General features: G+C 55.6%; 2 protein-coding genes across 5 annotated transcripts in view; both read left to right on the forward strand.

Moving 5' to 3' along the window:
- Nucleotides 1–1,174, forward strand: part of UBE2D2 (ubiquitin conjugating enzyme E2 D2) — a 66,771-nt gene extending 65,597 nt beyond the window's left edge. For both annotated transcript variants that reach the window (XM_032158052.2, XM_058441272.1), the window contains exon 7: nucleotides 1–1,174. This exon is cut by the window's left edge and continues 304 nt beyond it. The gene's annotated coding sequence lies outside the window, so the exon portion shown is untranslated.
- A 20,348-nt stretch (nucleotides 1,175–21,522) lies between these two features.
- Nucleotides 21,523–57,523, forward strand: CXXC5 (CXXC finger protein 5). 3 transcript variants are annotated; one of them, XM_032158053.2, is made up of 3 exons: nucleotides 21,523–22,026; nucleotides 54,026–55,109; nucleotides 56,506–57,523. In XM_032158053.2, the coding sequence occupies exons 2-3, from the start codon at nucleotides 54,186–54,188 to the stop codon at nucleotides 56,548–56,550; spliced, it is 969 nt and encodes a 322-aa protein (XP_032013944.1). In that variant the 5' UTR covers nucleotides 21,523–22,026; nucleotides 54,026–54,185; the 3' UTR covers nucleotides 56,551–57,523. The 3 variants fall into 3 exon arrangements, with proteins under 3 accessions (XP_032013944.1, XP_032013945.1, XP_058297254.1); XM_032158054.2 differs by lacking the exon at nucleotides 21,523–22,026 and adding an exon at nucleotides 22,129–22,193; XM_058441271.1 differs by lacking the exon at nucleotides 21,523–22,026 and adding an exon at nucleotides 48,853–48,958.
- The last annotated feature ends 11,868 nt before the right edge of the window (nucleotides 57,524–69,391 follow it).

A 69,391-nucleotide genomic window follows, 5' to 3' on the forward strand; every position in this document is an offset into this window, starting at 1 on the left:
GTGAGACTAAAGGCTTTTCTTATTGACTTAAATTTGGATAACAGCAGGGTGTGAGGGGGGTGGTGGGTATGGTGTGTGCTTGGATGGGAAAGAAAAGGCTCCACTCACCTGTAGCAGATTATTTTTAAGTGGAATCCATTTAAACTCAAAACAGTTATGAAAAGCAAGGTGAAGAACATGAAGCTGTGTCTGTACTCATTTTATTCCGAAGGAGCTACGTCTTAGGTGAAAGTTATGACCAATCAGATTAAACTCTACCCACATCCTGCATTTTAAAGTCTAACTGGTCAACATTTAAATGGATTGGAGCTATTAGTACATCAAGTGTGATGGGCTTTGTTCCCAACTCTTTTACATCTCCCTATCCCTTCAACCTTTGGCCTTTCAGCCCTTCTTTCTCTCTTCCATATTCTTTGGTTTGTATGTGGTTTCTCAGTTAATACATAGCTAATAGCTCTTATTTTTCTTATGTTTTTAACTGCTTAGGTCTATTTGGATGTAAGGGTGAAAATTCATTTGATGGAAATACTTGTGTATATTTAAAGACCCAGTTGCTCCTCTGGAGCTTGTACGTTCAAGAATGATTAATCTGTGTAATAAACTGGTTACTACAGTCATTACATATAATTTTGTGTGAATAGGCTTTTTGATTTTTAAGAAGTTTGTCTAGCTGAGATTAGTGGCGGATTTTCTCTCACTTCTGAAATGTTCATTTATACTGGTTGCATTTTAAGATCATGAAACAATTCCAGTTACATTGTAAAAAGGATATCTTAAGAGTAATTTTATTGAACAAGATAGAGGCATAAGCTTAAGAGCATTTCCATGAAACTTAACACATGCAGCATTCCAGGAACCTGATTGTTAAATTCAATAAGAAATTTGCTTTATTAATGAAACTAAGTTGCATTTCATCAAAACCTTGTGACATTCCCTTGGTACATAGGACATAAAACACAGAGGCATTGCTATTTGGTAAGTTAAGCCTCTGTGATTGTAATTATAAAAGAGCAACATTGACCTGGGAAACGAGCACAATCTTGTTTGGAGAGTCTACATAATTACTTTGCACTAACATTTGCAGGATGTTCATACAATTTTAAATTGTACTGTATGTGGCTTTTTGAAGTCTTCCCTTGACTCTAGTAAAATATAGCTTGAAACTCGTAAACAACTGTGTTTGCTAGAAACATCATTTGTGTGAACTAGGCAAGTTACCTTTTTTTCCCCCTTCTTTTCCTAATTGTAAACTAGGCCAACCTGAAAGCCATGGCTGATGCTCTAGCCATCAGGTTCTTTCAAATGCATCTTTACACTCTCGCACAAAAATTAAGGAATAAATGTCCACTGCTTTTGGTTTTAAACTTGTTCACCTTGTCTTATCTCTCACTGTCACTGCTCCTCCACCTTGGAACTTGTGCGATAAAACCCAAAACCTCTTACAGTTCTCTTATAAGCATTTCAAGCATCTCTTATTAGCATCCTTGACTTTGCAGAAAAGGCTTAACTGTTAACAGTTGTGGAGAAAGGAGTTAGAATTTAGCTTAAGCCTAAAATCACCCTGTATTCTCAGTATTATGGGCAAGTGGGAATTCATCTTTTTTTTTTTTTTTTTTTTAAGAGAGGGACAAGGTCTCATTCTCTTGCCTAAGCTGGAGTGCAGTCAGAGTCATGACAGCACAGCTTACTGCAGCCTCAACCTTCTAGGCTCAAACAATCCCCCTGCCTCAGCCTCCCAAGTTGCTGGGAATTATGGCACATGCCACCACACCTGGCTAATTTTTAAATTTTTTTTAGAGACAGGAGTCTCACTCTGTTGCCCAAGCTGGTCCTGAACTCCTGGGCTCAAGCAGTCCTCTTGTCTCAGCCTCCCAAAGTGCTGGGACTACAGACATGAGCCACCATACGCAGCCTTCCATCAATTATTGGCTTGCTATTAACTATATACTGTTGACCGTCGGTCAGTTACACAGATCCTGAAAGCTCATTCTGTATTTGCCTGTCATCTTAGAGAGCAGCCAGCTTATTACCATTTATTAGATCATAATATGGATATTTTCACAAGAGTGTTCTTAAGTATTTTTAAGTGCCAAATAAAAGCTATCCTCCAGGTGTGCAGGTGCCAAATGAAGGGGTTTGGATGGTCACAAACAACATTAGGCCCTTGAATGGGGTTTGGTCTTGCCCATTTGAGTATGAAGCTTCTTTGGTCCAGTCTGTGTATATGTGCCTGGCCAGAATGAAAGCCCAGTGAGGGAAGCCACTTTTCCCACTCACCAGAAAAAAAAAAAAAAAAAGTCCCTCAGGGTGGTTTTCATCTGGGACCACATTGCTCTTCACAGAAGTTTCTATGGCTTTGTCATATGTAAAATCCAGTCTGTAGCAACCTTGATTATCTTGGAAAAGTTACAGGAGAACATCAAGTGTATGGTTTCCTTTTGTTTGCTTCTTAATAGCCTAAAGTACTTTGTCAAGTTAAAGCTGGGGCAGTGTCTTTCGGTAAAACGAAGTCACTTCAGATACTTACATGCTTTGCTATTGCCGAGTCGGTAGTCAAAGGTAGCATTGTCCTGTGAGTTTATGCACTTTGATTAGTACAGAGACTAGGAAGGAGAGCGGTAGGGGTGGGGAGAGAGAAGTTAGGAAGGTCTGTGAAGAGAAGGAAAAGGTAGTTGTCAGAGATAGACCCTTTCTCTACACTAACCTAGCAATAGAGGCATTCTTTTTCCACTTCCAACTGCTAAAATACTCTGCTTTGTGAATCATTCCTCTTTGCTTCAACAAGTTATTTTGAGACCTGGGTAGCTTGTCAGGAGAAATGGATTATTTCAAAATTATGGCTGGAATGCCTATAAACTGTCCCTTGTCTGTAATTAAGGTGAAACTCTGGCTTTGTTTCTGTGTGCTGTATGGCACCCCTTAACTACCCAGGGTAAGTTTTGAAGAGAAGAACTCTCAGCTGGGCCCTGTGGCTCATGCCTGTAATCCCAGCATTTTGGGAGGCCAAGGCGGGCAGATCACCTGAGGTCAGGAGCTCAAGACCAGCCTGACCAACGTGGAGAAACCTTGTCTCTACTAAAAACACAAAATTAGCCGGGCGTGGTGGCACATGTCTGTAATCCCAGCTACTCAGGAGGCCGAGGCAGGAGAATCGCTTGAATCCGGGAGGCAGAGGTTGTGGTGAGCCGAGATCATGCCATTGCACTCCAGTCTGGGCAACAAGAGCAAAACTCAGTCTTAAAAAAACAAAAAAACTCTTTTCTCATTCCTAGGTCTTCAGGATTATAAACACATCTTTCCTTCCTTCCAAATCAGGAGTAAGCATTTTTGTTACTCCTACAGAAAACTGTAACTAGTGTTAGGAATCCATCTCCTTTTGATTTCTTCATTTTCCCTTTATGAAACACTATTTCAAGTGATGGGTTATTTTGGTGAGTGATGTTAGGCAGGAGAAAGCAGGTTTGTTTTTTGTTGTTGTTTGGAGACAGAGTCTCACTGTCGCCCAGGTTGGAGTGTAGTGGTGCGATCTTGGCTCACTGCAACCTCCACCTCCCAAGTTTAAGTGATTTTCCTGCCTCAGCCTCCTGAGTAGCTGAGATTATAGGCGCATGCTACCCACGCCTTGTATTTTTAGTAGAGATGGTTTCACCATGTTGTCCAGGCTGGTCTTGAACTCCTGACCTCAGGTGATCTGCCCACCTTGGCCTCCCAAAGTGCTGGGATTACAGGCATGAGCCACTACACCCAGACAAGAAAGCAGATTTTTAATATGAAAATAACTGAAGGTAGCAAACTATTTGCACTATACATCCAGCAAGAGGAAATAGACTTCATTTGGGGCACTCCTGGAGCTAGTCCCTTCTTCTGTTTTCCTTTTCTTCCTTTCCTTTCCCTTTCTCTTCCTTTCCCTCCCTTTCCCTGCCCTTTGCCTGCCTGCCTGCCTCCCTCCCTCCTCCCCTGCTTTCCTTTTTTTTATTTTTATTTTTATTTTTTTAGACAGGGTCTCACTTTGTTGCCCAGGCTAGAATGCAGTGGTGCAAACATGGCTCACTGCAGCCTCACACTCCTGAGCTCAAGCAGTCCTCCCACCTCAGCCTCCCAAAGTGCTGGGATTACAGGCATGAGCCACCTCGCCCAGCCTATTTTATTTTATATTGTGCATGCACTTAGATGAAAACTGGCTTTCTCTTAGTTTTCTCCACCCCACAAAAGCCGCCTTTAAGTGTTTCCCTGGCACTATAATCTTTTTTAGTCAAGACTGGTATAAGTGGTTGATATTCAGGCCCCTCTGAATATTTCCAGACCAATTTCTCAGATGGGCTTAGAAATAGGGAAATTAGACGGGATCACATTGTCAGGGTTACTATTCATGAAGCAATTCCTTCATTGTTGGCATATTTTACCTTAGTCAATGTAAGGAGAAAAGCTCAATGGTTAGGACTAAGTAAGCCTTGAAGGCCTTTGTCCTCTGGCTGAATGTATAATACAATCACCAACCAGCTTTGCTCTTTCTGTGTCTACTCCTGGTCTGGGTAAGGCAGAGGCAGACATTTTTGTGATGAGCAGTCACTTTTCATTAAGTTAAATTATTTGTGGATCTTCATCTGATCAGAGACACAGTGTAATCTGCCTCTTAGCAGATGTAAAACTATATGAATACCTTAGTGCCAAGACAGCAGCTTAATAGTTTTCCCTGATTGAGTGGTGGTTTGTGTGTGTGTGTGTGTGTGTGTGTGTGTGTGTTCTTAACATCCTGTGTAAGTTGTTATTGGTAGAATGGTTTTTTCCAGAGCTGAGGAGCCTGATTGCCCAACATTGTACTCTGAAAGCAAATGGTTGATCCCATTTGGAAAAGCCAAGAAGAGGCCATTGAGTGTCCAGCCCAGGCCTCCTGTGACTGCTGTACAGGAAAGAGCAGCAGCAGCCTTGGTGAATGTACCATGTTCCTTTCCCAACTTCTAAGGATGCGAGGAGTGACAGCTGCCATTTTCCCAGGCACACCTCTCCCTGCCCTGAGCCACTTGTTCTCAATTCTGTTTAAACTTCCTTTTCGGTACTTAAAAATCTTAAATCTTAAAAAGATGTCGTCCTTCCTTAAACTTTAGAGCCTCTAGAAAATGTGAGTGGGGAGGGTTTGGTTTTTTGACTTAAAACCTAGTCTTCAAATTGCCAGCTTTCTTTGGGTTTAAAGTTCCCCATAGAAAATGAGATTGCTTTAGAAGCTCCAAAGCTCCTAGGCCCTCTGACTTGGAGGTTTCTAGAAACAACCCACAAATACAGTCTGACATTTGGGACGCAGAGCCAGCACCGTCTTGGGTAAGAGAAATGTTCCATGTTTGAGGTAGTTGTCAAATGCTAAGCTACCTACGTGGTGACGGTTGTCTGGAGCTTTCCCCATCTGATTAAGGGGCAATACTGATTTGGTTGTCGTGGGCAGTTTCTCCTCCTAGCCAGCATCACTGCCATCTTGGAAGGTGTGGCTACTTGTGTTGCACAAAGAGTCGAGGGGAGCTGGCCTTGTTTGAGAGGGCATCTGAGACTTTCAGTCACCTGCTGCAGAGTGACAGAAGGAACAAGGGAAACCAAGGCTTTCCCAGACTTGCCAGAGAAGGTGAGCTTTTTGGAAGGACGGTTCCAGGTGACCTCAGCTTAGTCCTCCTTTGGAGGCAACAAGGCAAGGTGGGGAGGCTCTGGTGCATAACAAGTTATAGGGCAGGTACTGTTTCCTGGATTCAGCCTCCAAGCTGCATAAAAAAGGGCACTTCCAGCCAGGCGTGGTGGCTCATGCCTGTAATCCCAGCACTTTGGGAGGCCGAGGCAGGTGGATCACCTGAGGTCAGGAGTTCAAGACCAGCCTGAGCAACATGGAGAAACCCCGTCTCTACTAAAAATACAAAATTAGCCAGGCGTGGTGGCGCGTGCCTGTAATCCCAGATACTCGGGAGGCTGAGGCAGGAGAATCTCTTTAACCGGCGATGTGGAGGTTGCAGTGAGCCGAGATCCGAAATCGCGCCATTGCATCCAGCCTGGGCAACAAGAGCGAAACTTAGACTCAAAAAAAAAAAAAAAAAAAGCGGGGGGCACTTACTTTTGAAGTTTCAGATGTATGTTGGAGGGAGCAGAATTCCTTTGTGATTTCTCCCTTAATACATTGTGTCCCTGAGATGGTCCCTGTTCTTCCTGTCTCCTGTCAGCCCCCTAGCTCAGAGGACAGCTGAATGGAGTTGCATTTCAGTGCCCACAAATGGAGGTGATGACTGAGTGTGTTCGCTTATGTGGGGAGTGAGACGATGGCTTTGGTGTCTGAGTGCATGCTAGTGCCTTGAGTGGCCAGCAGAGGGCAGTGGTGACCCATAGCTGTGACAACCGTGAGGCGTGTGGTCAGTGAATCTGCATGGGCAGAACCTGAGAGGGGCTTTTGTTGGAGTGGGGACATTCTTTTGGACTTAAGCTTTGTTTGCGGTGTATCCAGAATCAGATGGGCCAGTGCCAAGTTCAGTCAGGTTCTCAGCCTTACAGTGAAGGAAAAGGTTAGTGACTTGTATTTCAGCCCAAAGCCTACCAGAAGTGTCAAGCTGCCAGCTCCCCTCTGCCCTCCCCGCTGCTATGGCAGCCATATCTCTGTGTGTGAATAGGTGAACCAGGCTCCAGGTTAGGACCTCTGCCCACCTAGCTCCAGGTTACATGGAGGAAAAGATCTGTCTATTGCTTCATGTGAACAAGGAGATCCCATATTTCTAGCAGCTCTCTGGTGCCCACCTGTTACCATTTCACAGAGGCAGCAGTCCATTATCACTTGCCTGCCCACCTACCCTGAGCAACCAGCACATGGCTCCTTAGGCCTTGAAGATGGAGGCCTGGGGACAGAAGGAGCAGAGTTGGGGGCTAGTGATACGGCCTGGGAAATGTTCTCGTCTGTTTCTATCTATCTTGTATTTTGGGGCCCTGGTCTGTCTTCCAGCCCAACAGGTGTGAGCGTCCAGGGCCACCACCCGGAAGCCAGCTGCCTCTTCATGGGGAAATCTTTGAAATTCAAGGCTTGGCCATCTGGGTATGCAAATGTCTCCAGATTTGCTGAGCCCACCAAGTGGCTGAGCCTCCCATGCCTGGGGCCTGTCAGCCACATTCTCCATGGCTCCCTCCTTCTAACAGGGACAGGGGCAGGCAGGGAATCTAAATTCCCAGATCAAGGAGTCTATTTGTGAGCCCCAGGCAGGGCTGTGAGAATTAGCTACCACTGCCCCTAGATGGGGAAAGCTGCCTGGGTGCTGTTGGTACCTAGAACCCAGGTTTTGCCTACTGATAGACTCTAAAGAGGAGGGTGTATTGAGAGCTCCACTAGTCCTGCTGTAGTGCCTAATCATGTGAGGGATTTTGCTGGATCCAAAGGAATCTCAACTAAGAAAGTTTCTGGAATAAGGAGGGAAGCCTTGGGTCTAGCCTCGCTAGAGGGTGGGAGCTACCTGCAGGGAAAGCTGCTGACTTCCTATTATGTCAAACCCAGGCAAATAACTGGAGCTTAGGCAGTCGGCCCCCAGGATTGCTTATTCTCCCCCAGGCCTCCCTCTGGGGCTGGTTATCTGGCTGTAGCAGGAGGAATGTGTTCTCTGAGTGGGAAAGGAGGGGGGTCAGGGTCAGGGCGGAAACCTGGGAATTTAGATTCCCTGCCTGCCCCTGTCCCTGTTAGAAGGAGGGAGCCATGGAGAATGTGGCTGACAGGCCCCAGGCATGGGAGAGCTTAGGCCAGCCTGTATGTGTGTGTGCAGAAGGGGACTGCACATGTGTTCAGGAGCTTGAGAGTGAGAATTGTGAGCATGTACACTCTTTAGTGTTTATGCATCAGGGTGTGATGCATAAACACGAAGGCTCTGTAGCCTTTGAAGAACAGGATCAGATCTGGGTTTGAATCACAAGACCATGGGTTTTCAGTTGGGCAATAAACTTATCTGTCTTTTGCTTTGATTTTCTCATCTAGAAAATGGGCACTTGGTCACCAGCCTGACCCATAGGCAATGCTTGGTGGAAAATGGCCTTATCAAATTAAAGGGTTGTGACTGTGGGTGCTTATGGTTCAGGGAGGTAGGCCTGGACAGTGAGACATCTTTCTTGGATTCCTGTACAAGCTAGGGGTTTGCCCTCCTTTGAGCTGGGCTAGCTCCTGGGACAACCAGGGACCTGGGGCAGACTGGCTGGGCCCTTTTGCAGCCTGTGGCTCACATGCCCACTTGTTAAGGCCTCCAAGAGTGTGCCCACAAACAGGGTGAGCAGGCAGATGGATGGCCATGGCTAGACAGTCTGTGTGTCCTTGCCCAGTGTCTGTCTGTCCTTCTCCTTACCTTGGGGGACAAAAGGGAATCCAGTTGTCCTGCCTGGTGAATAAAAGCCTGGCGTTGGGGGAGGATTTGCCTCCAGCCACGGAGGAGGGGGGATGCTGTGGAAGGAGGCCCGATCTCCCACAGCTGTTTCCCAGCCCTGTTTGAAGGAGAAGGGAGAGGGATAAATGACTGGGTGATTGTGGCACCTCCTACAGCCAGCATCTTTCCTCTCCACATTTTAGGTCACAGGCCCACACCTCTCTCCCTAGTCAAAGAGAGCCTCTGTGAGGGGGTTGAAGTGTCTCGGATCTGTGGGCAGGACTTGGGATCTGGGCACAGAGAGGTTGGGGAATTAACAAAGGTCACACAGCCAGGCAAAACTAGGGAATGTGGGGAGTCATTCTAGACAGGACCTTTAGGGGGAGCTCCCTGGCTACAAGAGATTTCCTGGAAGCCCTTGGGTGGGCCCAGGCCTGAACTGAGGAAGTGAGGGCTACAGCCCAGCTGGCCTTGCACTGGAACCACAGGAGTGGCCTTTAAGGGTGTGCTGAAGGACTGATGAATCTTGGCCCTGTTCCCACACACATGCACCACTGGGAATGGGAGTGGGGAGATTGCTGAGCTCTGGGGCCAGCCCTGTTTCCTGCTTTGGATTTGGAATGGGGAGAGCCTTTCTGGGGACTGAAACTGATGCTTCAGCTTCTCTAGGGGGAAATGGAGGAATGGAGAGGGGGACTGACAAGGGATAGTCCTTAAGGAGTTCATTTGGGAGGCTCTGGGTCCCTTTGTTAACTAGGTGGGTGACCTTTGGGAGGGAAGTGCTTTGTGTTCTACAGCTTTCTGAGAGTGGCAGGAAATGGGGCCAGTAGCTGTGCACACTAGTTGGGTTGCACCTGGTGAGAGATTAGGGGTGGTTTCCCCACCAAGGTCTCTGAGCCAGAGCTTTCAGCTGCATGAGCACAGCCTGCTCCCCTTGTGGAGGGGATTCTGGGGTGGGTGTGGTTGTATACTGGGGGAAGTGAGAATGTGGCCTCTCTGTGGGTGAGTGCAGCACTGTGAATTGTGTTTGTAACACTTGAGTTGTGTTTCCCAGGTGTGTGTGATGGCAGAACTAGTTTTGCTGCTGGGGTGAATGAGGTTCCTGGAAGGGACTGGACTAACATGGAGAGAATGATGCTAAGTAGTTACAGTCACTATTATATAGATATGACTTAGTAGTATAGAACTATTAGCAATGACCAAGACCACCTGTGTGTCGAGTGCTTACCATGTGCCTGGTGCTGTGCTAAGGACCTCACCTGCAGTGGCTCATTTAGTCCTGTCAGAACCCTGCAAGTTCATGCTGGTTTGCCTGGTGTTTGTTTATTGTGCCATGTTGGGTGGGGTATAATTATATTCATGTTGGGGGATGCAAAACAGCTTTATCCCTCTCTTAGTTACTGGGGTGCAACTTATGGCAGCATTTGCCCCTGTCATATTCTATACTTGGGCTCCTGGTCCCATCCTGTTGCCAGTATGGGCACCATTGTGTTGTACAGCGTAGAGACCTAATTTGACAATGTTCTTTGAGGTGGTGGTGATGGATGATATATGACTTTTTTGCTTTGTTGTGTGACTGTTGTGCACCCAAAGTATGTAACTCCCTACTGCTGTGTGGTTGAGACCAGCTAGTGTATGACTCATTTTGTGTCCCGGTGATATTGTGGGTGTCTAGTGTAGGGACATCTGTCGTGGTATGGTGAACTGCTTGTGAATAGTGTGACTGTATGTCGTGTCATTAGGTGTGTCTGACCCTGTTGTGTCCTGTTCTGACTTGTGTCAGAGACTGTTGTGGTATAACTGTGTGGTGAGCGTGCCTCCTTTGTGGTGTGGGTGGCCTATGGTGGTGCTTCCTTTTACAAATTGTATGTCCGTGTGACACACACCCCCCCCCCAAGCCGCTGTGCCCCTTTGCGGGTCAGTGTGTTGTTTGACCTCGGCCGCGGGTGCCCCCACCCCTGCCGGCCCCGCCGCCCCTCCCCCGCGCCATCCGCCCGCGCCGCGCGGCGATCGATCGCCATTGATTGTCCCTGACGAGCTGCTCCACTTTCCAGCCAATGTCAGGAGGGGGGATCTCCGCCGCCCTGGCGGTGTCATTTCCACACACTCCCTGGGCTGCCGCCAGCGCGGGCGCCTCGAAGAGCCGGCCTGGATCGCCTGGAGCTCGGGCCGGACCGCCCACACCGCGCGAGGAAGCCCCCGATGGCGTGGCCCGACCCCCGTCTGCCGGCCTGCCTGCCCTGGACCTCTGCACCCAGGCCCCCTTCCGAGCGCTGGTGGATGTTGTCACCACAGGAGTTTAAGCTGGGCCGGGTATGGGGAGGGACTCTGTGTCGGGTGCGTCCTGCGTTTGCCCTGGTGGGGGCGCGAGGCTGTTTCCGGCGGGCGGAGGCGCCGGCAGGCCAACTTTGCCGCGGCCCAAACAGATGCTAATGATTTTCCGGGAGGCGCCAGTTATCACTGGCCCCAGCCGGCCGGTGTGCTGGGACTGGGCCCCCGGCACAGACACCTCCTCGCCCCCCACCCTCACCCTCCTGAGCCCCACCTAATAACCACTTGGCCCCGAGTGGACGGGTTGGGGGGGCGTCGGGGGGAGTCCGCAGGCTGCCCCAGGAGTCCTGGAACTGTTGCTATGTGGGATTATTTGCGCCTCCTCCACCCAGGATGCTCCTGTCTTTCTGAGCACTTCCCAAAGCCACACACACACCCGAGCACGGGAAACTGAGGTTCATAGAAGCTCGGCCCAAGGTCATGCCGATCCATTCCCTGCTTAGCTGAGTGGGTCACCCTCTGAAAGCTATCCCATCAGAGGACCCGCAGCCCCCTCGTCCCCTTCTCGCTCAGGGGCCTGAGCCAGTTTCCAGACTCCCCAGTTGGAAGTGCTGACGTGGCTCTGGGCAGCTGTCTGGGGCCGGGAAGCGGGGCAGATGTCACGCAGCCCAGGGGAGGAGGCGGCTCCGCGGGGAGGACAGGCTGGGCCTCAGGCCTGGCAAGACTACCTCCTCCCCCTAGGGCCTGGCTCTGCCCGCCTGGGGCTGGGGCACAGCCATGGGCCAGGCTGACCTGCTTCCAAGTCTAGCTCCAGCTCTTCGGTATGGCTACCCGCAAGTGCTAGAGCCTCTCTGAGCCCCTTTCTCTCCTGCTAGAGAATAACAGCACCTGCTTTGAGTGGGTGTGGTCCTCTAGTGAAAGTAGAGGTGTGCAAAGCCCAGCCCAGTGCCGGGCATACTGTTCCTGCTCAATAAATATCAGCTGCTAATATTACTGTTGTTGTCTCTGCAGGTGGGAACTTGGTGTGTCTAAATGCAAAACTGAATCCTGAGGGTGCAAGGCAGCTTCAGAGGTCATTCCAGCCAGCCTCCTGCCTCACTGCCCCTGGCCCTCTGCATTTCTCATGCCTGTCTAGCTTTGTGCCTTCTTGCTGCACTGTCAGCCCCTCTTGGCTTTGCCTACTGCCAAGCTGACCCCTCCTCCGTCTCTAATCCATGTGGTTCCCTCCTATCTGGCGGCCACATTGGGTCCCTCGAGCAGCACAGCCCCCTGGGAACAGCAATCTATGGGGCGGAACAGCCTCCCTGACAGATGGACCCACGGAGGCTGGGCTGCTTCAGCAGAGCTCCCTAGGAAACCGGAGACAGGAGCCGAGCCACCATGGCTGCCTCCTAAATAGAAATGAAAGGGGGTGGGGAGCTGACGAGGAGGAGGCCAGAGCTTCCAACCAGCCCCCTGAAGGGGCTGGACAGCCCCTACCCTTTTCCATAGTCCTAAAATCCCCGTGCGGGGAGGGCTCTGTAGAGTTTGCCTGGAGGTGGGATTTGTGAGCCCCTCTCCATGCTCAGGTGAAGAGCTTTGCCAGGCCCTCCATTGTGGACACCTTTTCTAATAAGCCCAGAGGCTGGTGTGTGGGTAGGGGGTGCAGGCAGACAGCTTACCACATTCCTAGGGCCACAAAGGGCCTTGGAAGTCAGAATGGCAGAAGGGCCTTCTCTGCCTGTGGGGGTTGGGAGATGATGAGCCCTGGGCCCTGCATGTGTGGTGGAGGATGGAGAATGCCTCCTGCTACCTTCTATACTCCCAGATCAGTCAGGGAATTCCTTCCGGGGTTTAACCTGGGATTTCTCAACTTCACACCATTGACATTTTGGGCCATTTAATTCTTTATCTTTTGCATTATAGGATGTCAGTAATGGTAGTGACAACCAAAAATGTCTCCAGACATTGCCAAATATCCCCTGGGAGGTTCTCTAGTTTAGAACCACTGGTCTAACCTCAGGACCAGTCCCCTGGAGAAAGCAGCGAGGACTCCCATGGGGATGCCAAAGATCTTCCATAGTAGGGGAGAGAGGGCTTCCAAAACAGGCTTGTCCCCTGCTGTCTCGGGCCCAGAAGGGTGGGAGATGCCTCCCCCCAATCATGGTCCCAACTGCCAGGTTGGAGCAAACCATGCTTGCCTGAGATGGCAGGGCTGTTGGCGTCACTGCTCAGCTGCACCAGGCCTGGTGCCAACACCTCACTGCTGAGGCTATGAGTCATGGGGGCGGGGGAGCAGACACGGTCAGTGGGCACTTGGGCTGCCTAGGTGTCCTTCTATCTAGTCAGCTTGAGATAGGGGTAGCCAGCACGGATGACAAGCCTTCTCCCTTCCCGTGGCACCCTGGCAGTGTCTCTGCTGCCTCCCTCTAGGTCGGTTTTGGGCTAGTGTTGGGGCTGGCAGAGCTAGTGGGGGCTACAGTTACTGCCGAGTAAGAGAAAGGATTATGGATACAGGTCCGCCGGCCCAACCAGCTGACAGCTGGGCCACCTGAGCACTGAGCAACTGCCCCCTCCAGGAAGGTGGGAGGGAGGAAGGCACTATGGGTTGGCTAAATGGTACAGAGTCCCCTAACTCACAGCCTTTAAACCAGGGGGTTGGGGAGGGGGCTCCCTCTGGAGACATTTTCTTCCTCTTCCTGCCCAGGAAGACAGGAGGGAAAGCACTCTAGTGCACAGTCTCACTGCTGGGAAGTTCCTATATCTGTCTAACCTACTTCTTTTCTTCCTATAGCATCAGCCCTATAATGGCCTGCAAGCTCTGACCCCAGCAGAAACTGGGCCCAGCATTGCAGGCTTTCTGGTCTGGCCAGGGTGTGCCCTCGTTCCTGGGGAAGATAATTCATCCATGGGAGAAATCTCAGTCAGAATACAGCTCGATGGATCCCTGTGTGTGGGGAGGAATGAGGGTGCCTCAGTGGACAGGGCTGGGGGAGGGAGAGGAGCATTGGTGCCAGTCGACAGACTGCCCCAAGACACATTGAACCCAGCATCAGGCAGGGGGTCCCAGGGCAGGGAGGAAGAAGTGACTGGGAGGTGGGCAGTGGCTTTGTAATCAGAGATGGCCTGGCGGGCTAAGGCGGCAGCTTGGGGCTGGGGTTTAAAATAGCGCCTTGGCCTGGCTAGGACCTGCCCGGGATCGGGTTCGGGTCACCCGCAAGGCAGCGTGGCCACCACCATCCGGCTCCGGTTTCTTGCCTTCTTGGATGATTTGGCGGTGGAGGAGGGGGCTCACCCAGGCAGATGGATCTAAGGTAAAGGAGTCCAGGTGTGGCCACTAGAGCCCCCACAGCAGGCCCTGGTCCATCTCTCTTTTTCCTGTGCCCTACCCCCCGACATGGAACAGACTTGGTCTAGCAGCATCCCGATGCCTTCCCTAAACATTTAGCACCAACTGGGACCAGGCCCTGGACAGCACGGAGATGGGTAAGGCCTTATCCCTCTCCTGAGCCCCAGGAGTACACAGAGGGAGGGATTAGTATGCATTGTGACCCTGTCGCTCCCATGTTTCACTGATGTCCCAGACTCACTCTGAAAGTTCCTAGGCCTGAGGAAAAAAAAAACCCTCCAAGGCTGCAGCAAGAGCGGAAGGTGGAGCCTCAGGTAAGCCTTCCACCTGAGAAAATGGCTGCAATGGGGAGGGGAAGATGTCCTCAAAAGCTAATGATCATCCTAGAACATTCCCTAGGATGGTTCACTCCCCTAGTGTTCCCTGGAGGGAGTGACCAAAGAGAGTGATCTCCCCCACCCCTCACCCCTCTAGCAAAGATCTCAGGCATAGGTCTAAGAGTGTATTCTGGTAATTCTGTCTCCAAGTAGGGTGCCCACTTCCTCAGGCCAACTCAAGGAACAGGGAAAGGGATCAGGGGATATGAAGGGGGTGTCCCCTCTTTAGTATTTCAAGGGAGGTAGATAGTTATAGCCCTACCATTCCCCATTATGCCATTTGAAAGAGGAAAAAAGTTACTTCCGGCCGGGCGTGGTGGCTCACGCTTGTAATCCCAGCACTTTGGGAGGCTGAGGACGGCGGATCACGAGGTCAGGAGATCGAGACCAGGGTGAAACCCCGTCTCTACTAAAAATACAAAAAAAAAAAATTAGCCGGGCGTGGTGGCGGGCACCTGTAGTCCCAGCTACTCGGAGAGGCTGAGGCAGGAGAATGGCGTGAACCCGGGAGGTGGAGCTTGCAGTGAGCCGAGATTGCGCCACTGCACTCCAGCCTGGGCGACAGAGCGAGACTCCGTCTCAAAAAAAAAAAAAAAAAGTTACTTCCAACAATAAACAGTTCCATCTAACCATAGCCCCACTGCTGCACTCTCCCTTGCTGTAGTCTCTGGGCCCCTGGACACAGTTGCAGTCTCTGGGCAGTGACCTCTGGAGCGTGGCAGGTAGGGATTCTCTTCACTTTCTCCTCCTTCCCCTGGATTGAGGTGGGTGACACAGGAGGCCAGCCAGCTCAGGACCAGATCCCCTCTCTCTAGCTGGAGCAATAGCCAGCCCTCCTGACGGAGCTCACATATATCTAAAACATCGTCTTGTATATCTTAATGATTTCTCAACAGCCCCTGATTGAAGCATGCCCAATTTAGCAATGCCGTAAGTAACTTTTTATATTTCCTTAGGGAATCATTTCACTTATGAATCTTTTCTGAATCTGCAATCTCGATTAAAAGTTGATGTTGTTTTTTCTCGTCTCCTCGGCTTCTGAGATGCCTCCCTAGCGAAAAGGGTGGTAGCACCATCAATCCTCCTCATTAGTCTGTCTGGAGAATTTTTCTAGAGGGTGGGTTGGGGGACAGCAACCAAGTCTCCTCTGTGGTGGCACCTAGCGGGGTGTGACCTGGGGGAGGGTTGCCCTCGGGGAGGGGCTCGGAGAGGTTGGGGGGGCATTGACCGTCTCCTGCCCACACACACTCCCCCATCTGCCCCCATCTCAGGGGCCCCTGACAGTGTTTCCGTGGGAGAGAGGAGTTGTCCAGCCCATTCTGCCTTTAGGGTGTGTCCTCACACCTATAGCTTAGGAATTTGAGGAGAGGGCTGAACCCCATTCAAGGCTCAGCTTGATAGCACAAAACTAGACCAAATCCAAGCCCTTTCCTGTACAGCCGCCATAGCCTGGGTGAATCAGTCACTCCCCTCTCAGGGCCTCAGTTTACTTATTTGCAAAATGGGAATGAGATTGCTAAACAGATGACCTAGCATGCTGGTGAAGGGATCACTTAACACAGTGCCTCTACAAAGGGTCCTGTCCCAATTCTGAACAGTATCTAGTTCTTTTCCTCATCTCGTTCACCTTCTAGTCCTGGTGACGCCTTTGAGGTGGAGTGAGTGGGACTGGCATAATTATTTCCAGGAGGAGAAGGGACTGGTGGGATTGGGACTTGCCCAGGGGTTGCCCCAGGAAGCCCACCCAGAGGCCTGCCTCCTCTGAGAGGCAAAGGTCAAGGATGCAAGAAGGCTGGAGGGCAGATGAGGATGAAAAGCTTCTGGATTCGAAGGAAGCAGCATCCCCACAGAAAGCCCTCCTGCTCCCCTCCCTGTTGCTAGCTGGGGGAAGGACTTGCCCAGGTGCTGGGACCTCTGGCTCTGACTTCTAACCTTTGACTTCTGGGCTGGGATGGGCATTCTCAGGACCAGAGTCACGACTGGGGGTGGGGCCCAGGGCACTCAGCGGCGGCTGGGCTCTGGGAGTTAACAATTTACGAGGGGCCCTTTCTTGAGGCCTCCCTCCTCCCAGGCCTGGCAGGCAACCCGTGACTGCCCAGGCGGCTAGACACAGAACCAGTCTCACCAGTTCAAAGAGCAGTTCATCCCGGGCCCACCCCCAAGAACTGTCTGAGCACCCTATTCCTTGAAGTCTGAAGGGGAGGGCAGAGTAGGGGGTGGTAGCTGGGGTCTTGGGGCCCCAGGTCTGAAGAGAAAGAGGCTGGGCCATTTTCGGAAGTCTCAGTGCGGGCCATTTCTGACCCTGCACTGCCCTCCAGGACCAGATTTGTAGAGAGGAGGCTGAGCCCCACCCTGCCTCCTCCAGCAGGCCTCCCCCACCCCACCACACCCTAGCCTTCAGGCTTTGGGTCGGGCAGGGCACTTTCAGGGCAGGCTGGCTTCTCCTGCCCAGGGCACCCCTCCTCCAGGTGTAGGGCTCCAGATTGGGGCACTGTGCCCTCTGCCTCCCCTAAGGCCGCATTCAGTTACCTCCCCACCTCTCTGCAATGCTCTCCCTCCCTCTTCCTGAAGTGTGGCAGGGAGGCTGGAGCCACAGCTTTGGCCTCTGGGAGCACTCAGTCCCACTCTCACAGGACAGAGTTGAACCATGATTGTGTCTAGAGAAGCCAAGGGTTATTGTCAGGGGCACGACAGCCCCCAAACTCTCCCTCTCCCCATCAATATCCCATATACAGGCTGAGTTCCCTGTGCCTGAGAACAGGGCTCTATCTGGTTGTCTATGGTGTGTATGTAGCTGTGCCTGGGCAATGGGAAATATGGCTTGCTTCCTGCCCTCTCTCAGCCACTGTCCCCAGAGTCATTTTGTTCTGGGACTGGAGTCTTCCTTTTGTCCTCATCCCTTCCCCTCTGTTTACTCAGGTCAAGGCCAGGCATTGGCCACCAAACTGACTTCTCAGGAATGGGCAAGTCTGGGTTACTTGAGAGACCTGGCTTTTTGAATTTTCATTTCACAGCTCTCTGCTCCTTCAGAGGTCATGGGGGTGGGGTGGGGAGGACCTAAAGTCCAGTGGTCAGTGCGTGAGGGCCCAGACCCAAAGGCCCGGGGCCACAGTCTCGTGCGGTTAGGCTCCTCCCTGCCTCTGCCCGTGTTTGCACCCCCAGGCCTGCCCTGGGATTTTGGTTGAGGTCACAGTCCAGCATGACCCCACTGAACACTATCCTGTGCCCTGCCCCAGCAGCCAGGGTTTCAAATGCCTTTGCTCCCATCCTTTGTGATACAGGTGACAGAACTGGGGCCCAAAGAAGGGTAAACCTTAGACCGAGTTCCAGATTGGCCATCTTTACTGGAGACCTTAACTCCCACGCTCCTCTCCATGTGGCCATTTCCAGTCACTGGATGTTTAATCAATGACAGGTATTAGCAGATAAATGGCAGTCATGGAAAATGCCTCAGACAAGGCATGGATTGAAATCCTGGTTCTGCTACTTTGTAACCTCGAACAGGTGTCCAAGCCTGTGGATTTAATAAGCCTATGTTCAAAAAGCAACACATGGTCCCTGACAAGCAAGAGCTCAGAAAGATTCTGGCTACAATTGTTATTACTGGTACCTCTTTGGAGGCCAAGCTTCGGGCCCAAGGCAGGTAGGGGACTCCTCCTTACCTTCAAAGAATTTTCATGGTGGGAGGTGGTGGCAAGGGGACAAGTAGTGAGATGAGCAAATAAAAGCTATTTCTGTGCACTGTGGTCACTGTGGCCATAGGAGGGGTCCCAAAGCCAGATGAGGGACCCAAAGCCAGACCACAGAGTACATCTGTGCAGTGCATGCACTGCAAAAAGGCACCTAGCAAAGGGAGCTAGGAAGCTGAAAGGCAGTCTGTGACCTTCTTCGTGGTTTCCTGTATCTGCCAAAAATGGGTACCTTTTTCTGGTTTGCACAAAGGCTAGTGGTGGCCCTGTAGGTATGGCCCAAACTCAGGCTGGAAGTGGCAGTCTGAGACGGTTCCCAGGTGATATGTGCTCCTGGTCTTCCATGAGGAGTTCATGAGGTGAGCTTGATGAGGCCTATCTTGGCAGAGGGAATGGTACATGCAAAGCTCTGGAAACCTGGAGAGGAGTCTTGGGGTATCAGAGGGAACTGCCAGTGGTAGATGGCATTGGTCAGCAAGGCCTGGCGGGAAGAGGGCCAGTTAGGGAAGCCAGGCTGAGTAGGGTAGTCCGTGAGGAACCACTGCAGGATGTGAAGCAGATGAGCCTCACTGGAGGCTGTGGACAGCCTCCCTAGGATAGCACATGGCCTCAGGGGTTTAAGAACAGCTCTGATGCCAATCTCATTTCAGTTTCCTCATCTGAATAATGGGGATGACATTATTGCAGGGGCTGCTATAAGGGCTAAATAAGATAATGTACCTTAACTGTTTAGCACAATGCCCTGCTCAGGGTAAGGGCTGCACAAATACCAGACATGGGTGTTATCAGCAGGATCCAGGAGAGCACAATCCAGGGTCCTGGGCAGACACACCTCTCCCTAGAAGATAAGGCTGGCGATGCAGGGGCCATCTCCCCCAGCGGTGCTGGAGACTGAAGGACCTTATTCCTGGCTTGAAGGCTGATTGGTTAAAAAAACTCAGCAAAAAGTTTAATAGCAAGGTGACACTTCAATTCTCCTTTTTGAGGTAGGCAGAGGTGGGAGAATAGTGAACCAGGCTTCCCTTCTTCTTGGGGAAGGGGGCTGTGGTGGGCACAGTCTCACCCAAGGGCAGAGATCCTCACCCCATCCTTCCTGGATGTCCCCCACTTGTCTCATTGGCATCTGTGGTGGAGAGTTCTTTGTGGATGGCTTGCACACGACATTTTCTGTTTCTATAACACTTCCGTGTGGACAGTTCTGCCCTTTTCCTCTGTGGCTCCCACATGGGTTGGATAGGTGACAGTCTAGGTCTCCCTCCTGAGATGTTAATTTCCAGCAAGGGAAAACTCCAAGATCCACCCCCTAAACTGGGCCAGACAAGTCAACACCCCTTCCCTGAGGAAGCCATCACCACTGGGACCACCTGGCCTTCCTCCATTACAGTCTGTGGCTCCTTGGCCCCCCGCCTGAGTTGGGGGTGGGGGTGGGGGCATAAGTCTAAAAAAAAAAGTGGGTAATAGTCAGCAATTCCCCAAAGTGGAATTACTACCCACCCTCCCCCATGGACCCCAGCATAAAGCTTTTTGTGGGGTGTGCATGACCTGACTCTGTACTGACCTTAGGCTTCAGGAAATCTGTGGAATAGAGTTTCACTTCATGGATCCTAACCCTCTGAGACCTACTGCTGACTCCCAGGGAGCAGGTCCTTCCTCACAGTCTGTGCCTCAGCTTCCCCAGAAAAGGTAGATGGAGGTGAGTTAAATGCTTGGAGATCCTACACCTGGGATTTTGCTTCCTTTTTCCTTGAAACAGTCAGTGCCCAATACAGTGCCTGACATTCACACTGAGGCCCAGCATACCTATCTTTAAGCAGTTTGGAAGTGATCTTCTGGGGGTGATGGGCGTCTTAAAACGGTTTCCATAGCAAGCACCTTACTTTTACTCACATGGCATGTTTGTTTGGAGGGGGGCATTAAAAGGACCGCTGGCAAGGAGGAGAGAGACTAAACGCCTCCCCAAGGGAGCCATTTCTTGGCATAGTAGTTAAGGGAGACCACTTCTTAACATTCGGAAGGAACTGGTTGGGAGCAGGTGTCCACGATGTCTGGGGAGGGGTCACTTCGCGTGGTCTTGGATATCAGGAGTGGCAGAGAGGCAACACATTCCAGATGAACTCTGCCCTTTGACACCTCCCCCTACCCCACTCCGGTTGGGTCAAGGCCCCAAGGCCACATATAGAAGGCGTGGAAGGTGGGCACCAGCTGCTGCTGCCAGGAGATCCATGCTCCATAGCCCTCGCGCCAGTCTCGGAGACAGCCAGGCTGCGCAGAGCAGAGGAGAGGAAGCAGCGAGGTGGGAGACAGTTTCGCTTCTCCCACCGAGGCCGCGCCTGTGGCTGCAGGCGTCCGGATCGCCACAGTTAACTCCCTGTTATCTGGGCCCCAATCGATCTCAGGCTGTAACGTTTAACCCTAGGCTGACTTACCCAACCGCCCTCCCCCTCTCCCTCCCCTGCTTGGGTCTGGGGACTGGGTTTTCTTCGCCTCGCAGAGGAAGGTCGGCCTTGCACAAACCCGCCCCAAGAATCCCAAAGAATTGGAGAAAACTTCCACTTTGGGATTATATGCAGTTGGGATTATATGAGCCCGGGGCTTGCACCATGGGTACGTGAGGTGAAGACATCTGCAGCAGCAGGATTAGCCCAAGATGAGCATATGAAGGGCACTGATGGAGTGAAAACGGGATATGCAGGCCCAACTGTGTCCCCACTGGGCGCCTACTCTGGCAAGGCTGAGTTTTCCTTCTGTCTTTCAACCAGCACCTATTGAGCGCTGCTGTTCCAAGCATTGTTTCGGGTTTTGAGTGCGTAGGCCATGGTCTCAGGGCACCAAATGTACGTAGTCGTTTTAGCCCCGGGACTCAAGAGTTGAGGCTGGTGCCTGCCTAAGAGACAAAATATCCTTTCTCGGATCAGTTTCCTTATCTGAGAAATGGGAACGAGAATCTCCGCCCCTTTTCTCCCGGGGCCCTAGTGCCCACTGAATCCATTAAGGTGCTCTTGGAAGGGTGGGGTCTTGGAACACGCGTCTACCTCCCAAGACCCTCGGCTAGGAATCTCTGGCCCGCCGCGCACCTGAGCTGGGGGGCGCGGCCAAATTCTCCCTCCCGGTCCTCGAAGCTTCTGGCCCTGCTCTAGAGGGGGCAGAAAGATAGCAGATTTCCCCGGAGGTGCGTCTCTAAACCCAGACCGCCTGACCAAAGCGGGGAGGTCGTCCTTTTTTTTTTTGTAAAGTTGCGGGAAATAGGCGAAGACAGGGCGCGCGAGGGAGCTGAGCCTGGGTGGACCGCGTCAGGGCGCGGGGAGCTCGAGGCGCAGCGGCTGCAGCTCCGGCCTAAGAGCCCGCGGCGTCCAAGTGGCCCGAGCTGCGCTGGGAGGGAGGCGGCGGGAGGAGGGAGGGGAGCCGAGGTGGAGGGGGTTGAGGGGAGGAGGGAGCGGCGAGTCCGGTCCGGGTTTTGCCGGCAGCCCCCGGGCAGCGTTCATAGCTCCTGCCCGGGCGGGCGCGCGGCGGCGGCGGCGGCAGAGGCGGCTGAGCCTGAGCGGGGATGTAGAGGCGGCGGCAGCAGAGGCGGCACTGGCGGCAAGAGCAGGCGCCCGAGCCGAGCGAGAAAAGCGGCAGAGCCTTACCCACTGAAGCCTGGTCCCGGGTCTCAGCCCTGCCCAGCCAGCGCCCAGCCATGCGCGCCGCCTGCTGAGTCCGGGCGCCGCACGCTGAGCCCTCCGCCCGCGAGCCGCGCTCCGCTCGAGGGTGATTAGTTGCTTTTTGTTGTTTTTTAATTTGGGCCGCGGGGAGGGGGAGGAGGGGCAGGTGCTGCAGGCTCCCCCCCTCCCCGCCTCGGGCCAGCCGCGGCGGCGCAACTCGGGCTCCGGACCCGGGCACTGCTGGCGGCTGGAGCGGAGCGCACCACGGCGGCGGTGCCCAGAGCGGAGCGCAGCTCCCTGCCCCGCCCCTCCCCCTCGGCCTCGCGGCGACAGCGGCGGTGGCGGCTTGTACGACTCGGAGAGCCGGTAGGTGTCGGGCCACGGCCCTCCCTCGACCCCCCCCCCCGGAGGCCGGCCCCCTCCCCTTCCCCGCCTACCTCCCTCTCTTCCCCCGGGGTTCGGTGCGCGGCCGGGGCCGGAGTTCTCTGCAAGTCGGCGGAAAGTTTGGCTGCGCGGGTTCCCCCGAAGTTCAGGTGCGGAGAGCCGGGGACGCGGAAGGAGGGGTCCGTGTTTGGGAGGGGGCGGGGGGCGCCCGCAGCATGAATCGCGGAGCCCCGGAGCTTGGGAGACCTAGCGCCGGTGATCGCTCGGTGGCCGCTGCTATACCCAAGCCTCCCTAAGCCGCAGTATGCTCGGTCGCAGATCACTGAGTTCAGACAAAAAGAGGGGTTTTAGGGTCTGGGACGGCGGCTTGAGCGCCGTGGAGTGGGGCTGGGACGCTCCGTGCGGGGTGCCGCCCCCCCACTACTCCAGCTCGCGGGCGCTGGGGCGGCGGGCGCCCGGGGTCCTCACCTCTTGGCGTTGGGCTGGCGCTCAGCCTGCGGGGGCGGCTGCTTGTAGATCTCTGGCGCGCACTGCCCCCATCAGACCCCACTTGCAGCCCTGTGTTGAGGGGCGACGTTAACTGCTCTGGGCGCCCTCGACCACGCGTGGCTGAGCCTCCCCCACCACTTGGAAGAGGCGGCGGCTACTTCTGCATTTTTCCTCCGGCTCCTCGCCCCCGCTGCCTGCGGGGTGCCCGGCGGGCTGATGAAGTTTGACCTTTTTTTTCCATCAAAGTATCTCCCCCACCACCATGGTGCCCCGCGGCCCCTCCCTCCCTCCTTTCCCAGCCTTGGGGAGTCTTTTGAGCTGTCTCCCGAGCCCCGCGTGGGCCACGCAGCGTGCAGAGCCTGGGAGGGAGAATGGGGGTGTTCCTCTAGCTGCGGAACTGTGGGGGGCGTACGTCCCAGGCGCCTGCCACGCTGCTCTGGCCCCAAATTTACCCATGAAGTTCGGCTCGAGCCCCCCTCCCTTTCGCTTCCCCGGAGCGGAGTGAGGGGCTGAACCGCCGCGAGAGGAATGTGTTAATTTTCTGGCTGGGGGAAGTTGTCCTCGCCCGGAATGGGCTGCTTTCCGGCGGGGAGCGCGGGGTGCGCCTGGCTTTGTTTATTTGTAGGATCGACGGAAAGTGAGTGACCCCGGTTTTTAAATAGGGGGCCACCTTCGGGACCTGTCAGAAGAGCTGAAGCGGCCAAAGTGGGAGCAAGATCTCTTTTTGTTCTTTCCCCCCCCCCGGGAATCTGAAGGGGTGCGCGGAGTTGGGTTGGTGCCTCGGGCTGCAAGGAAGCACCAGTAAATTTGGGGGGTTCTGTAGTGACTCATTCGGAAAGACCCACTACCTGAAGTCTCCCGCGACGGGGGTCTGAAGGTTTGGCAACCGCGCCCTCCTTTGCCTCCTGGACCTTGGGTGGTCTGAGAGTCGTGTCTTCGGATGCGGGGGAGCCAAGGGGGTGACCAGCGGACCAGACCCCTGACCCCCACCTTTCCCCACGCGGCGGGCGCTGTTTGGAGCCCTTGGATTTGTGGTGGGCCCTGCCCCCCCACCCCCGCATTTTCTTTGGAAGCGTTGGGGAGGGGGCGTGTGTGAGATCGCTCGGCCCTCGCCCCCGCCGGAGCCGCCCCAGGGCCGCCGGCAAACAGAGTCCCTTTCAAGTTTTCCGCTGGGGCCGCCTGGCGGGGGCTGCGAGCGCGGTCGCTGCGGACTTGTTTGGAGCGCGATTTGAACGCCCGGCGCCACCTCAGCTGCCCCAGGCCGCGGGGTGGAGGGCGTCTGTCCTTTGCAGTTGGGAGTATTTAAATTAGACGTTTTGGGGGGCCTACTGGCCTAAGCTTCACCCTCCTGAAAGACGCCCGTGCCTTGGTGTCCAACCGCCACTAGAAAACCGGGAAGTGAGACCGAAGCCCCCTCTAAACCCCTTTCTGAGAGCCGTGCGGGGAAACTCAGGCCAGCGGGCTACCTACCCGTAACTGCGTATTGTTGATTTAGCAGTTTCCCTAGATGAGAGTCAGGCTGGAGCTTGGGGGGGTGGGGAGTGGCCCGCTCTGCAGCTGTCACCCCCCTCCCAGAACGGAAATTGTCCTCTCCTTGGGGAGGAGGGAGAGGGGGTGACGGTTTGATTTTTGCCCTGGGAAGAGATGGGAACAGCTGAGGGAGATTGGCCTCTGAGTTCCCAGCCAGCCCCCGGAACTTGGGTAGAACCCCCCTACCCCTCATCCTCGCAGGAGCTGGGTCTCTCCCAGGGACGCCCCTAGTCAGCCTTGGCCTCCCTCTCCATGCCATCTCCCTTTCCAAGGTGAGCCTCTGCAGAAGACAGACCCTTGGCTGGCTGGCTGTCGGGTTGGTGCCTTATTTATGTGTGTATCTGGTCCTGGCCGTTTTCCCCGCTCAGCAGGTGACCCTGGCCAGGGCCTCCTATCTCTCCCACGACAGAGCCTGTTGACTTACCCGAGGGCCAGTGGCCTCGTCTTTATCACGTGAGGCCTGGAATGTCCACCCGGCTGGGCTGGGCTGGGGTGGGTGGGGGAAGGGGAGGGGAGGATTCTATATCCAGGGCCCCGGCCAGCACAGGCCCATGTTCCATGGGTTCCCACTGTGACCCTCAACTCTTTCTGCCCCTTTCCAGCTCTGCCTGCCTCCTACCCATTTGGCACATGTGAAACTGAGACCCATAGGAGTGTGGGGGCAGGCTTGTATCTGGGTGAAGAAACAAGTCCAGGGGAATGAAATACCCTGCCTTGTTTAGGACTGACTGCACCTTGTTGTTTATGGGAGGATGGAATGGAGGGGGTCTTGCTAGGAGAGAGAGAGGGATTTGGGCTGGGCTGACTTTCCAGGTTGCAGGATAGGGTGGAGGAATGAGGGAATACGGGCCAGCCAGACCCAAGCCTGGGTTCCTAGAGCCTCTGTCTGGTGGCTTGACCGTTTAGTCCGAATTAACAAGCATGATGCTCTGGGGCATGCCCTAATTGAACAAGAATGGGGGGGTTCACACATTGTTATTACTGTTACTATTGCCCACTTTTTATGTTATTCATTTGTTGGCCCAATATGTTTGTATTGAGCACCTACTGTGTATGAAACCCCACCCTTCTGGTGGTACACAAATGAATCACTGCTCCAGCTCTGGAGGCAGGCCCAGGATAGAAGCTCCGCCCCGTTTCCCCGCCCCCTGGGGCCCTGATTGGGGCTTTCCCTCTTTTCTTTTTTCTGGGGCTCTCCCTCTCTTACCCCCACCACCTGGTCCCATCCTAGCCGCGCGCGCGCCTGCCTGCGTGCGTGCATGCGTGTGTGTGTGGCTGTGTATGTGTGTGTGAAGTGTCCTTGATTAAGTGTATTAATAGTTAAACTCTCACTCATAGCTGGAACTCACCAGACCACAAAAAGCCTCCCCCGTTACTCACGCGCTACTGCCCAACAAGAATATCCCACTAAAGTTTTTTTCTGCTTTCTCTTACTTCCCCCTCACCTCCCCCCAACGCTGAGCCCACCCTTCCTGGATTCGAGCAATGAGAAAGGACTGCCCCCTCAAAGACCCAGGAATCTCCAACCCTCCACCTGCCCCCTAAAGCCAGAGGCAGTGTCAGCTGACAGAGATGAGGCTGTGTGGGCACTAGTCTGTTGCTCTGGGATGTAGGAATCTGGGTGATGTGTGCTTATGACTCAGGACATGTGTGTCTCTAAGTAGTGTATCTATATCTGTGAATCTCTGTGTTGAATGTCTGTCTCAGGGTGTGGGAGTCTAAACATACATGGATTTATGAATCAGGGCATGTATATCTGTCCTGATCTAGAAGTGTGTGGATCTGTAGTGTATGTGTACATGTGTGTTTGTGAATGTGAGACTGTATTTCTGAAGATTGGCGATGTCCCCGTGAATCTGGGAATGAATATATTCTATGAGTTGCGTGTGCTTGGAATTTTGGAGAGTTTGGATTTGTGATTTGTGTGTATCTGTGTGCTTGTATATGCTTATAAATCTGGGGGATCTGACTCTGAGTAGAGTGTGTCTGAATTGTGAATGTGGGAGCGGGCCTGTTGTGCTGTATGGACAGTGGTTTCTCTCTGTCTGTGGTGGCGGCTGGCTATGTTTTCCTTTTTCTTTCTGTATCTCTGTCTTACTGAATCTCCCCCCTCTGGTTGTTTGAGGCCCTGAAGGTGTGTGTAGCATGGAGTGTGTGTGTGTAGAATTGAACCTCTCACACTCAGTCCTTCCCCCTGCAACCCCTACACCCCTTCCCTCCCCAGCAGTAACTGGGCAGCCTCCCCGTCTGCCTGCCTGCTGGGAGTTTTGGAAGCCGCAGAGGGAGACAGGCTGGGGCTGGGGTGACAGCGTGTATCTACCTACGGCAATGGTAGCATGTGATTACGGGAATAAAAGGATTTTAAGGTCATGAGTGGGTTTTCTTGAGGGAGGGGGTTGTGCCCCCACAACCCACCATTTGGTGGAGCCAGTGGCAGCAAAGGGCCAGCCTGTGTGTCTCCAGGCTGGGAAGCCTGCCCCTATGCAGGTGAATGTGGATATGTGGGGCTTACCTGGGAGTGTGAGCACATGCTTGCACATGTATGAACGGAGCCTGTGAGAACATGTGTGTCTGGCTGCCATATCCCCAGATGAGAGTCCATAGGCTTGTTCCCTGGGGGAGGATTCCCAGGAAAACTTCTTGCTTCTGGGTATTACGGGGAGCTGGAACCCTGCAGTCCTCTGTGTGTTGAGAAGCAGTCTGGTCCCAACCTCTTTGCCTGTACCCATACTCCCAACCCTAAGTCTAGTGTCTCTGGCCAGAGACTGGCTGGGCCAAGTCACCTGGGCCAGGCCACATCTTGGGGTGTCAGTGCCCTGGCCCCACTCCAGCCCCTGTAATTGCATTCTGCCGCCTAATCCCCCCCGCCAGCTCAATTAGATCGCAAATTCTTCTTCATTTCCTGCCTCTGATGCTGGCCTCCCTCTGGGCTCACAGGGCCTAGGAGGGAGGGGGGGATCCTGCCCCGCCTTCCACAGCACTCGAGGCTCTAGAGAGGTGATTAGTTCCAGGCACACTGGCCCTGGAGCACGGGTTAGAACCCTGGGGACCAACAAGACAGGGCTCCACTGGCCCTTTTTGGGTCAGCCTCGGTATCCTCACACTGGGGCAGGGCTGGTGTTACCTGGTATGGGGGCTCTGGGTAGACCAAGCAGATCACTCTAGCCAGGACCCTAGCTTGTACCCTCACCTGGGGCTCCTACAGGTTCTGCCCCTCTCCCATCCTCAAAGCAGTTGCCATCTCCCCAACCCCCCACAGCAGTTGTGACCTTGTTTTTGACCTTTTCTGGGTGTCCCTTGTTGGAGCCAATTGAACCACTGAGCTCCACTCCTACCGGCTCCTCCTAACCCCCACCCAGACAAGTGTGTATGAGCAGTGGCTCTAGACTCCATCAGATCTGACTCCAAATCCTGGACATGTCACTGCCTAGCTGGATGTGTGACATTTGGGCCAGTTGTGTTACCTCTACAAACCTCAGTTTCCTAATCTCTGCAATTGGATGGTAAGAGAATGCCTGCCTCACAAGGTCATTTTCAGATGGACACAGATGGTTGCATAGTGCCTGGCAGGGAGAGGTGTTCACCTACAATATGTATTCAGTAAACGCTGGCTTTTATAGAGACAAGGAATGCACGTCCCCGTGAATCCTAAGAAAATAACATGTGGCTCACACCTAGCACTTCTGTCTCCATTCGGCTGATTACCAGGTGTGTGACCATGGGCACATCACTTTGTCTGACTTTCTCTTCCCCATCTGTAAAATGGGACTGATAATAGGACAGACCCCATGGGGCACATGGTAGCCTTCTCTGGGATGATGTGTGCAGATGCTTGGCCTCAGTATGTTTTCAAGGTGTTACTTGCCTTCTTTCTTTCCTCACCCCAAGCCTAGGGTGGGATGGAGCTGGTGAAGACACAGGCTGAGGGACAAGGGGACTGACCAAGGTCGTGAAGCTAGTAATGGGGCCAGGCTGGGATAGGGTGGGAGGGCTGGGGGGTGACCTGCTGGCTCAGCTGAGCTGTGAGGCCCAGCCATCCCTGCCCGCAGGTCTCTGTGGAAAGTGGTGGCTTGGCTGATTTTTCCTGGGAAGGAGAAGCTGGATGTCTCCTGCTCCTTCCCCAGGAGGTGCCGTGGCAGTGGCTGTGTTGACAGGCCTCCTGGCTTTCTTGATAGGGTGGCTGGCAGCTCTGGAAGGCCAGCTGTACCCAGATCAGCCCTAGGGAAGAGGGAACTGCAGAGGTCTCTCTGCCATCACGAATCCCTGCGGCCCCTCCCACCCTCAGCCTGTCCCTCCATCGCAGGAGGAGAGCTGGGGAGACTGGCTGTGATGGAGGTGGTGGAGAGACAGGCCAGAGGTGGGGCAGCCCTCCGCCTCAGGGTCCCCCATTGCTCCCCGGCTAGTCTCCTGCTTCCTATGACCTCTGTCACTCACTGGCCTAGCTCTTTAATATTTCATGGCCCTTCAAGCGGGCCCCCTGCCCCAGCCCACACAGCCCCTTTTGTCTCTGCCTGCCACCCCCCACCGCCCCCCGGGGCATCTCTGCCGCTGAATTACTGACCCAGAGGCTGCCTCTGCCTTCTCCTAACTGTCCCCCACTGTGCCTGCCCCTGACAGTTTCCCTGTCCCTCCTGACCTACCTCCCCACACCTCTCCTTGTGACACCCTTCATCTCTTCGGGATTCTCTCCCCTTTGCTGACATCTCTGGCCATCTCCCTGCCCTTTTCCTCCATTTTCCTCTTGTGTTGGCCTCCTCCTTCCCAGTGGAACAGAAACCGCGGCAACTGGTCCGCCTGCCTGTCCACCCCCCAACCACTGTCCACCCCTTCCTGCCCCCTCCCCCACCAGCTGTGCCGGCCGGCCCTGAGAGCTGGTTTTATTTATTTTTCTGTTTGTTTGGGAAGAGGGCAGTGGCGGCTCTGGGCCCTGGCTGCTGCGCTCTGCTTAGAGCAGCGGGCAGGCGGGCCTCGCTGGCCTCCCAGGAATGTGGCTGGGACGCCCCAGCTATATTTACTCCCCTCCAGCTGCCGGCCCCAGCAGGGCAGAGCCAGGCCTGCCTGGTGGCCCCCGGGGAGCCCTGTACCCGCCCTCCCCTGTCTGGCAGACCCCACATCGCCCTTGGGCCCAGCACTCCCTCCCTCACCTGTGACCTTTTCTGACCTCCTCAGACGTGCCCAGCCTGCCAGCAGGAACACTTGTGTGCCATGCCAGTACGGGCGTAATGTTCGGGCACTGGGGGCCTGGGTTCCTGTGGGGCAACACCTAGCAGCCCCTACACCCCCAAGTAGGGGCCTAGGCTGGGCCTGTAATCCGATGGCCAGAACTATGCAAAGCATCTTTCCAGGCCTCTCTCTGTGGGCCTGGCCCCTGCTCGTGCCACAGTCCCCTTGGCTCTGCTGTGATCACTGGCAGGGGTGGTGTCAGGTGGGGGCCTGAGTGGGCTTGAGTGGCTGTGCTCCTGGCATCACTGGATCCCCAGGTCTCTCACACAGGCACACATATGTATGTGTAACACACCTAAGTGCTTACATACACACACGTGTGTGCAGAAAGACACCCTCACCCATGAAAACATGCTGGCTTATACCTTCCTTGCAGGCAGGGCCATGCCTCCTGTCATTGATCCCCTCATTCATCAGATGCTTATTGGGGCTTTTTGAGCCTGCTCCTTGCCAGCCTTGCAATGGGATGTGGCAGTGATTCCTTCTTGTACCCCCAGTGCCTGGCACCAAATAAATGTTTGAAGAACTTTAGCTGCTGCTGTAATCAGTTGCAGCCCCCAACTGTTAACTGCTATTTTGTTTTTGTTTTGTTTTGTTTTGTTTTGTTTTGTTTGAGATGGAGTCTCACTCTGTCGCCCAGGCTGGAGTGCAATGATGCCATCTTGACTCACTGCAACCCCCACATCCTGGGTTCAAGCAGTTCTCCTGCCTCAGCCTCCTGGGTAGCTGGGATTACAGGCGTGCGCCACCACCCCCAGCTAATTTTTCTATTTTTAGTAGACACGGGGTTTCTCCATGTTGGCCAGGCTGGTCTTGAACTCCTGACCTCAAGTGATTCACCTGCCGCAGCCTCCCGAAGTGTTGGGATTACAGGCGTGAGCCACCACGCGCAGCCAACTGCTATTGTTATAATAGATTGTAACAAAGCCAGTGGTAATGGGTAGCCCAACGAAAGTCCTCTCTCTGGCAGGCACCATGTTAACAGCTTTCTGACTTGCACTTTTTTTCATCCCCACAGTAGCCTCGGGTGACATGAGCCCATACCTGGGACAGATGCATGTGGTTAGCATCCCCATATACAGATGAGGAAACTGAGGCCTTGGGAGTTTGTAACTTGCCACTGCCTAGTGGGATGGAGTCCTGGCGGAGCCCTTGACAGGCTGTTGGCCTCTGTGTGCTGTTTCCTGTACCTTCCACACTATCTGGCACACAGAAGGGACTCCTTAAATGCTTGCTGGGCACAGGCCTTGCTCTTTCCTCTTTGAGGCCCCCATAACCCTTGGCAATGGGCCGGACGTGGTGGGGAGATGGGCTGATAGGCTAGTTGGGTGGATAAAAGTGAATGAATGAATGACTGGATGACTGATGGTGAGGATGAGTACTATCAGGGGACACTGGGATAGGGGGTTGCTGGTGGACAGGCTGGCATGTGGAGACCCACTGGCCCTGTGGAGGATTCTGGGAAGCAAGGTAGGGGCAAGGCGGAGAGATGCAGCCAGAGAGCAATAGGCTGCTAAGCCAAGCCAGTGGGGCAGGTCCTATCTTCTTCAGGGACCACAATTTTTCCATCTGTCAGATGGGCTTGGGAGCCTTTGCCCGGGCTGGCTGCCGGCTGGCCTGGGCTGGGACTGGCCTGGGAGGTGAGGGGACTGTGGCGGGAAGGAGGAAGCAGTGGGTGGTGAAGACAGGAAGAGAAAGCGTGGAGCTTGGCTTGGAACCTGAGAAGCAGAGACCAGCCCTGACCTGACGCCCGCCCTCCCTCCCTCCTAGCCGCAGGATGGGGTGCAGGCATGCAAACCCCCCACCACCCACTCTCACTCTGGTGCGGGCTGACTTCCTGACATCTGTGGCATTAGTGGCTGTGTGTGCCAGGAGGAGGTGGCCTGTCCCCTAGGACTAGACCAGCTTCTCTCCGGGCCAGGGGCTCCCCACAGCTTCATGCCAGTTCCTGTTGACTCTGATGGGAGAGACCCAGCCCCTCTCCTGCCTGACCCACCTCCCCCAGAACTAGATGGGAAATTAGTTAACTGGGCTCATAGCAGTAGGCAGAAGTGGACCTGGCCCCCTTTCTTCCTGGGGGGATCAGATCTTGGTGGCCTAGAATTTCTTAGTCATGGGAGTCTAGAATCATAGATAGAATGCTTGGAATGGAGGCATTTTTCAAGTCAGGATTCTCGTTGGGATTCTAGAATCACAGAACCATGGATTTTGCTGCTAGAAGGAAGTGTAAATGGTCATGTTTCAGTCTCCATGTTTGATGCTAGGGGACACTGAAGCTCTAGGGGTCAGGCTGCCCTGAGGTCACAGGGCCTCTTGCCCTCAGGTGACATGAGCCCATACCTGGGACGGAAATGCCTGTTCTGCCCCTAGCCAGCCCCTCTGGAGCTCTAGCCGGTGTGGAGAGTGGGCTGTGGGCCCAGTCAGGCAGTGAGGGGATGCGGCTGGCCCACAGGCACAGGAGGGGTCCTCTTGGCGGTGCCCGCCCGCCCGCTGCCCACGCTTCCCGAGGCACCAGCGTGAGGAGGAAATGCAGGCTGTTGCTTCCAGCAACAGCCGGCAGGGCCGGGCGGCTTCCCAGCTCCCCCTCTGACTCATGGCCGCCTGCAGCTCCCCCTCCCTTGGGGTCCTCAGCAGCCCCATCTGTGCAATGGGGAGAGCAGGCTTTATTCAAGGTCTAACGTCACCGTGACAATACCTTGGGATTCTTTTCAAGACCACTGTTGAGCTGCAGGAGAGTTGGGAGTGCCATCTAGAGCAGCCTAGCAGGGCATTTGAACTCAGTACACTGAGAGATTCTGTTTGGAGTCATCCTAATGCCTCCAGAAGCCTGGGAGGGCTCAATTGGCTCCTGAGGCAGAAAGTGTGGGGGGAGGCAAAGGAATAGCGAAGGGACCTGCAGTCAGCCCCTTTCAGGAAGAGCACAGTGGGGGATGCCTGGCTCCCTGGGCTCTCCCCTGACCTTGGTTTGCCCATCTGCAGAATGGAGGTTGTTACCCATGAGGTCATTCATTCAGTGTCTGTGCTGTGCTTGGATGCTGGGGCTAGTGGCAGATCGGCTGGGAGGGGAGGATTCCTCTGCTGCAGACGTGGGGTGGGGTGTGACTTGGTGACTCCCGGGGAAGGACTGAGGTGGGGGGAGGTAAGGAGCCGGCCAGTGAGGTGCAGTGTCCAGCGGAAAATCCCAGCTGCTGTCAGGAAGTGTTTCCTCCACTGGTCTCCTGGGAGGGAGACAGGCTAGCAGGAAGGAGGGCAATGGGGGCAAATAAGGCCCCCAGCAAGTCCAAGTGGAGACATCCCAAGCCTGGCAGCTGGGCGGGTGTGCCCCGCACACTGCAGGAGGGCTGGAATGCACCCCCCATGCTCTGAGGCTGGGCCTATGCTGGGGGGCTGGGACTGCCAAGAGGGGCTGGGCCCTCGTCCAGATTTCAAAGCCTTCCCCAGGGGCCTTGTGGTGCCCTCAGCCCTGTCCTGAGCTGCCGCCGCGGGGGTGGCAGATGCTGTTTCATCGGTTGAGGCAAGTGGGAGGCCTCCGGAAGGTCCTCCTGGGAGGTTCCGGGGGGCAGCAGGGGTGTCGGGGGTAGTGGGGGTGTCGGCAGCTGCTGCCCCTCCTGGGCTGGCTCTCAGTGGCCTCCCAGGTCCCTCAGGCCCCGGGGGCTGGAGGTGGTGCTTCTGCATTGAGGCTGGTCTCTCCTGCCCTTGCTTTCTCCCACTGCCCACCGAGCTTCTTGGTTGGCTCTGGCCCCCTCCATCCCTGGCTGCGTCTGCAAAGCCCCCCGGGAAGGCAGGGAGGAGGCGCAGCAGGCTCAGAACAGCGGGTGCCCGCGCAGCCAAGTATTTGCTCGAGCTGTCAGAGACAGACAGGCATGTGGGGAATTTGGTGCGTGTGGGGCTGGGGGAAGCAGCCGGGTGGGCAGGCAGGCAGGAGGAGGGAACCTGGGGCTGCCTCCCAGCCTGTGGAACCCTGCAGAGACCACCTCTCCCCAGTCCTAGAGGCGAGCTGCATCCAGGCACATTCCTCCTGCCTATGCCAGTGCAGTGAGGGGAGTGGAATGATCCTGTGGGGTCTGATAATAGCTCTGACACGGGGAAGGGGGTGCTTTGTTGAGGGCCTGCAGCCTCAAAGAGGCTCTGGTGGAGTGTGGAGCCAGGCAGGAATCCGGGTTGTGCCCGACTGTGGCCTCCAGGAAATAGCAGCTGTCATGCTCCCGCCCCTCCACCCCAAGCCTGGCACAACTTGTTTCCTGGCCAGGATCCGGCCAGGGCAGATTGGAGGAGCCTGGTATTGCCCGGCCTGGGCAAGGAACGGGCAGGATGCAGGGGCCATGTGTATAAGCCTAAAGGTGCTTGGGGTGCTCTGGGGAGGGGACCTCAGCCCTTATCTCCTATGCGAAGACCCCAACCCAGTCACCTTTGTAGTCTACACTCCAAAAGCACCCGTTAGGTAGGGCAGGGCCTAGAGCTGAGTAATGCTTGGTTTTTCATAGCTTGAGAGCCCAGAGAGGGGGATACGCTGCCCCAAGGTCACACAGTGGGCTCTTCAGCCTTCCCCTCTACCCTCATGTGGGTGGGGCCACTGGGAATTGGTGAACATGGGGGGTTTGCTGGGGTGGGGGGCCTATATTTAGTCAGTCCTGCAGAGCCAGGGCGCCTCTGGGAGCAGCTGCTGGGGTTGGGGGGAGTACACAGACAGAGGCCTAGAGCTGCATTTAGTCTGGACAGAAATATCCTCCCCCCACCCACCCACCCACTGGCTGGGAGGCCAGGCTGCGGGCCTGTCCCCTGAGGGGCAGCTTGCCTGGGCCTGGTGGCTGGCGGGACAGGCAAGATGACCCGATAGGCTTTTCCCAGCTCAAGTTTCGATGAAACAGGAACCCCGGAGCCACAGCCTGGGCCGAGGGGGCCAGGGCAGCCAGAGTCTGGGGGACCAGGACAGCCTCCCCCACCTCCGCCCTTATGCTCCTCCCCATGCTGCAGCCTCCCTTTTTCAGAGGCCTGGGGAAGCAGCAGGTTATTTATCAAGCCAGCCTCCCCACCGCGGCTGCCCGCGCCGCCCCCCCCCCCCCGCCATCAGCCCAGCAGAGCAGGGTGAGCTGGGCGGGCGGGCGGCAGGATTAGCTCAGGAGACGTGAGTCACCCCATCCCTAGCAGCCCCGAGAGGCCCTGCGGCCTGGCAGGCAGAGTGCACACTCACGCACCCCACACACGGCACACCCGGGCACACACTTAGGACAGACACAGTCACTCGCAGCACACGTAGTTCCACACGACTCAGCACACCCAGCCGACACACATGGTACAGACTCGGTCACATGCACCATGCACACACAGCTCCCATGTGGCGCTCCAGAAGCACACTCACGGTTCCAGCCACAGCCCAGCCTCTGGCGCACACACCCACTGGCACGTACCTAGGCGAATGCACATACACAGGCACACATAGGCGTGCACATATAGGCCACTCTCACCTCATTGGCCCCACACACTGGGGCCTCATCATTCTCAGGCCATAGCTTATCCCCAGATGATGCCATAGAGTGGGCCAGGGCACAGGCACACCTGCTGTGGTCAGGGCTCTGCTCCCCCAGATGCCCCGTGTTTAGGCTCACACGGAAGAGGCCCGGCCTTCAGCCATGTTGTGTCCACCGGGTTCTGCAAGGTGTGGATGGGGAGGTGGAGATGGTTTTTTCCCATAGCCAAACTGGCTCTGCCCTCTCTGGGGAGGAGGCCCAAGTATCAGGCATGAGAGTGTTAAACCCACTGCCCTCTAGTACAGGGCCTCAGGCCTAGGCAGAGTGGGTTGGGTACATGGGGGAGAGATACAGGGGAGCTGGGAAAAGGAAAGGCTGGAGAAGGAGTGCCGGGGAAAGTCGATTTCCCCAGGACCACTAAGTGGCCAGCTGGTTCCGTGACCTGGGGCATGGGGTCCTTGGGAGGTGACAGGGGTGTGCCAGAGATGGGGGGAAGAATGAGACCTCTGATCAAATGGGCCCAGGAGTCTTTCTGCCTACCTTCCCTGCTTACCGCACACCTGCTTCTCCCTGTCCCCTTAGTTGCCAAGGCCCTCATTATCCAGTGCCCCCACTTAGATTTTGGCCATGGCCCTGGTTCTTAGTCTACAGCCCTGCAAAATGGGTACAGAGCTGGCTTGTGTATAAGGAAGTCCTGGGGTGCTGAGAGCTGAGGATATGCCCTCAGGGAGTCTTTTTAAGCCTCTGCCCCCCTTTGGGGTTGGGGTCTGCCTTCCTTGCACTGGGCAGAAATAAGGATATACCCCTTTTCCATATGCTGCCAAGAAAAAAAAAGCCGTTTTTTGGATGAGAGAAGTGAGTCTGATGGGAATGGCTTCATGGTCATGAAGGGCTTTGGATGCAATCTCCTAACACCCAGACGACAGGTCATTTTGGGCCTACAGTACTGAGACAGCCTAGCAGTGGTCAAAGGTCATGTGGCTATAAGGACTCAGGCCCAGCTGGGCTCCCTCCTCCTGGCCACACAGGTCTCCATAAAGGACTGGGCCATGGTTGAGGAGAGAGGGACCCAAGCATCCTGAGGGACACAAACAGCAGTGGCCAGTCAGGAAACTGGATGCCCGTGCCGCAGACTCTGGAGCTGGACAGGCCTGGGCTCCACACCTGGCTTGGTCACTGCCTGCTATGTAATCATGGGCCAGTCTGCTCACCTCTCTGACCTCATGTTTGTCACCAGTGAGATCGGTATGACTCTCATCTCTGTCTCAAAGCCGCAGGACCTGAAGTAGATGGTGGGGTGTGTTGTCATCAGTTCTCATTATGTCACACCTGGATCTCCAGGCGAGTGTGCCCCTCCACCTGCTCCACTAGAGCTGGCATTTTTCCGGGGGTGGCATCCCACAACAAGGGCTCCTTAATTAGAATGTCTTGGATTTAGCCTTCTCTAGGGCTGTTCTCAGATGGGGATGATGAGGTACCCGAGTGAAGAGGCTGAGCTGGGGGCCAGGGGTTGGGGGAGGGATGGGAATGGGTTGGACCCAGGGCAAAGGAACCCATGGTCCTTGGGTGGAAAATCCTGGAGGCTTCCTAATATCAGAGGGAACAGAGAGAGCCGACTGTAGTTTCAAGGCTTTTTCTCTGTCTCCCACCCCCTACGCTCACACAGCAAGGCTATCTGTTAGACTCGAGCAGGGACTTCCAGGTGGCAAATGGAGCCTTTGCAGGATGGCGAGAGGCTTGGGATGTGCCTTTGTGGCAGGGCTGTCAGGGCTGTGGGAGATCTAAGAAGAGCCGACATGAGCCGGCAGGGCTGAGGGCGAGGGAGGTAGGAGGAAAGGCTGTCTAGAAGTGTAGGTAGGCCTTCTTCCTTTGGGCAGAAGAGGAGATGCAAGCCTGGCCAGTGGGGTGCTACCCTCATTGTAACCTTCAGGCTTCTACCACATGTCCATCTCCCCATGGTCCTGCAGGCTAGAGGGGGAATGCTTTATATTTGGGGCTGGGGAAACTGAGGCATGAAGGATTGCCTCAGAGCTCAAAAGCAAACGGTGAGAGAACCGGGGCCATGACCTGGGTTACCCAACACGCCTGGCCTGACTTGTCCGTGATGTTCATGCTTATGCTGGCAGATGATGACAGTAAAAACAACAACACGGCTATCCTTAGTTGAGCACCTACTGCATGTGGACCCTACACTGACCCCTTCGCATAGGTCCTCTCCAGGACCTGACGAGGTGGGGGCTGTCAGCGGCTGCATTTCACTGGCTAGGGGTTGGGCTCAGTGAGGGTCAGCAACCTGTCTGAGGTCACCTAGGCTGGAGACTGCAGAGCTAGGAGAGGAATCCTGACTCCAAAGCCCACTTGGACCCTGGCATGGCCTGAGCCTATGTCTCTGAGATGAGGGGCTCCCCTCGCCCCATTACGCACAAGATGTGTAGTGTTCCTAGTTGAGCCAGCCCCCTCCCCCATGCCCAGCTCCTTAACTCTCCTAGGGCCCTCTGCTATCTCAAGGCACTTTCCAGGTTTGAACTTAAGAGCACTGGAACTGCTAACCTAACCCCTTAACTCCAGGGAGGAGGGTGGATGGGTGGGTGGGGGATCCCCTGAGGAGCAGATGGATGCCCCTTGGGGTTTCTGGGTTCTTCCTGCAGACAGGTTCTGGGAAACTCCATGGTTAGGCCTTGTGGAAGCTGCCTCGGGGCCTGGTCAGGGTTGCGCACCTCCTCCACCCCCTCCCCAGGGGCTCCATTTCCCTCTCCTGGGCACCCTGCAGGGAGGAGTTGAGCAAGTGCCCTTGAGCTGGCACTTCCTCTTTGGTATACAGGGACATAGCCACAATGACCCCCCATCCCGTGGTCCGTGTGTCACTTAGCACCAGGCGCTGCATGGCCCTGGGTCAGGGCTCACTAAAGGTCACTTCATCGGGTTGACTTTACTAGAGGCTGGTCCCAGCCTCAGACCATTTCCCCTTTCTGGTCTCAGTTTCTTCATCTGTAAAATGACTGTGCGAGTCTGCCCTGCACACTCTCTGAGGCAAGGGTAAGTTCATTCCCTGCAGACAGACACACTTAGGAGCTTTGTGACTGGTGTTCCAGTCCCCCAGGCCCAGAGCTCCTGTAGCCCTCACACCTATACAGGGGTCCAGGGGAAGAAGTGTGGGCTCTAGAGTTGGGCCAGCCTTCTTTTCAGCCTCACCTCCACTGTCCACACTTGCTTGACCTTGACCCACACCAGTGCCCCACTCAGCTCTGAGCCTCAGTGTCCTCATCTGCGAAATGGGAGAATCATGGTGCATACCTGTGTGGGTTGCTGTGAGCATCAAACAAGATGATGTGGACAGAGCACCTGGCACAGAACTGATAGAGCGTGGTGACAGCGGAGCCCCTCCCCCCAGACTATCCTCCTGGTCACTGTACCCCAGCCTTGGTCTTGAGGATTCTGGGAAGGAGATGGTGCCAATCTGCTGGCTCAGCCAGCTTGGCCACTGACCTTCAGAGCACCCAGGCTGTCAAGGCCGCCGACTGCCTGCCGGGCGGGCAGGGGGGAGTGCCAGCCAGCTCCTCGCCTGACGCTGCCCGCTCCTGCTCCCACTCTCCTCTCCCTCTCTGCGCCTGTGTGTGAGCTAATTAATCTCAGCCCCTTTGGGAAATTAGAACGCCGCAGCCGTGGCCTCCTCAGCCTCGCGGTGCCTGTGCTGCTACTGGGCCATGCCAAGACCTGCTGTGGTTTAGGGGCACCAGGGTGGGGGATGGGGGCATCGGGATGAACTGGGCCAGCCATGGGTCTCCCTGAGCCCCCACCTCCTTGCCGGAATGCTCTGGTCTCTCAGCCCCCTCCTTTCCCAGATAGCATCCATAAGGATGCCAGGCCAGTGCCCGACTGTGGTGAAACCTAACCCCCAGTGGCCTCTCTGAGCTGGTCCCAGGGCTGGTATGGCCACCCTCTTACACCACATTCCACCTCATTGCAGGGTCCTCTTGCCTGCCTAGCTTGGGCTGATGGAGACAGATGTAATTATGGAATTTTGCTTGGGAAATTAATTTGAAAAAGTTAATTAATTGGTGATTCCGGAGGTGGCGGGCCCCACGCCCGGCCAGTCTTGCTGACGTCAGTGCTGACCCACTGGAGACGTGCAGCTTCCGGGCAGGCCGGGGAGAGGGACCCCAGTGACCTGGCTGGGCAGCCCTGGGACAGGTAGATGGACAGCGAGGAGCAAAGGGCAGACCAGTGTCCTGGCCCAGAGTGGGCACCTGGGAAGGGTTTGTTGACCAGACCTGCTGAGGATAAGAACCCGGCCACTTGTGTGTATTCAACAAGCCATTGCCAAGCTGCTATGGTACACTGACCCCAGTGTCTCAAGTGCCCCCAACCAAAAATAGACCAGTTCTTCCAAACCCCTTTTCTCAAGGAAAACCTCTAAACCTATTCTCAAAGGCTTTTTCAAAGGGCTCAGAGGACATTATCGGGCCAGTGTGCAGATGAAGCCACTGAGGCTCGGAGAGGGTGGGCCTTGCCCGGCTTCTCAGCAGTGTCCTCCAGCAGGGTGGAGCAGAGGTGGGTAGAGCTCGGTCTGATTTCCAGAGGATGTGTGCCCCAGCTTCAGAATCCCATGGATGGCCTCCTCCCAAGTGTGGGTAATAGGGGCCTTGAAGTTGGCTCTTCCCAGGGAGGAAGCCACAGAATATGGTCAGCCCCTTCACCCCCATCCCTGTGTGTGCCTGTGGGAGCTTCCCCTGCTACCCCATCCAAGCCTCAGAAGACCCCCATGCCCCAGGGGTCTCAGGGTACACAGTGACCCCCACTACCTCCTGGACCTCCTGTGGGTCTTCTGACCACAAGCCTCAGCCAGATCAAGTCCTAGTTTCTGCAGGAGTGTGGGCTTTGGTGTGGTCTTTGTCCAGACAGGACAGGTCAGGGCTGGGGCAAGAATGGCCAGGCCTGGGACAGGTCAGGGATACTGAGCCACAAAGAGGCCAGGGAGAGGAACGTGGGTGCTCCTGAGCTATGTGGCCTTGGGCAGGTCCCTTAGCTTCTCTAAGCCTCATTTTGCTCATCCGGGAAATGGGAAAGATCATAGATGCCATTCAGAGAGCTGCGGAGAGGTGCAGGGACGTACAACCACTTGAAGTGGTGCTGGCCCTGGTGCAGGCTGTTTCACTGCCCAGTGGAAGCAGGCTGGGTGGGAGAGCAGCGAGCTGACTGGGACTGTGCTGTGGCTGGGGCCTGAGGACCAGTGGGTTTTGAGAGGGGAGCCTGGTGCATGTGTCAGAGGAACTGAAGGATACAGGAGATGATATTTGTGAGACCCTGGGCCCTGCTCCAATGGAGTCAGCCCACCCAGCATTTACCCTCTGACTTGTTTCATGTGTTCCCTCACCTCCAGGATTTCCAGGGGCCAGGTGGGCCCTGCTCAGTTTATGCCTCACCTCCCATAGCTGTTCAGGATCAAAGGGAGCATCATGGGCAGGCTGAGCTGGGCACTTTGCATCCCTGTCACTCTGATGTGGTCTGTAGTTCTGGGTTTCTTCAAGGTCCAACCCCAGTCTTGGGTTTAAGTGGGCCACACCCACTCCCTGAGCATCCTGTGTGGGCTGGTTATGGGGTCAGAGGAGAGGCATTTCCTCCTCCCACCTCACCTCCTCCTCCCACCTCACCTCCTCCAAGAAGCCCTCTGGGTACTGCTCCCCAGCACTTTGCCCATTGACTGAGCGCTCAGGGTTCTCTGTACAGACTTCTTTAAACCTTTCTCTGTGTGTCCCTAGACTGGGAGCTCTCTGACCATGGGGTCCATGGTATCTCCTGTCTATCCTAGTGCCCAGCACTGGGTTAGCACTCAATGTGGGGGCATAGGGCTCCTGTGCCCCTATTTTACAGATGGGTCAGTTAAGGCCCTGCAAGGTCACACAGCCTGTTGAGGGGCAGAGCCAGCCTGGTTCAGGTGGGTGTGGGGCCACTTGGTACCGGCTGGGGTCTTCTTTCAGGCCTCAGGACCATTCCCAGGCTTCCTTAGGCCCTGCAGCTCCTGACGCTCCTGGCAGGCACTATTCCTGGAGGGTGAATAGTCAGTCCTGTGCTCTTAAGAGCTTGGGGGTTTGGGGGTTAAGGGGCTGTGGCATCAGACTGACGGTCAGAGGGCAGGCCTTTGAGCCTCAGTTTCTTCATCTGTAAAACAGATCTTAGTGTTTGCGGGAGCAGGGGTGGCTGAAAGAGATCACGCATATGTTGTTCTCGCCATCCTTATTATTACTACTGACACTGTTATTCTGTTATCATCACATTATTATTCATGCTCCCAGGGCCCCAGCAGCTGCGGTGGCTCCAGGCCTGGTTGCAGAGCTCTGGTGTGCTGAAAAGAAGTTGCAGTTCCTAATTAGTCAGCGCTCCAAGGAGAGGGCCTGGGTTTTAATTTTTGCTGCAGGGTCCCACCTGCCCGAGGCTTCCCAGCCCCTCTCATCCCTTCCTGGGCTGGGCCTGCGGCACCCTCCCCAACCTCAGGTAGGGGGCCTGGCCCGAGGCAAAAACCTCCCCAAATTTCCCCTGCCACTCCCTCCGCCTCCCAGACCTCTGGGGCCATGAATCATTTATGAGGCAAAAATGAAACCAATTAAGGACAAACTTTGAAAGCCTCTAATTGCTGCGCCTGGTGGCACCGTGGAATGAGGGGAGGCCAGCCTTCTCGGTGCGGAATCTCCTTGGCCCAGGCCTTCCCAGGCTGCCTGTCCCGCCGCGGCTCAGGGCGCCTCCCGGCTCCCTGCCGCCTCCCAGCCGGACGCGGACGTGCCTGCGCGGCTCTGGCGGCCGCGTCTGCCGCCCCGGCGCCCGCCCGGGTCCCAGGCCGACTAATTAGGCCCGGCTCCCTCCCGCGCCGTCCACTGCCCGCTCCAGGCCCGCTGCCCGCTCCAGGCCCGAGGTGATGGCGGCTGTTCCTGCCGTTCTGGGGCCTGTGCCCCAGAGCTGGCCGCGTTTCTCGGGGCGGGAGCCAGCTCTGCTCGCCTGGCTTAACCCAGACGAGCCCAGGATGCCCTGTCCCTGAACCCCATCGTGGCGTGCAGGTCTGAGTAGGCTCTGGGCCGTGCCGGGGTACCTGGCTTGGAGGCTCTCTTCAGTCTCGGGAGAGATATGCTTATCCCAGGCAGAGCGGAGAAGGCTGGGGGATGACTGATGATAGGGGGAGTCGGGAGGGGGTGTTGAGCCCTGAGGTGTTGCACTGAGCACGGATCCAGTTCCTCTTGGCTTTGCCACAAACACAGTGACCTTACGTAGATTCCTTAGCCTCAGTTTCCCCGTTTGTAAACCATCAGCACCAGCCCATTTTCTCCTGAATTTGGGATTTAGGGAGCTGGGCTTTGTATACCCCTCCCAGTCTCTTCTCTTAGGGGGCTGCTGAGGGGGTGGAGGTAATGTCTGGACCTAGCAGGGCCTGCCTTACTGCCATGAGCCCTGGGTGCCAGTGGCCAGCCTGCTCGCTGTGCTGAGGGCCAGGCAGGCCCTGGGCACTGAGGCACGTTGTTTGCTGAAACCAAATTTCTGTGCTTGTGTTTTTCCATAATTATATTAGCAGGTGGGATTTTTCCTCGGGGAAGCAGTGGGAGGGGGAGCGCCATGGCAGTGTCCCCGCCCGCTCTGAGCGTGAGCTCACACTCAGCTCTGCCCGCCTGCCATAATGATTTTTTAATTATACAGCCAGTGCTCGGAATTGCTAATCCACCACCAGCCCAGCATCACCTCCTGCAACTCACACCCCAGCCCCTGGCTGATGTCCCTGGAGTGGCGGTGCCCAGCCCCATGCCCATCACTGAGTGCCTGGGACAATCGCCATAGAGAGAGAGAGGGTAGGTCAGGAAGGGCTGGAGGGGCGCCCCTCCCCCATCTGCAAGTGACAAGACTTGTGGCTCTCTTTGTCTCCCACCCTACCCCTAGACCCAGCATGGCTTGCCCCCGCCAGGACAGCTATGGCTCTAAATGAGTTTGGGGAGTGATCAGTGCCCACACCAAGTGATGTGGTCACACCCATTTCAGGGACATTAGCCTGTCTTCTCAGCCTTGTGTGACCCCAAGGACACATGCACACAAGTGCAATTTTTGTCACACCCACACTCACGCTTTACTTCCCTTCTCCACACACACTCAGCCCCACAGCCAAGCTACACACACACAAGCAGGCTGTGCGTGCTTCTCACACATGTAGCCTTACCTGAGGGCGGGGGCACCGTCAGGAGACCCCACTGCTGCCTCCCGTGCCCTGCAGTGGCCCTGCTCCCACTCCTTTGCCTCCAGACCCCCCTACCCCATCCCCATCCACACTACTAGGAGGTGCTCCGAGGTCTTCTGGCTCCCACCTCATGGGGTGGCTGCCTGTGCCTGGGGCCAGCCTGAGCCTCCATCGACCCTGGCCTGGGGGAGGTGCTGGGGGGGTTCTGCAGCACTGTGGCGGCGGCTCCTCTCCAGGCGCCCAGCTGTGGCATCTGTCAAGGTCAGATAGCGACTCCGGAACCAGCCGGCTCGGCCCCATGGCCCCTCTCGCCTCATTATTTTTGTGTTCCGGGGCTGCGGCGACACCTCCCTCCCTCCTCCTCAGCCTCCCGCCTCTCGCCTGCCTCCCCCACGCCTCTGCAGGGAGGGCCTGCAGTCCGGGGGCTTTTGTTTTCCAGTTTTTTCCATGCTCAGGCCAGGCAGGCGGGTAGACACTGGCCAGAGCTGTTGGACCTTCAACAGCAGACAAGACAGGTGTCCCCCTTACAGCTGGGACAGATTCTCGCCTAGTGGAACCCTGGGTTGGTTTCTCAGAGGCACAAACTGAACCTGGATGGAACCCAGCCCCCACCACAGCCCAGGTGCACCTGTGGGCAGCTTCCTGTTTCCATAGGCACCAGTTCCTGTCTACACCATCCCCGTTCCAGCAGGGCCTCAGACTCACATACAGCCCAGAGCTCCTGACACAACTCAGTGCATGCGAACATACACACACTGGCATTCATGCGGTAAAGATGTGTTGACACGTACAGACCAAAAGACCCCACAAACATCCTCTCACCACGTAAACCACCCTATTCGCACACGCATGCACTTGGACATCCATGTGCATTCACAGACTTGGGTCACACACACACACACCTCCACTTTACCCTCAGGGAGGTCACAGAGTCAAAGATCTCCCCCAGGACCGCTACATGATCCCCGTATATGCTTTAATGCTGTGGTCTGTAGAGGGCGACATCTTGAGACTACACACTCAACCGGGCACACTCACAGTCCACTGGGCACACACACACACAGTTGTGCAGCACACCTCCCAGGTAGACACACGAAAACACACTGTATGCGTTGCTCTCGTCACCATACACACTCCAGCCCCCGAGCTCATTCCCAGGTGCCCAGCATCCTTGGGCAGTTATGCCACCCGAGGGGCTTTTGTCCCCCGAAATACTGGGAAGTGAGCTTGAGGCCTCAGCTTGCTGAGCCCTGTGTCCAGGGAGCCTCGGAGAGTGGGAAATGGTTTGACAAGGACTGCCCGGCCCACTGCCCAGCCTCACTGTGTGCACCACTCTAGGCCCAAGAGCGCCAGGATGGCGTGGGATGGGGTGTGTGTGTGTGGGGGGGGGTTCCAGGTGTGTCATGACGGGCTTGGTGGCTGCTGGCAGAGGCAGACTCTGGGGGGTGACCTCAGCTCTGTCTCTGGGTCCCTCTTCCCACCTCCAGCCCCTGATTTGGGTGTGTAAATGTTGGAGGAATGGGGTGTGGGCAGACTCCAGGCCCCCATGGTCTCTAGAGTGGCCCTGGCCATCCCCTCTCTTCCTCCTCCAGCTGTGGACTGCTGTGGCTGCCCCCAGGAGAGGAGCTAGAGGGAGGCTTAGCAGTGGCTGGGCCCCCACCCCCCAGGAAACTCAAAACCCTGGGCCAGCCGCGGGTGGCGGGTTGGGGCAGGCACAAAGAGGGCCTCTGTGCGGCCGGCTGGGCTGCCCACAGGATTCTGGGGGAGGAGGCAGGAGCCGGTTTCCGTCCCATTCTGCTTCCTGCGGAGGCTGCGGAATGCCCGGAGCTCTGGCCCAGCCTGCCCCGTCTGGCCCACCCGCAGCCCCTTCCCCATATTTTCCTGGGCCTTGGGGTACAGCTGCAGACTTCTCTGCAACAGGGCCCTGAGAGCCACCCTCCAGGATCCAAGGGAAACCTAGGGGATTTCCCCAAGCCGAGCGCTGAACTGGACCTCACCCTTTAGCTGAAGTCTTCCCTCCATGTGCTGCGGAACCCTCAGCCAGGGTTGGAGCTCCAGGTCCTGGAGTCACACAGACCTGGGTTTAAATCCTGGCTCTGCCACTTACCTTGTGACCTTAGGCAGGTGACTTTATGTCCCTGAGCCTCAGTTGCCTCATCTGTAAAATGAGGATAATAATAATTGTAGTAGAATCCGGTGAGAAAATGCATGTGAAATGCTTAGCACAGTGCCTGGTAGCCAGTGAGTGTGCATTATTAGGACCTGCTGTTTATTTTTTTTATTTGTTTGTTTGTTTGTTTATTTATTTTTTTGAGATGGAGTTTTGCTCTTGTTGCCCAGGCTGGAGTGCAATGGCATGATCTTGGCTCACTGCAACCTCTGCCTTCCGGGTTCAAGCAATTCTCCTGCCTCAGCCTCCCAAGTAGCTGGGATTACAGGCATGCACCACCACGCCCAGCTAATTTTTGTATTATTAGTAAAGACAGGGTTTCTCCATGTTGGTCAGGCTGCTCTCGAACTCCCGACCTCAGGTGATCCACCTGCCTCAACTTCCCAAAGTGCTGGGATTACAGGCGTGAGCCACTGCGCCCGGCCAGGACCTGCTGTTTATTTTAATGTCCTCTGGGGAACTTAAGAGTGGAAGGGACTGGATGCTCCTTGCCCCGATAGGTCTCACCTCTTCTAGGGTTCAGTCTCAGCCCTGCGTCCTGCTCAAAACCCTTCTCTCAAATCAGTTTGCTACCTGCAGATCATATCAGTGACTGATCCGGGCCTCTGGGGCCTTCCTCCTGAGGTCTGGAGGGTGGAGGGGATTGCCCTCTGTATCTGTACCTCCTTCCCCATGATATGCCCTGGGATCGTGACTCCTGCTGTAGTTTGGGGTGAGGAGCAAGAGCCATTCTTTTTTTTTTTTTTTTTTTTTTGAGACGGAGTCTGGCTCTGTCACCCAGGCTGGAGTGCAGTGGCGCGATTTCGGCTCACTGCAAGCTCCGCCTCCTGGGTTCACGCCATCCTCCTGCCTCAGCCTCTCTGAGTAGCTGGGACTACAGGCACCCGCCACCATGCCCGGCTAATTTTTTTTGTATTTTTAGTAGAGACGGGGTTTCACCGTGGTCTCGATCTCCTGACCTCGTGATTCGCCCGCCTCGGCCTCCCAAAGTGCTGGGATTACAAGCGTGAGCCACCGCGCCCAGCCGAGCAAGAGCCATTCTTTTCCATTTTACAAATGGGAAACTGAGGCTTAGTGGCGGAAAGAGCTTGGTCAAAGTCACCAGTCAGGGAGGGACAGGGTGGAGCCACAAACCTAGACCTCAGGACTCCAGTTCCCTAGCCAGTCCTATGCACATAGGCCTCCCCCAACCCCAGACACACAAACACACCCCACACAGGAGCCCCAGAAGGACAGTGCCCCATCTCTGATTTCTTGACTCATGCATCCCTGGACTAGCCTTCCCTGGCTTGTCCCATGGTGAGGCCCGTCAGTAGGGAGGTCCTGAGGGGGTATGTCGGCCTGATTTCTGATTGGTGTCAGCTCAGAGATCACCACATTGGGAAATGTTTGCTACAAGATTCAGGGGATCCCAGATAGACAAGGCGTCATTACACCTGCTTAATCAAATTGCCTGCTCTAAATGGGGCAATAATAGGACTTCCTTCAGAGATTGGGTATGAGGATAACATGAGATAAAGCATGGACAGTGTGGCACATAGGAAGAGCCCCATACCTGTTAGCTACGGTCCCATGTGACAGATGGGAAAACTGTCTCAGAGGCCAGTTTTTTCCCAAGGTCAAAAAATGAGGAAGTGTCTTCCTGAACCTTTGACTCTTCCAGGAAAGGAACCTGGCCTGAGGGAGGTGCCTATTGAGGAAAGGGCCTGTCTTTATCAGAGGCCTCCCAGGCATCTCAGTCCCTAGAGCCCCAGGTCAGAGCTTACTTCCTGTCCGGGGCCTCAGCGTTGCTGTGCGTGAATGGGCTGATCCCCTCCTCCAGCTGTTTTGGGGAGCACCGTAAAGCAGAACAGAGCCTGGCTGGGTGCGGTGGCTCACGCTTGTAATCCCAGCACTTTGGGAGGCTGAGGTGGGTGGATCACCTGAGGTCAGGAGTTCAAGACCAGCCTGACCAACATGGTGAAACCCCATCTCTACTAAAAATACAAAAATTAGCCAGGTGTGGTGGTGTGTGCCTGTAATCCCAGCCACTCTGGAGGCTGAGGCAGGAGAATTGCTTGAACCTGGGAGGCGGAGGTTGTAGTGAGCCGAGATCGGGCCATGCACTCCAGCCTGGGTGACAGAGCAAGACTCCGTCAAAAAAAAAAAAAAAAAAAAGAGAGAGAGAGAGAAAACAGAGCCCTACGTACTCCAGGTTTGCTTAAACCCTTTAGTCCTCAGGCCAAGGCATGGTTGGTACCCACCCCAGGAGGAGGGGTGTAAGAGGGTCAGGGGTGTGGAGTCAGGGACATAGAAATGCTGTCCCTTGTTCTGTCCTTGGCAGTCAGTCTTGGGGTGACTCTAGTGGGGTTGAGACCATGTCTCACCCCAGGCCACCCGCTGGGTGCTCACAGTGGCCAGTGTGTGGGGGTATGTGTGTCCATCCATAGCTGGATGTGTGCCCTGTGCTCTCCGCCTGGGGCTGCGTTTCTCCCTGCCTCCAAGACCAGTCTCCCTGGGCTTGAGCAGGGCTTCTTTTTCCCTCTGGAAACTCCCCAGGCTGAATCATGGAAATCAGAGACGGAACACCCTCCCTTCCACCCCATTGCCCAGCTTGGTTCAACCACTATAGCCTGTGGTCTGCTTTGCCCACCATCAGCCTGTCTGCCTATTTTGCCTCACTTGGAGGCCAAGGAGACCAGCCCACCAAGGTGGTGGGGAGGGGCAAGGGCTGGGGTGTCAAGTGCTGCATGGAAGCGTGCAAAGTGGTGCATTGAGCCGGGGTGTGCAGCTCTGCTGGGCCAGTGTTAGGGGTCCTGAAACGCAGCCTCTTCCATAAGCCTCCCTGGGCAGGCAGGATGGCTGCAAGGCTGGTCAGCCAGCAGGGAATAGCGGGAGATGGTGCCTTGGTCAAACCCTGCCCTTGGTAGTGGTGATGGTTGCACAACTCTGTTGATTTACTAAAAATCATTAAATTATATGTATACTTTAATGTGGAAGAATTTTATAGTATGTAAACTATACCTCGATAAAACTGTTTTTTAAAAATCCTGCCAGCCAGGCGCAGTGGCTCACGCCTATAATCCCAGCACTTTGGGAGGCCTTGATCCTCATAGGAAGACCTCATCCCTACTAAAAATTAAAATAATAATAATAATAAAAATCCTGCCCTTGGCCTCAAGGCCCTGCACAACTGGGACCCTGCTAGCCTCATAGACACACCTCACGTCCACTTCCCCACCTGCTTAGGCTTCTCTTTCATGCCTTTGTCCCCTCTCATTGCTTCTCCTTATCCTTAACTCTCAACCTAGCAGTCCCTTCCTCCAGGAAGGCCCCAGATAGTTCACTGTGTCCCCTTCCAGCTCTTGTTTCACACTGGTTCATGTGACTGTGGGCCCAGCTCCTGTGCACTCCTGGAAGGCAGTGCTGGGGTCTGGGTCTATGTGCTCTGCTCTCTGTCCGGTATCATAAGGTACAGGGCTGCTGTCGAGGTAGGTGCAGGGAAGATGTGTGCAGAGGAATATCTAGAACATCCAGCTGTGGGCCACTTGTGTACATGTCTGTGTGCAGATGGCACTATGTCATCCCAGGATGTCCCCTCCTTCCCAGTGCTTTCTGGCCCGAGAGTTCAAGATTGAACCCTGCGGGGGATGAAGTGAGGCTCTTCTAGGGCTGAGGGTTGAATAAGGGCACTGCCACCACCTCCAGTGACCTCACTGCCAGCTGGCATTATGATGTCACTGGCTTAGCATTCCGGGCCCTGGGCATCTCCAAGTCCCCCAGGTGGGGGCACTCTCCTGGGGTCTGTGACAGCTTGCCCCCAGCCACGGAGAGGTGACAGGCACGGTAACAATCCTGGGGAGTGAGGGCAGCCTTAGGGGTACCTAGGTCACCTGCCTTGGGCCACTCTGTCAATTGCAAAAGTGGCCACAGAGCAGGGTGACTAACACTTGGGCTCTGGGTTCAAGCTCTGCCCCTGCTAGGCACCAGCTGTTTGACCTGAGGCTGACAGCTTGAACCTCTCTGAGCCTAAATTTCCTCATGTCTGAAATTGGCAAATAGTTTCTGTCTCCCTGGGTTCTGGGGAGGCATTCAGAAGCTAAGACATGTAAAGCATAAAAGCACAGGGCCTGGGACACAGTAGATACTCAGTAAATGCTAGTTGATAGGATCCGTTGGTTAAGGAAACCGGAGTGGCAACACAGGTGGTGGGGGCTGGCTAGAAGGGGGCAGGCTCCGTGCCTTCTGGGGCTGGCCAGAGCCTTAGGGTAGAGGCACAGGGTGGCCTCCACTGCCAGGAGGGTGGCCCCAGGTATGAGTCTCCCTCTCCTTCCAGCTCAGCCAGTTAGCTGGAGCCTACAGGAGGCACTGGGCCCTGCAGCCATGCCCTGGGGCCAAGAACCCATTACCCCCCACCTCCTCCTCAGTCCTCCCCAGTCCTCCTCCCCAGTCTCCTCTCCACCTCCTCCCAAGCCCTCCTCCCCAGCCTTCTCCCCACCTCCCCCCAAGCCCTCCTCCCCAGCCTCCTCCCCACCTCGTCCACAGTCCTTCTCCCCACCCTCCTCCCCAACCTCCTCCCCTCAAGCCCTCCTCCCCACCCTCCTCCCCAGTCCTTCTCCCCACCCTCCTCCCCAGCCTTCCTCCACAGACTCCTCCCCAGCCCTCCTCCCCAGATTCCTCCCCACCTCCTCCCCAGCCTCCTCCCCACCTCCTCCCCGGCCTCCCCCCAAGCCCTCCTCCCTAGCCTCCTCCCCAGTCCTCCCCACCCTCCTCCCCAGCCCTCCTCCCCAGACTCCTCCCCATCTCCTCCCCACCTCCTCTTCTCAGGCCTTGGGCTACACAGTGGGTCTGATCTGGTCTCCTCGCCACTTCTCTACCCTTCCCTCTGCCTCCCTCTCCTGTGGGCATGCCCAGCTGCCTTCTGGGATTCCCTCCTCAGGGCTATTTCCTTGTCTTTTAGACCCTTAAGTCCCTGAGCCTGGACAAGGTGTCCTGGTTCCCTGGGTCTCTGAACCCTGTTGCCCCAGACACTGCTTCCCATGACACTGTCTCCACTAACCTTGACCCTCTGCCCCCTCCTCTCCAGCTCCCCTTTTCTCTGATCCACCCCTCTAGTTCTCTGTCTCATGATTCTGTCCCCACCACCTGTCTCTGTTCTGCCCCCACATGCCCCTCTGCCCCCCAGCTTTCCATGACTCGTCCCCCCTCAGCCCCCCGTGCTCTGTCCCCACCCGTCAGCCCCTGGTCCCAGCTCCCGGCTGGCCGGCTCCTGCATGGACAAAGGGGTCCTTTGTGGGCTGACCGCGGCTGGCGGGGCGGCGGGGCGCTGGCTCCGCATTGCTGATGAAACGGAGCCCTTTGTTGTCCCTCCTCAGGCGCAGTATTTCTTTTTGGGGGCTGGATGCGTTCCTGGCAGGGCCGATGATGGATGCGCCCGCCGCCGCCTGCCCGCCAGCTTTCCCTCCCGCTCATTCCCGCTCCGCTTCAACGCAGCCCTGACTCCTCCTCTGCTGCCTGGGCACTGCCAGGCCCTTCCTGGCCTGGAAGGGGTGGCTGTGTGCCCTAGAGTAGAAGGCTGGGACCTGGGAGAACATCCCCTCTATGTCCTCCCCTTCCACGAGTAGGGCAAATGGGGCTTTTGGTCAGGGGTCCACTGGGACTGGGGCATCAGTTTTTCCTAAGGTCTGAAGGAGAAGATGAGCCAGGTACCAGGACCGATTTGGAACAAGCTTGAGGACCAGATGTTCATGTCTGTCCACTCTGGATTTGAAAACAGAGTTATCCCTGTGAGCCAGTCCCCCCGTGTACCCACCTCCCTTCAACTTCTGTGGCTGAAAAACCATAGTGTTCTGCCTGCAGCACCTGTTTGGTGACATATCACATCCTCTGGTCCCAAGCTCAGCATGTCCCAGGACCTCAGAGGCTGGGGGTGGGTGGGCCCTGAAGAAGGACAGAATAGTGGAAGATCAGAGAAATTCCAAGAGAGGAACAGAACATGAGGTTTGGTCCCCACCAGGAGAGACTCAGGATGGAGACAAAAGCCGAGACACTCAGCCAGAGCGCCAGCCCTGAGCGCAGGCCGGCTGTGTTGGAGGGAGCTGACTTCTAATTGACCTGCCCGCCCCGCACGCAGAGCCAGATCCTGGAGCTGGGAGGAGGGAGGGGGTGAGCAGAGCAGGAGCAGCGTTAATGCAGCTATCGATTTCTGCCACCAGCCAGCAGGCCGCAGAGGCGGGGGATGCACACAGGGGCTGGGGCGCAGCCTGCTCCCCTCCCCATCTCTCCAGCCCACAAGACACCTGCCTTCTGCCTTCTCCCCTGACCCAGTATCTGGGCTGCCGGGGTTGTTGTCATGGGCAGGGCAGATGAGCTTAGTTGGACAGGAGCTGGATGAGCTGACTTGATGGTTTCTGTCCCTGATCTCACTGACCCTGGTCCCCAACAACTATCCAGGGTCACTGATTCCTGAAGGGGTTACCAATCTCTGAGGAGAGGGGCTAAAAAGACCATCCTGGTCTTGGCCCTTATGAGGTGGGAGGGAACACAGCTATCCTTGGACACACATGGTCTTCCTGCTTCCGCTCTGACCTCTGATGCCCCCCAGCCCAGCCTGGATTCCCTGCCAGGGCCCCCCGGCTCTGTCCTGGTGGAATCTGCCAGCTTGCCCAGCTCTTCCTCCTCACCCATTTCCCTCTGCTAGGAAGGAGCCCTAGGTGGTCTGGTGCCCACTGGGGAGGGACAGGGAGTATCTGGCTGTTGATGCCGGCTACTCGCCTCACCCTAGAAACAGAGCTTTTCCTTTCCCCACACCCGGTCCTCTTTGGCCACTCCTTAGTCCTGGGGAAGCCCCCCTCCCCCGCCCTGCTTGGGTCCTCAGTTTCCCCCTCTGTAAATGCAGAGGGTTGGACTAGATGCTCTCTTGGGACAGGCTTGAGTCCTGTGACTAGGGGGGTTTTGGGGTTGCCTGGGGACAAAGATACAGTGTGTGCTGCCCTCAAGCCCAGGGCTCGATGGGGCCCGCCAGATGTGCACCTCCCCCTTGAGCTTCCAGCTGCTCTGGGGCTGGGCCTTGTCCTCCCACCCCTCTCCTGGGGGATGCTAGGCCACAGCAGGCAGACAGGGAAGCGAGGCTGGAGAGCCAGGACTGATGAGGATACCGCCGCCTTGCTCCATCTGGCCCAGTTCCTCCAGCCGAGGAGGCAGCTCAGACGCCTTAGCCTTGAGACCTGAGTAGAGCAGGCCCTGTCCCGGGACAGGCTGCCTTGGAAATGTGGAGGCAGCCAGAGGACAGGCTCCTGCTGGGCTCCATTCCCTTGAGGGTCATGCCTACTCCTCAGTGCCAGCCTGCCCCAGCCAGAGGCCCCTCCTGGCAACAGCCCACCCCGGCTCTCTGGGTTCTCACTGAGACCTCCACCCAGGCCCTACTCTGCAGGCCTTGTGAGGCCTCTGCCCACCGCCGCCCCCAATCTGGGAGCCAGGCCAGAGCACCACAGTGAGGCCTGAGTAGAGACAAGAATGAGGTCTGAGACGATAATGATTGTGGTTCGGGGGTTGAGAAGGAAGCGTGTGCCAGGGTGTGCACAAGCACGTCCTCTCACTGTGGCAGGGGACGGCTTGTCCTCTGGCCCTGTGCTGCTCGCCCTGTAGCAACAGGGGAGAAGATCCCTGAAATAAGGGTTCTGCACTCATTGGCAAACTGGGTTACACAAAGGCAACCAGGTTCCTTTGCCTGCAGAACATGTCAGAGCCTTGAAATAACTGATGTGTATTAGGAATCCCCAGATGAGGATCCAGGGGCAGCCTTCCAGACTTGATGATCTGTACCATCAAGCACTCTTCTCCTCGTATGGAGAAGGAAGATTAGGATGTGGAGGTGGTTTTTTTTTTTTTTTGGTTTTGTTTTTTGTTTTTGACAGGGTCTCACTCTGTCATCCAGGCTGGAATGCAGTGGCATGATTATAACTCACTGCATCCTCAACCTCCTAGGCTCAAGCAGTCCTCCCACCTCAGCCTCCTGAGTAGCTAGGACTACAGGCATGTACCACCACACCTGGTTAACTTTTGTATTTTTTGCAGAGATAGAGTTTCACCATGTTATCCAGGATGGTCTCAAAACCCCTGAGCTCAAGCGATCTGCCTGCCTCTGCCTCCCAAAGTGCTGAGATTACAGGCGTGAGCCACTGCACCCAGCTAACAAGCATCTCCAACACTCTCTCACCCCAGCACAAGAAGTACTGCCTGCTTCCAGCAGGTCTTCCTAGACCCTAGCAGGGCAGATTTGAGCTGTGGAAGCCTGGACTAGGGCCTCCACCATGCCACTTGGTGGCTGTGTGTTCATAGACTGGTAGTTCTCCTAAATCTTGTTTGCCTCATCTATAAAGTAGATTACCAGCCACTGCTTCTAGAGTTCTTGTGGGTCTTAACTGAGATAGTACAAATAAGAAATTTCTCACCAGGATGGATCTGGTGCTTAATAAATGCATGGTCAGGCCAGGCGCGGTGGCTCACGCTTGTAATCCCAGCACTTTGGGAGGCCGAGGTAGGCGGATCATGAGGTCAGGAGATCGAGACCACGGTGAAACCCCGTCTCTACTAAAAATACAAAAAAATTAGCCGGGCGTGGTGGCGGGCGCCTGTAGTCCCAGCTACTCGGAGAGGCTGAGGCAGGAGAATGGTGTGAACCTGGGAGGCGGAGCTTGCAGTGAGCTGAGATTGCGCCACTGCACTCCAGCCTGGGCGACAGAGCGAGACTCCGTCTCAAGAGAAAATAATAATAATAATAATAAATAAATAAATGCATGGTCAAGCACATGGTGGTCAGGATGACAGGACAGTTGATAGTGGCGGTGGTGGCGATGTTGAAGGGGGAGGTGTTCACTGCTGCCCTGACCCTGAATCCTCTTGTTGTGACAGAGTGAAGACATTTCCACCTGGACACCTGACCATGTGCCTGCCCTGAGCAGCGAGGCCCACCAGGCATCTCTGTTGTGGGCAGCAGGGCCAGGTCCTGGTCTGTGGACCCTCGGCAGTTGGCAGGCTCCCTCTGCAGCGGGGTCTGGGCCTCGGCCCCACCATGTCGAGCCTCGGCGGTGGCTCCCAGGACGCCGGCGGCAGTAGCAGCAGCAGCACCAATGGCAGCAGTGGCAGTGGCAGCAGTGGTCCAAAGGCAGGAGCAGCAGACAAGAGTGCAGCGGTGGCTGCCGCTGCACCAGCCTCAGTGGCAGATGACACACCACCCCCCGAGCGTCGGAACAAGAGCGGTATTATCAGTGAGCCCCTCAACAAGAGCCTGCGCCGCTCCCGCCCGCTCTCCCACTATTCTTCATTTGGCAGCAGTGGTGGCAGTGGTTGTGGCAGCATGATGGGCGGAGAGTCTGCTGACAAGGCCACCGCGGCTGCAGCCGCTGCCTCCCTGTTGGCCAATGGGCACGACCTGGCGGCGGCCATGGCGGTGGACAAAAGCAACCCTACCTCAAAGCACAAAAGTGGTGCTGTGGCCAGCCTGCTGAGCAAGGCAGAGCGGGCCACGGATCTGGCAGCCGAGGGACAGCTGACGCTGCAGCAGTTTGCGCAGTCCACAGAGATGCTGAAGCGCGTGGTGCAGGAGCACCTCCCGCTGATGAGCGAGGCGGGTGCTGGCCTGCCTGACATGGAGGCTGTGGCAGGTGCCGAAGCCCTCAATGGCCAGTCCGACTTCCCCTACCTGGGCGCTTTCCCCATCAACCCAGGCCTCTTCATTATGACCCCGGCAGGTGTGTTCCTGGCCGAAAGCGCGCTGCACATGGCGGGCCTGGCTGAGTACCCCATGCAGGGAGAGCTGGCCTCTGCCATCAGCTCTGGCAAGAAGAAGCGGAAACGCTGCGGCATGTGCGCGCCCTGCCGGCGGCGCATCAACTGCGAGCAGTGCAGCAGTTGTAGGAACCGAAAGACTGGGCATCAGATTTGCAAATTCAGAAAATGTGAGGAACTCAAAAAGAAGCCTTCCGCTGCTCTGGAGGTAACGGCGCCTTAGAGGGAGGTGTGTGGGCTCTTGTGTCTGTCTGGCAGTCCAAACCCACCCCCATCCCCAGACCCCACCTTTCCTAGCTGGGCAAGTGTCTGGGGGATGCCCCCCCAGTCCTTGGGGCCTGGGGGTCTAGCTTCGAGACACCAGTTTACTGCCCCAAAAGTCAGAGCCACATTCTGAGAATCCCATCAGGCCGTAATTTGCAAGGCAAGCATAAAACTCCAGGCAAGGACCTAGCATTCTCAGCCAGGCCCTGGGATTCTGATTCCTCTCCTGGGGTTCTGGGTCAGGTATTGAGATTTCCATACAGGTCCTAAGTTTCTGATGCTCAGACATGGCCTAAAGCATCCACTCCATGACCTAGAACTCTGGGTCTCTCCCCTGCCTTGTTTAAGGGATTCTGTTTCACGGGCCCTGTGCCGTTAAGCCCTTCATTTGCCCCTCCAGGGCCATCTTTCCCCCAAGGCCACCCAAGGATAGAGCTGTTCCAGTGCTGGGTGCCCTGCTCTGAGGCCTGGAAGAACCCTTGGTCTGGGCACCTATTTGACAGATTTTTGGGGCTGGGGTAAGGGGAGGTGACCATGAGCCCGGAGTGGACAAGGGCCTAGCCACTGTGGGATTGGCTTGGAGAAGGCAAGGGGTTCCCATGCTGCTATCTCTGCACCCCTGTGGCAGGGCCCATCCCTGTGCCCCCAGATGCAGCAACCTAGCTGGAGTGCCAGGCCTGGGTACAAAAGCATCTTTTCAGCCTGCAGTCCCTGCCCCTGTCCCCGCCCCTCTATGAGTGGGCTTGACGCAAATGTCCAGAATGGTTGGAAAACAACAGTGGTGTATCCCAGCCATGGCCTCCTGGTTACCCTCCCCTAACCCCAACCCTAACCCCAGCCCCAGCCCCAGCCCTTCCATTTCTGCTCTCCTATGTATACACAAAGGCACCCCCTTTAGTCCAGTGTAGACACACATGCACACACACATAGACACGGCCGCTTGAGAAATAGCCCAAATACCCACCTCCCACAGCTCCATGCCACACAGCTCAGCAAAGCATGAGACACACACCCATATGCACACCCGTTGCACGTGCTCACACGCTCATTTACAGAAACATGCCACAGCCACCTGGCGCTGTTGCCTTTGGGCCAGGGGAAGAGACTTCCTCTCTGGAAGGGAGGATTCCTGGGCACCGTGGCTCAGGAGGCCTCAGAGTCCTCGGGGCCTTCCAGCAGCCTAGCAGGTCAAGCTCCTCCTTTGGCCTGGCTGGGGTGGCTGCTCTTCCTCCATGCCTGTCCCTCCGCCATGAGGCCATCCACAGGGGAACGTCTTTGCTCCAGGCCTACCCGGACCCTGACTGAACTCTCTCCTTGTTTTTGTCTCCCGCCCCCGCCAGAAGGTGATGCTTCCGACGGGAGCCGCCTTCCGGTGGTTTCAGTGACGGCGGCGGAACCCAAAGCTGCCCTCTCCGTGCAATGTCACTGCTCGTGTGGTCTCCAGCAAGGGATTCGGGCGAAGACAAACGGATGCACCCGTCTTTAGAACCAAAAATATTCTCTCACAGATTTCATTCCTGTTTTTATATATATATTTTTTGTTGTCGTTTTGACATCTCCACGTCCCTAGTATAAAAAGAAAAAGAAAAAAATTTAAACTGCTTTTTCGGAAGAACAACAACAAAAAAGAGGTAAAGACGAATCTATAAAGTACCGAGACTTCCTGGGCAAAGAATGGACAATCAGTTTCCTTCCTGTGTCGATGTCGATGTTGTCTGTGCAGGAGATGCAGTTTTTGTGTAGAGAATGTAAATTTTCTGTAACCTTTTGAAATCTAGTTACTAATAAGCACTACTGTAATTTAGCACAGTTTAACTCCACCCTCATTTAAACTTCCTTTGATTCTTTCCGACCATGAAATAGTGCATAGTTTGCCTGGAGAATCCACTCACGTTCATAAAGAGAATGTTGATGGCGCCATGTAGAAGCTGCTCTGTATCCATCCACGCGTGCAGAGCTGCCAGCAGGGAGCTCGCAGAAGGGGAGGGAGCACCAGGCCAGCTGAGCTGCACCCACAGTCCCCAGACTGGGATCCCCCACCCCAACAGTGATGATTTTGGAAAAAAAAATGAAAGTTCTGTTCGTTTATCCATTGCGATCTGGGGAGCCCCGTCTCGATATTTCCAATCCTGGCTACTTAGAGAAAATAAGTCTTGTTTTTCTGGCCTTGCTAATGGCAACAGATGAAAGGGCTTCTTTGCGTGGTCCCCTGCCGGTGGGGGTGGGTCCCCAGGGGGCCCCCTGCGGCCTGGGCCCCCCTGCCCACGGCCAGCTTCCTGCTGATGAACATGCTGTTTGTATTGTTTTAGGAAACCAGGCTGTTTTGTGAATAAAACGAATGCATGTTTGTGTCACGAAGCACCGCTGGCTTCTTGCTCTCCGGTTTGGGGGGCTGACTTGGGGGCCATTCCTGAGCAGGGGTTGTCTGGGACCACCTGGAGGAGAAAGAAGGATGGCCCAGGGACATTTAGAATGGGAATTTCTTTGGGGAAGAGAGGCCTCTGGATCCAGAATGGGGGAGAGCAGGAGCAACCAGCCCAGCAGACAGGAGGGAAAGGCTCTTAATCTGGAAGTCACTGGTACCAGAGTACCTCACCTGCCTGGTTGCACCCCATGCCTCAGAACCTGGACCTCCAGGGACCTTCACTCACCTGGGGCCACCTCTGTTCACCTAAGTTCATCAGGGCCCGATGAGTAAAGCAACCAGCACCACGAGGCAGGTGGGGGTAAGACTGAGGCACTTGTTCAGGGTCTTCTTTCTTTCTTATTACCTGGCAGGGATCTAGTGCTCCTGCAGCCACCAATGCCATTCTCCAGGGAATAATTTCAGCTCAGCTTCTTGGGGACCTGGCTGTACACACACGCCTATTCCTCTTTAGGCCTGAGGGCTGCTAGACTGAGTTATGGGGGTGTCCTTGGCTTTGTCCCCACTCTCAGAGGGTTTGTTGGTACAAGGTTGCTGGGGACCTCAGAGGTCAAATGTCTGGGGAAGTCACCACACAGCCACATGGTCTGGGCCAGGGCAGCCTGAACAGGAAGGGGTGGCAGTGGCATGCCCCTCCCTGTACATCACAGAGACCAACATGAAGGAGGAGGCTTAGCCGTCCACTGGGGGAGCGTTCTTCTCACCCAGCTGCTTTGAGCCTGGCTGAGATGGAGGCTAGACTTGAGGAAGGACTTCCTGACAGTGTTGGGCACTGGCTTCAGGTGGGTGAGAGCTGGAGCGATTTCTGAGGCTGAGTGGGCAGTGAGGTGGGGGAGATGGGCTATCTCTGTCATTGTCCTGAGAGGAGAAAGCCATGTTGGGTTGGGGTGGCGCTGACCCCCAACCCCTTGCCAGGTGTCACAAGCTCCCTTCGATCGCCAGGGCCTCAGCAGCCTGGCCTGGCACAGCGGGGGCAGGCAGGGGCGGTGGGAGGCAGCTTTCAACTTCAGCTCTGCCTGGGAAAAATTCCTTTTCATGTGGCTGCCTGTGATCTCTCCAGGCGGCTCTGCCGAAGGGGGGTGTCCAGCAGGGAGTAGGGGGAGGTGTTGCAGCTGGGGGGCACCCTCACCCCCAGCACAAGGCAAACAGCGGCACCTCCAGAACCTCAAGGAGGGTGGGGAGGGTCCTCCTGTGGGGAGTTGGGGGAGCCTGGCCAGCAGGGGGCACCGGGCAGGAGGCCCCTTCCTGCCTCCACCCGCTGCTGGCAGCACACAGGCTGCAGATGGCCTCAGCCGGCCCTCATTGGCACACCTACAGGTGTGGGGTGGACGGCTCTGGTGCCAGCCCAGAGGGGGTGCTGTGACTCAGCCGGCCTGTACCTTTCAGTGTGCCAACCCACAGCCCAACGCATCTCCTGAGCCCACTCCCCAGCACACAGCGGAAGCTCAGAGCTCCTCACCTGTTCCAGCTTCACATTGCTTTGTGGAAATGGTAAGCCAGCCCCTCTGTGTTTGGAGGCCAGGGGTGGGGACAGCTGTGAGGCTAGCTGAAGACATGCTGAGGACTCACTTACCTCATCTGGGAAACGGGACAATAATTGTTTCCCCCATAAAGTTGCCTGAGGATGAAATGCGATCACACTTGGGAAGGGCCTGGCTTGTTGTAAGCTCTGTCAATGGCAGCTGGTGTTGCTATTTTTAAACTATTATTCACCTAAATCTCACCAAGATGTCCCTCACCTTCTGCCCGGCTGTGTGTCCTCCCTGAAGCCCTGGCCACCCCCACCTCCCACCTCCCACCTCCCACCTCCCACTTCCCACCTCCATAGAGTGGCCCAGCCTCCGGCTCTTCCCCTACCTGGATGCAGCCCAACCCCAGCCTGCACCAGCTTTCTGTCTCTCTCTGGCTCACTCTCTGCATGTCCTGAAGGTCTCTTTCGGTCCCTGACGCTCCTGTGTCTTTGGGTCTCCATCTTTCCTGATCTCTAAGCCTCTCTGTGTCTCTGGGTCTCTGCCCCTCCTGTCTCTCCATCTCTGTATCTTGTACTCTGTCTGTTGCAGGCTCACCCCTGCTGTTACCCGGCTGACGGAGACATCCTTAGAGGCAGGCTCCCTGGGAGGGTTGTGTACCCAACTCCCCTCCCCTCAGGTGCCCTCACCTCTCCTCTGCTACAGTTGGGAAACTGACTTCCTGGTGACCCAGGAGCCTTTCCTCCGGGTACCCTGTACCCTGACCTGGGTGATCTGGCATTCAGAGCCAGCTCTAGACACAGAAGGGTGGGGGTTTGAGAGGCTGGGTGCACACACTGGGCTGGAGAGAAGTCCAGCCTCCAGGTAGCCCCTGCGTGGACGTGTGTGTGTGTGTGTGTGTGTGTGTGTGTGGCTTTGTGCAGTAATGTGGCTGTGTGTGACATCGGGTGTGATATGCAGATGGGTTTGTGACAGTGTATTGGAGACTGAGATGTGAGACCTGTGGCTATGGGTTAGTGTATGTCAGTGGCCACACTTTGGAATGTTCTGTGACATTGCGTGTGTGATCTTGTGACATCGTACAGTTGTGTTACAGACCCAGTGTGATACCGGCTTGTACAACTGAATGTGTGACTTTGGGTGATTCTGTGTGAGTGCGTGACATTGAGTGATTCTATGTGAGTGTATAACTTTGGGTTTACAACACACGTGGCATTGCGTGACCCTGTGGCAAAATTGGGTGGTTCAATAAGTGTGTGACTTTGTGTCTGTGTGGCCATCATGGATGTGGGCTGGGACTGACCAGGGATTGTGTGTGTGTGATGTCTCCGTGTGACTATAGTGTGACCCTGTGATGCTGCCTGCATAACCCTGGGTGTGTGGTCATGGCTTTGTGTCAGTGTGCACCTGTGATCCTCTCAGTGATGCTGACACTATTGCCTTGTGTGTCTGCCTCCAGCATTTCCTGGGTCTCCGCCCTGAAAGCCTCTCTAGGGAGAGAGTGGGGGATCTGACAGCCCCTCTCACCTGCAGCCTGCGCCCTCGCATGGCCCTGAGGCCCAGTCTGGATGGGGGAGCTGGCGTCGGGGCAGCAGGCACAGTTCCCACAGCCGCTGCGGCCCCTCTCCCAGCCCCATCACCACCGGCTTCAGCTCCACAGAATATCCTGGCAACCCCGGCCTCTTTGTTCTCCGAGGCCGCCAAAGGCCTCCCCCAGCCCCAGCCTGCCCAGCGCCTGCCAGGCGCCCCCTCCCCCGACAGCAGCCAGTCTTGGCCTGACCTAGTCTCTAGCCGCCTTTATCCCCCACCCAGACTGAGGCGCCTGTCCCATGCCCTGGACCTGACTCAGGACTCCAGACGAGGCCTTTGACCCTCTGCTCTGAGCTTGCTGTGGTTGTGCTGTGCAGGAAGAAGGAAGCAGGATAGGTCCTGTGGCTGTACTTGGTGATTGTGGGCCAGGAGCTGGGCTGTCTATATGGGTACTTCCCCTTGGCGCAAGGCTGGTTGGAGGCCCAGGGTTGGTTTCAGTTTGTCCAGTAAGTTTACTTCTTTGGCCCCAGAAGTCATCAGGACAGAAATTATTACCCATTTTATTGATAAGAAACTGAAGCCTAGAAAGGATATGTGACTTCCCCAAGAGCAAGAGCAAGATGGTAGCAGGGACCTGATTAGAACCCAGGCTCCTGGCTACCTTGAGAGAAAAACCAGGTGCCTCCAAAAGAATGGAGAGGGGGCCTGGGAGTCTGGACACATGGGTCCCTGCTTATTTCTTGGTCACTATGTGTCAAAGCCATGTTTGTGTTTGTGTGTGTATGTGTGTGTCCTTGCTAGATGACCTTGGCCAGGTGCCCTTACCTCTCTGTGTTCCAAGAAAGAAGGACAACATAGCCAGGGGTTGTGAGGTGGTGAGCTTGACAGGGTGCTTTGCAGAGCAACAAGGTCACCTCACAGTTAGTGCCAAGACCCACACCATCTCCAACAGGGACAGATTCTGGCTCGGGGCCCCAGCCACCATTCCCAGGCTCAGCCCAGCTTTATGCTGCCACAAAAAAGGAGGCAGCGATGGCTACATGGCTCGGCTGTAGTCAAGGCCACTTGGGTCTGACCTGATTGCAGCAAGGCTCCCACCCCCTCCCAGGTGCCAGAGATGGATGGATGGAGGTCACTGCACAGCCAGGCCCCAGCCCCTCACTGCCCACCCATAGCCCTGGGCTGACCAGCCACTGCTGAGGACAGTCAGCCAGGGTTAGGGGAGGGACAGGCAGCCACCAGCATGGTAATAACCCAGATCTTGGCCCTAACACCCTGCAGGCATGGCACAGAGAGGCCCAGCTGTCCCCGAGGGTCACACAGCCTTGCAGGGAGTCCTGTCCCCAGAGGCCCACATCTCCCTTGAGGGCTGTTCCTGCCACACAGGAGTAGAGAATGGCTGGGGAGGGTGGTGGAGGTGCAGGAGGGTCCCCTGAGGCTGCCGGCCAGGCTGCCAGTGCAGACACTTTCATCTCTTTCTGCCTGTCGACCTGCCATCTCTCAGCGGCATTAAATTCCCTTCCTGCTGGAGAACAAGGGCTGCCTCAGATTCCAAGCAGCAAGGTGTGAAGATAGGGCGGGCCCAGAGGAGGTGAGCCGGGTCCTCCAGGGCTCCAGGCCTGGGTGCAAAGCGGCTGGACTCTCGGGGCACAGCTGAGGGGTCCAGGTGGCCGCCTACCGCAGCCTCCCAGTGCTTCGTCAGATGCTGCTTCATTTCCTGTTGCTATCTCCCACCTGTATGATGCCTTCCTCCAGCCTTTGGAGCTTTCTTGTCCCTTGCAAGCTGGGTCAAGTGTCCCTTGCCCTCCGCCCCCCACCCCCAGCCCATCACAACACTGGTCATTCTTGGTGACATCGCCTGGCCTCAGGGCTATGGTCTGCAGCTCAGTAAGGGCAGCGCTGGCACCCGACACATGGAAGGGGTAGGAAACATCTGTGGGCTGAGTAAACACATTCTCTCCTCTTTCTGGACATTGTTTTTCTCTCTCACACTGGGGAGCTGTCCACAGGTGAGGGAAACTACAAAGAGCCTCCTTTCTCCAGTCCCTGGAGCCTCCATACCCCTTGGCTAGAGGCCTTAAATGAGATCCTCCTGCTTCAAGGCATAGAGCCTGTGGCCTGTGCGCCAGGGACTTGGCCATTCCATTGCACTGACACGCTCACAGCAACCTATGAGGGGGGCTTTAGGCAGTTATCTCCATTTGACAGATAAGAAAGTTAAGGCTCAGAGAGGTAGCGAGACATACAAGGTCACACAGCCACGTTCATCTGCTTTCAGAAGCTAGCCCTTAAGCACCTGGCCATGCTGTAGGCTTTGGCTGGAAGGACCCCCTCCCCCATCCCACACGCTGCCTGTGATCGTGCCCAGATGTGGGATTAGGGTTGAGTATTACTTACTTCCTTAAACTTGTCTGCACTTCTTTTTTTTTTTTTTTTTTACCTTTGCTATTCAAATCGGAATACCTAATTGATTAATAAATTTATTTAAGTTATTTAACCAAATGTTCTCAAGCCCAGAAAGGTCTGGAAACAAAGGGCACAGTATGGAGCGAGGATAGGGGATTAGGGGGTAACCTAGGATCACCGCCCCCTCCCCTGCAATGACAGGGCGTGGGTATTTCGGGGGCCCGAAGTGGGTACAGCCTGAATCCAAAAAGGCTCCTGCCCACCGCTCCCCCTGGTGTCTTCCCACCAGGCTCCCAGCCCCTCTTCCAGCTTTGAGGCCTGCCCGGGAGGGGCACCCTCTGTAGCTGAGTTTTGGTTCTGCAGCAGTGGGTCCACAGGCAGCTGCTGGGAGTCTCGGGGAGTGGCTGCAAGGGTGAGGGCGAGCAGTGGCCGCTGCCGTTGATAAGGGGACAGAAGCCTCAGGAGCGAGGACGCAGTGAAGCCATGGAAACACGGCTGAGGTGTGAGTCTGGCTCAGCCGCTTCCCCCGGGTGGCCGCCTCCCAGGCCTGGCGGGGCCCCGCGAGACAGGTCCTGCCACTGGCTGCCTCGCTCCCTGCTCTCCTGGGGGCCAGGTCTGGGCTGCTGACTGGGCTGGCTTGGTGTCACCCAGCCATCTCCCCAGGGCCAGGCTGGAGTCAACCCTGGGTCTGAGTAGGGAGGGCTGAGGACAGTGGCAGGGTTTTTCTGAGTTCTCAGGCCCCAAAGCCCCCTTAGCCTGGTCAATCCCTCCACTTCTACCACCTCCTCCTTTCCTATAAATATGTGTGCATTATTTACCTTAAGCATTTTGATAAATCATAATAGCAGAGACATCTGCTGTCAAAACTGCAAACTGCATTTGGGGCTCAGCTGGTGAACGATGAGGGCTAGAGGCCAGGGATACAAGGGCTCTGATGGTCTGGGGGAAAAAATAGGGATGCCCCCACCCCTCATCCAGGGCTGGCCCTTGAAGGGGACCCAGGCCCCATCCTTTGGGACCCCTCCTCACCAGCCACTTAATCACAAAACCCTCCCAAGGAAGCTATCCACCACCCCCCAACTGTGTTCCCTCCTTCCTGCCTCCCTCTGCCTCAGAATTAATGCAGCAGTGACAGCGGCTGAGAAGTCCCCCAGAGTGGAGATTAACTCCCAGGGCAGCGCAGGCGGGGTTGGCCATGGGAGGCTTGGGGGTGGGGGGTCTGACGCACAGGCCTGGCAAGATTAATCGCCCTGCAGCCGGCCTCATCACGAGGGTGCCCAGAGCTCCAGGTCCCCACACCGAGGAGGGGTGCTGGGTCCCATGTCAGGAGCCTGCTCTGCCTCCCACAGCCCTCATGGCCCCCAGTCCAACTCGTGGGAGGATTCTGGGAGCTGAGTTTCCTTCTCTTCCCATTTTGCTGGCCCTCAGGGACCCTGAGGACCGAGCAGCAATCCTGTGGTCTCGTTTCCTCCCCCAGTTTCTGGCCTGGCTCAGCAGCCCTGCAATGCAGGAGGCTCTGACCCTTGCCTGCCTGCCTACCTCTTGCTGGCCCCACTGGCCCCGCTCCCATGTCTCCCCCAGCCTGCCAGTTCCCTAACATAGAGCTAGAGGTGGGGGGCACTGAAAGAGGTCCCTGGACCTGCTGTATTTATTTGGGGGACTCAAAGAGATGTGTGATGGATCGGATGGCTCTGGGTCTGCTATCCAGCCAGCCCTCTTGAACTGTCCTGGGGGGCTTGTGGAGATGGTGGAGAGAGATACAGAGTGAGTGGGCAGATACAGATGAGCCTACTGGGTGATAAAGCACTGGGGTCAGTACCTGGATACTGGCCTTTGTCAGCCAGTCACTCATTTAGAAAGTCTTTGAGGGGTTGCAGCAAGTGGAATTGAGCTTAGACATGAGAATAAGGTTCCCCAGGCAGGTGGGACCTAAGAGAGGCTGAGCTGTTTTGCATAGAAGACTCTTAAGGTCAGAGTTGGCCTTGATTCTGTAAGTCAGAGCTGGAGTACCCTCTTCTATGCACCCACTGCCCTAAGTGCTCCCATCACAACCCTGCTGGGATCACACTGGGTGAACTCACCTGTTCACTTGCTGATCTTCTGAACTAGAAGGAGCACTCCGGGAGGGAGGGGCTTGTCTGCCTGGCAAATGCCAAATGCTCAATAATGTTGAATCAATGGATGAATTGGAGGAGGACATGGGTCGGCCTGTTGTATATGAGGGGCTGGGGAAAGAACTGTTAGGTCTGAGCTTGGGGATCCCAGCTGCAGGGCCACAGGCTGGCGAATGCCAAGAGGGGGCCCCAAGAAGTTCTGAGAGAAAAGGGGTTCTGGAGCCAGGCACCAAGTGGACATTCACAGGCTATGTGACCTACAAAGGCTTTCCTTTCTGGGCCTCAGTTTACTCATCAGCAAGTAACATTGCTTTTCAGATATCCTATGAAGGTGGAATGAGAAATCCTGTGTGAGGTCCCTGTGAGCTCTCTAGCCTTGTACCCCTTGGTAAGCAAGAGATTTGAATGCATGGGAAGAGCCAAGAAGGCTTCTTGGAGGAGGTGAGTGAAGCTGAGCCTCGAAGGACCATGCTTCCTATCTAGGAGGCTTGGAGACTGGTACTTCTGGGGCAGTGAGGAGACCACACTGGAGAGAGCCCAGGGGACGATGGGCCAATCTCAAGATCCAAGACAAATGGGTATATTTTGTCTTGGGGACAGTGGGAGCCAATGATGGTTCTGGAACCTTTGGCCTTTAGGCTTTGGAGGGGCTAACATGTATCTGGAGTGAAGCGTTTAGTCAATCTGGGTATGTGGGGCAACTTCCCAACCCCACTCTGGGGCCCTGAGACTGAGGTAGGAAGTCAGCTGGAGGCTGATCCCTGACATATCTCCTTCCAGAGGAACCAAAACATACCCCATGTTAAAAAGTGGAGGGCTGGGCCAGGCACGGTGGCTCATGCATGTATCCCAGCACTTTGGGAGGCCAAGGTGGGCAGATCACCTGACATCAAGAGTTCTTGACCAGCGGGCTAACATGATGAAACCCCATCTCTACTGAAAATACAGAACTTAGCCAGGCGTGCCAGTGCATGCCTGTAATCCCAGCTACTCCGGAGGCTGAGGCAAGAGAATCTCTTGAACCCGGGAGGTGGAGGTTGCAGTGAGCCGAGATCATGCCACTGCACTCCAGCCTGGGCGACAGAGCAAGACTCTGTCTCAAAAATAAAGTGAGGGGCTAGGCTTGATCACAAGTAGTCTGTTAGTGTGGGGGCCTTGAATACTCATTACAGGATGGGGAATCCAAGTCACAGAATGGCCAGGCCGGTCAGAGAGCTTCAGGACCCACACCCTTCCTGGAGGTGGGGATAAGGGGACATCTGGCCTCATGCCTAGCCTAGAAGCAGCAGAGTCCTGGGCTGGGAGGCAGGGGGATAGGATTTCCATCCAAGCCCTACCCATAGCTGGATTCATGATCACATGACCAAAGGCATAGCCAGCCTTCCTGAGCCTAGCTTTCCCAATTAGTGCAATGGACCTTCCAGTATCAATCAGCCATGGTTCTAGACCTTTTCTGGGGGTTCAAGACTCAGGAGGGAGCTGCAATTTGGGGGTCTTTCACTCTAGCCCCTCCCCCACCCACATGCTGGGCCCCTTCCCTTCTCCTGCTCTTCCACCCATACTCCCCTCACCCCTGACCCTGCGGCCAGCAGCCTCTGCTGCTGTCATCCGTTGTCATGGGAACCTTGCAGCGCTGACCTGATGCAGGCGAGAGCTGGCCTGGAGCTCCTAGCAAGGGAAGCTGAGTTTAGCAGGGGGCAGATGGGGGCACCTGTCCCTGCCAGCTTAGCTGGGTGCTGACACACCCCCAAGGGAATGGGGCATTGAAAGGACAGCCTGGATGGGTGTGGGCAGGGGTGCAGGGGGTCAGGGCCTGACTGCCCCCAGTCACTGGGGTGCCTGCTCCTTTTCAGGCCCACCCCCACCCAACCCGGCTCCAGGCTGCTGGTGGGAGGGAGGGGTGGTGGGGACCTTCCCATTTCCCTCACTGTCGATGGGAGCTCAGAGCCCTGAGCTCAGCTCATTCTCGAGACTAAAAATACCAGGGAGGCAGCAGCAGCAGCTCCCCCAACACCCTGTCCACTGCCGCCCCACTCCCAGTAATACACACACACACACACACACACACACACACACACACACACTCACACACACACATACACCAAGCCCAGCCTGGACCAGATACCAAGGTGCTGCTTAACCATACTGTGCTGTGGTCCATGGAGGTTCCCAAAGTCCTCGCCCTGGGTGAGACCCAGATCTGGGGTCGACTTCCACCTCTGATCCCAATTTGCCATGTGATTGTGGGGTAGTCCTCTGGCTTCTCTGGGCCTGGTTTCCCCTTTTTTTGTGTACTAAGGGAGCTACGTGGAAGAGGAGAGGCTCAGGAATGGAGTAGAGGGTCAGGGCCTTAGCTGCCCCATCTCATTTAATTACTGGAGCAGTCCTGACAGCTCCCTGAAGTATGTATTGAGTCAGAATCTGCTTTTTCTAGATGAGTACACTGAGGCCAGAGATGGTGGCTCAAGGGATGCTACTCCAGGCCTTTGAGCTCCAGGTGGCCCTCTCCTGCCCTGCGGTGGCCAACTGAGCTACTGAGACTTCCAGGCATTTGTTGAAAAATAGATCTGTGCCCCACAGTGGGGCAGGAGGTTAGTGGCATCAAATCTCAGAGAAGTTCCTGGTTCTGTGAGCGTGACTGGGAATGGGGTGGGGAGGCCGTACTGCCCTCTGCCCAGGGTCTGGGTGAAGCTTGAGGTGAGTGTTGACAATACCTGTCTGCCAGGTGCTTGGCCAAGGCCAGGGTGAGGGTCCACACTGCCCATCCAGGATGGGTGTGGTTGAGATACAGATGAGTATCCACACTGTCCATTTGGCCAAGGCCTGGCTCTGTGTGAGACCCATATTGTTCGTCTACCTGGGCTTGACCAAGGCTGGGGTGAGTGTCCATGTTACCTGCCTGCCCAGCCTGGCTGGGGTTGGGTTGAAGGTTTACACTGCACGGTTGGAGATAAGGTCAAGATGATTAAACACACCGTCCATTTGTCCTAGGCCTGAGTCTTCTTTCCACCAGCTCTGGGCTCAGAATTTCATTTTGGGTTTCATATTCTCTCTTCTTTCATGGAAATTAGAATCATCTTGTCTGCTCATTATTCCTGATTTAGAGGAGGCCCAGTTTCATCTAGGGGCCAATGGGAGAAAGATGGGAGCCCCTTGCCATTTCTGGGACCCTCCAGGAGGAACCAGGGAAAATCCATTATAGAAATCACAGCCACTGGGCACTGAGAAGCCTGGAAAGCCAGACCCTGGCCTCTGGAATGCCTGAGAGATCCACTGCTGTGGGATCTGAGTCACTGAGTTCCTACACTTCTCCCCACTAGCCCTGTCACCCAATTCCACTGACATCTTGAGAACAACAAGACATACTTCTCCCACAGACCCAAGGCCTCACAGTTTGAAGCCAGTATCTGTAGGACCAGAGTCTGGATTTTCTGAGGGGGGCCAACCAGTACTGCAGTGCAGACCGTGGACTTTGTGCCCCACACCCTAATTTTGCAATGCCAGCTCTTCCCTTCAGTTGTCATGTGTGACCCTGGGCAAGACACTTCATTCTCCTGGTTCTCAGTTTTTCCATCTCTAAAACAGGTGTTTATACCTTACCTGTTTGTAAAGGTTGGGACAAGGATTAAATGAATTAGTCCCATAAAGTGTCTGGCAGAGTAATAATTATTTCTGGAGGCTAGCAGGGAAGGGGCATGCTCCAAAAGAATTCTGGGACATGTGGTTGGTTGTTGTTTTTTTTTTTTTTTTCAGAGGCAGGGTCTTGCGCAGGCTGGAGTGCAAATAGCATGCTCACTGCAGCTCACTCTCAGGCTCAAGCAATCCTCCCACCTCAGCCTCCTGAGTAGCTGGGACTACAGGCACGTGCCACCATGCCCAGCCAATTTTTTAATTTCTGTAGATATTGGGTCTTGCTATGATGCCCAGGTTGGTCTCGAACTCCGGGCTCAAGTGATTCTTCCGCCTCTGCCTCCCTAAGTGCTGGGATTATAGGCATGAGCCACCACAATTGGGCATTTATTTATTAATTAGTGCAGTGCAGGGAGTTGTGTTGGTTGCTGGGTCTCAGGGCCTAAAACCCCAGCTGAGATCCCCTACTTTGAACTAGGGGCCTCCAAAACAGAAGCAATGCCCATTAGTTTTGTGAATGTGTTTTCAGTCCATGAATGGATGCTCTTAGGTAAAACATTAATAAACTGCATCACGTTGTTGGGGAAAATTAAATGTAAATTAGATAATTAAAAACGAAGCTGATGCCCGCTGCTTGGTGCTATTACCTCTT

This window comes from Hylobates moloch, unplaced genomic scaffold (genome assembly GCF_009828535.3).
Source record: "Hylobates moloch isolate HMO894 unplaced genomic scaffold, HMol_V3 SCAFFOLD_6, whole genome shotgun sequence".
In the NCBI taxonomy this organism is placed as follows: Eukaryota; Metazoa; Chordata; class Mammalia; order Primates; family Hylobatidae; genus Hylobates; species Hylobates moloch.

What these genes read in the sequence shown, in the direction of transcription:
- CXXC5 (XM_032158053.2), top strand. Translation starts at nt 54,186, where the DNA reads ATGTCGAGCCTCGGCGGTGGCTCCCAGGACGCCGGCGGCAGTAGCAGC. An exon ending in AGCCTTCCGCTGCTCTGGAG is followed by an intron (nt 55,110 to 56,505) that starts GTAACGGCGCCT and finishes CGCCCCCGCCAG; the next exon opens with AAGGTGATGCTTCCGACGGG.